Below are 72089 nucleotides of genomic sequence, written 5' to 3'. Positions count from 1 at the left end.
ACAGTGCATCAATCTACACACAATACCACATCATGACAATGCAAAAAAATTATTACAAATACAAAACAGGGGGCATCCTTAGTGGCGCAGTGGTCTAAAGCTAGCTGTGCCACTAGAGATTCTGGGTTCGAGTCCAGGCTCTGTCGCAGCTGGCCGCTACCAGGAGACCTATGGGGCGACGCACAATTGGCCCAGCGTCGTTAGGGGAGGGTTTGGCCTGCAGGGATGTCCTTGTCCCATCGTGCACTAGCGACTCCTGTGGCGGGCTGGGTGCAGTGCACATGCAGTGCTCATTGTCGCCAGGTGTACAGTGTTTCCTTCAACACATTGGTGCGGGTTAAGTGGGCATTGTGTCAAAAAACAGTGCGGCTTGGTTGGGTTGTGTTTCGGAGGATGCACGGCTCTTGACCTTTGCCCATCCTGAGTCCGTACGGGAGATGCAGCGATGAGACAAGACCTTAACTACCAATTGGACAAAATGAAGAAAAAGTGATAATAAACTGAAATACCTTATTTACATGAGTCTCGGCGGTTCCAAACTTCTTCCATTTAAGAATGATGGAGGCCACTGTGTTCTTGGGGACCTTCAATGCTGCAGACATTTTTTGGTACCCTTCCCTGGATCTGTGCCTCGACACAATCCTGTCTCGGAGCTCTACGGACAATTCGTTCGAAATCATGGCTTGGTTTTTGCTATGACATGCCCTGTCAACTGTGGGACCTTATCTAGACAGTTGTGTGCCTTTCCAAATCATGTCCAATCAATTGAATTTACCACAGGTGGACTCCAATCAAGTTGTAGAAACATCTCAAGGATGATCAATGGAAACAGGATGCACCCGAGCTCAATTTCAAGTCTCATAGCAAAGGGTCTGAATACTTATGCAAATAAGGTATTTAATTTTTTATAAATCAAATCAAAGTTTATTTGTCACGTGAGCCAAATACAACAGGTGTAGACCTTACAGTGAAATGCTTACTTACAGGCTCTAACGGTTAGAGCCTGTAAGTAAGCATTTCACTGTAAGGTCTACACCTGTTGTATTTGGCTCACGTGACAAATAAACTTTGATTTGATTTATAAAAAATTGGTTAGAGTCTAACCAATAGTGCAAAAAAGTTATTAGGTGAACAATAGGTTGGTAAAGAAATAAAACAACAGTAAAAAGACAGGCTATACACAGTAGCGAGGCTACATACAGACATCGGTTAGTCAGGCTGATTGAGGTAGTATGTACATGTAGATATGGTTAAAATTACTGTGCATATATGATGAACAGAGAGTAGCAGTAGCGTAAAAGAGGGGTTGGCGGGTGGTAGGTGGGACACAATGCAGATAGCCCAGAATATAACATATACTGTTTACAGGAAACTCACTCTACATCCTTAGATGAAGTTGCGTGGAAAAAGGAATGGGGTGGTGAAATAATTTTCTGTCATGGACAAAGGAACTCAAAGGGTGTGATGATATTAATTAACAAAAATGTTGATCTGAATGTGCAAATAATCAGGAATGATTCGCAAGGAAGATGGATCCTTTTGAATATGAAAGTGGACGAAAAAGAGATTTGTCTCATTAATCTATATGGTCCAAATCAGGATGATCCACACTTCTTCGAAAACATTTCTACCAATTTATTGAACTTACAGGCAACAAATGATCTAATCATTATGGCAGGAGACTATAACACAGTGTTAAGTACCTCAATGGACCGTAAAGGTAATCACTCTACAAACTATCATCACCGTGTGCCCTTAAGGAAATCACAAATATTATGGACACATTAGAAATAGTGGAAATTTGGAGACTGAAAAACCCTGACATAGTGAGATTTACATGGAGGGCATTCTATGTTGTTTTTCTATGTTTTGTTCTGTTGTTAGATTTCTATGTGTTGGGCCTAGTATGGTTCTCAATCAGAGGAAGGTGTCAGTCGTTGTCTCTGATTGGGAGCCATATTTAGGTAATCTGTTTTTCATTGTGTGTTGTGGGTGATTGTTTTCTGTTTAGTGTATGTTCACCTGGCAGAACTGTTTGTTTATCGTTTTTATTGTTTTGTTAGTATTCATTAAAAGTAATTATGAGTACTTACCATGCTGCACCTTGGTCCTCTCCTTCTCCTCGATACGACGATCATTACAGAATCACCCACCAACACCGGACCAAGCAGCGTGGTAAATTGGAGCAGAGGATTATGGACTCATGGACATGGGAGGAGATATTGGACGGTAAGGGACCCTGGGCACAGGCTGGGGAATATCGTCGCCCCAAGAAAGAACTGGAGGCAGCGAAAGCTGAGCGGCGGCGATATGAGGAGATAGCACGACAGCGCAAGAGGCACGAGAGGCAGTCCCCAATTTTTTGGGGGGAGGGGGCACACGGGGAGTGTGGCGGAGTCAGGTTGGAGACCTGAACCCACTCCTCGTGCTCATTGTAAGCAGCGCGTTACTGGTCAGGCACCGTGTTATGCGGTTAAGCGCACGGTGTCGCCAGTACGCGCCCATAGCCCGGTGCGCTATAGGACAACCCCCCGAAAGTGTCATGCGAGTGTGGGCATCCAGCCAGGGTGTATTGTGCCGGCTCAGCGTGTCTGGTCTCCGGTACGCCGTTTCGGTCCAGGGTATCCTGCGCCGGCTCCGCGTGCTGTGTCTCCGGGGCGCTGGGAGGGTGCAGTGCGTCCTATGCCTGCGCTCCGCTCGTGCCAGGCGAATGTGGGAACTGAGCCTAAGGGAGAGGTGCGCGTAGTATGCACCAGATCTCCAGTGCTCACCCACAGCCCGGTTCAACCTGTGCCTGCACTCTGGAGGGTCCGGGCTAGAGTAGTCATCCAGCCTGGGGGAGTGGTGCCAAGGCTGCGCACCAGAGCTCCAGTGCTCCCCCACAGCCCGGTCCTTCCGGTGCCTCCTCCAAGCACCAGGCCTCCGGTAGGTCTCCCCAGCCTGGTGGTTCCTGTGGCAGCCCCACGCACCAGGCTGTCTCTCCGTCTCCTCCCTCCAGGTTCTCTCTCCAGGCCAGAGCCGCCCGTCTGTCCTGAGCCGCCTGAGCCACCCGTCTGTCCTGAGCCGCCTGAGCCGTCCGTCTGTCCTGAGCCGCCTGAGCCGCCCGTCTGTCCTGAGCCGCCAGAGCCGCCCGTCTGTCCTGAGCCGCCTGAGCCGCCCGTCTGTCCTGAGCCGCCTAAGCCGCCCGTCAGTCAGGAGCCGCCAGAGCCGCCCGTCAGTCAGCAGCCGCCGGAGCCGCCCGTCAGTCAGGAGCCGCCAGAGCCGCCCGTCAGTCAGCAGCCGCCGGAGCCGCCCGTCAGTCAGCAGCCGCTGGAGCCGCCCGTCAGGAACCGCCGGAGCCGCCGGAGCCGCCCTCCTGTCCGGAGCCGCCGGAGCCGCCCTCCTGTCCGGAGCCGCCGGAGTCACCCTCCTGTCCGGAGCCGCCAGAGTCGCCCTCCTGTCCGGAGCTGCCCCTCAGTCCAGTGGTGCCCTTTACTAGGGTCTCCAATCCAGGGTCGGTGACGAGGGTCGCCGCTCCTAAGGTGTCACAGAAGTGGGCCGAGACTATGGTGGAGTGGGGTCCTCGTCCTGCTCCAGAGCCGCCACCGCGGTAAATGCCCACCCAGACCCTCCCCTATAGGTTCAGGTTTTGCGGCCGGAGTCCGCACCTTTGGGGGGAGGGGGGGTACTGTCCCGTTCTGACCTTAGTTCCTTTGTTATGTCTTAATTTTAGTTTGGTCAGGGCATGAGTTGGGGTGGGCATTCTATGTTGTTTTTCTATGTTTTGTTCTGTTAGATTTCTATGTGTTGGGCCTAGTATGGTTCTCAATCAGAGGCAGGTGTCAGTCGTTGTCTCTGATTGGGAGCCATATTTAGGTAGCCTACCTAAAGTTTCGTGGTCAGATTTGTTTTGTCTTTATTTAGTATGGTCAGGGCGTGAGTTGGGGTGGGCAGTCTATGTTTGTATTTCTATGTTTTGCTATTTCTGTGTTTGGCCTGATATGGTTCTCAATCAGAGGTAGTTGTCAATCGTTGTCCCTGATTGGGAACCATATTTAGGTAGCCTGTTTTGTGTTGGGTTTTGTGGGTGGTTGTCTTCAGTCTTTGTGTGTCTGCACCAGATAGAACTGTTTCGGTTTTCACGTTTGTTGTTTTGTATTTTGGAAGTGTTCAGTTTATTGTCTTTTATTAAACATGATGAACACTAATCACGCTGCGCTTTGGTCCTCTCCTCCTTCCACCGACGAAAGCCGTTACAGGTCCAGGATTTTGGTCCAGATTAGCCTTGTTAAAATTGTTAAAATCCCCAGCTACAATGAATGCAGCCTCAGGATATGTGGTTTCCAGTTTATATAGAGTCCAATGAAGTTCATTCAGGGCCATCGATGCGTCTGCTTGGGGGGGATATATACGGCTGTGATTATAATCGAAGAGATTTCTCTTGGTAGATAATGCGGTCGACATTTGATTGTAAGGAATTCTAGGTCAGGTGAGCAAAAGGACTTGAGTTCCTGTATGTTGTTATGATCACACCACATCTAATTAATCATAAGGCATACACCCCCCAGCCCTTCTTCTTACCAGAGAGATGTTTGTTTCTGTCGGCGCGACGCGTGAAGAAACCAGGTGGCTGTACCGACTCTGATAACGTATCTCGAGTGAGCCACGTTTCCGTGAAACAAAGAACGTTACAATCTCTGATGTCTCTCTGGAAGGCAACCCTTGCTCGGATTTCGTCTACCTTGTTGTCAAGAGACTGGATGTTGGCGAGTAGTAAACTCGGGAGCGGTGCGCGATGTGCCCGTCTACGGAGCCTGACCAGAAGACCGCTTCTTCTGCCCCTCCTGCGGCGCCGTTGTTTTGGGTAACCGGCTGGGATCCGATCCATTGGCCTGGGTGGTGGACCAAACAGAGGATCCGCTTCAGGAAAGTCGTATTCCTGGTCGTAAGTTGACGTTGCTCTTATATCCAATAGTTCCTCCCGGCTGTTATAAAAATAAAAAAAGATTTCCTGGGGTAACAATGTAAGAAATAATACATAAAAAAACAAAATACTGCATAGTTTCCTGAGAACGCGAAGCGTGGCGGCAATCTCTGTCGGCGCCGGATGTAAAAAAGAATATTTCGGTAAACAATTGTTGGAAAAATTACTTGTGTCATGCACAAAGTATGTGTCCTAACCGACTTGCCAAAACTAGTTTGTTAATTAACAAGATATTTGTGGAGTGGTTGAAAAACGAGTTTGAATGACTCCAATCTAAGTGTATGTAAACTTCCAACTTCAACTGTAAATAGACTGCATTTATACTCTGGACTCAGACATTGCTCGTCTTAATATTATATATTTCTTAATATTTCCATTCTTGTAATTTTAGATTTGTGTGTATTGTTGTGAATTGTTAGATTTTACTACATTGTTGGAGCTAGGAACACAAGCATTTCGCTATACCCGCTGTAACATCAGCTGTGCGACCAATACAATGTTATTTGATTTGAAGACTTATACCAGTAATACAGTATAAGCTATCAGCAGCTTGATGGATTTTTGCTTCTGTCTATAGATTAGCATTTTGTGAAGCCATGTGCACATGCATGTGATATTTGTTGTGACCTTTGGGACCTTCATTTATTTACACTTGATTCAACACTGATTCATGTCAGTCGACTTTGGCCATTGTAATGGGTCATTCCACCAAATGAGTGCCTTTTGCGTCCCTTTGATATTTTAAGTAGATATTGTGCACCAATATTTAATTTTAAAAGCCTGTTGTATTAAATGAAGTGCCCTTTAGTATAGACCACATTGAACATTTGAAATATAATAAAGACTTGCTAATTTGACAAAATGTAGCATTTTGACATGTGCATCCTCTGTGACTTCTAGGAACGTTTTAACCCACTTAACCCCATAATTTTCCAAGTTTTCACCATCATTGCAAAGCCCTAGTTATTTTGTTGCTTTGACAAAGTCATTTCTGAAGATAATTTATTTTGTGTGATTACTAATTCATTTTAAGATAAAACAAAACCTGTCCCTCATTCCCTGTTACATGGACTGAACTCTAGTTGTAATATGGTGAAACTATTTATTTTTAAATATATATTTTTTTCAAAAGAAACATTGAACATCTAATCATCGTGTAAAATCAAGTGAGCTGGTTCTACTCTTTTTGGCCTTTTGGGGTGTTTTGTGGAGGAAAACTGAGTGGGTCAAGCATTAACCCGTCATCCCTGTTACCCATTGATAGAACATCTAAAAATGTCAATTCCTAACCATCTACACTGAACAAAAATATAAACGCAACATGCAACAATTTCAACTATTTTACTGAGTTACGGTTTATATAAGTAAATCAGTCAACTTAAATCAATTCATTAGGCCCTAATCTATGGATTTCACATGACTGGGCAGGGGCGCAGTCATGGGTGGGCCTGGGAGGGCATAGGCACACCCACTTGGGAGCCAGGCCCAGCCAATAAGAATTAGTTTTTCCCCACAAAAGGGCTTTATTACAGACAGAAATACAGTAGGAGGAAATATACAGTTTCATCAGCTGTCCGGCTGGCTGGTCTCAGACGATCCCGAAGGTGAAGAAGCCGGATGTGGATGTCCTGGGCTGGCGTGATTACATATGGTCTGCGGTTCTGAGGCCAGTTGGACGTACTGCCAAATTCTCTAAAACAACGTTGGAGGTGGCTTATGGTAGAGAAATTAACATTACCTTCTCTGGCAACAAATGGTCACTAATAGGGATGTAAACAAATTTGTGCACCAAATTTGAAAGAAATAAGATTTTTGGAAAACTTCTGGGATCTTTTTTTTCAGCTCATGAAAAATGGGACCAACACTTTACATGTTATGTTTAGATTTTTGTTCAGTATATATTTACAGTATCTCTTATCTCTAACCTCTTTTATCCATCAGCTATAGTCTATTCTAGTATATTATTGTCTGATACTTTACACTTAAATAATAAGTACTTCCATAGCATTGCATTCTATTGGAAAATAAATCATTTGTGACTGTCAGTTGCATCAGGGTTAACCTTGTTCCCAGGCACACAGACACAGGTGTCAAGTGCTCGAAACAGGACATTCTTCTTACATAATTGCCACTAATTACATTCTTAGGTTACTTTTGCACAATTTGGCAGACATTTCTATAATTACCTATCTGGATCCTAAGACTGTGGACTCCGGGCAGTAAGCTTCCCATTGAAGGTGGATGACATGCATCCAGAGAATGTGGAAGAGTCATGAAGGTCAAGCTGACGTCAAGGAAGGATTGTCTTACCTTAGTGTCAGGGATTACCCTGGAAAAGACCAGTAACAACATCTATTTTTAGGATCAATGTCACGACTTCCACCGAAGGTGGTTCCTCTCCCTGTTCGGGCGGTGCTCGGCGGTCGGCGTCGCCAGCCTACTAGCCATCACCGATCCATGTTTCCTCTTCTGTTTGTTTTGTCTTTGGTTCATTCACACCTGGATTTCATTTGCTTAATTTCTGTGTGTATATTTACCCCTGTTTCCCCGCTTACATTTGTGTGGAATTATTTTTCTTGTTTCTTGTGGAGGCTTTCCTCAGTGTATTTCGCGTGTGGTTATATTAGTAAGGTGCGTTGTGTTTTTGCGCCTAACGGGAGTACTGTTAGTTCCCATTGCCTTGGGTGTTGTGTTTGGGTATTGTACTGTACCGTGTATTTGGACTTGCCCTGATTAAAATATACGCTACACTGACATCTCTGCTCTCCTGCGTTTGACTAAACGCGTTTGACTAAACGCAACAGAATCCCGCACGCGCATGATGGAGTCAGCAGGAGCAGACGCACTCCCGACATCAATGGAGGAGCGCGTCCAACAACATACGGCAGTGCTGCAGCGTCTGGGAACAGCAATGGATCAGGTGATGGCGACGATGGACAGGTGGGAGAGAGGTGGCCTTCCTCCACCAGCCACACTACAACCACCCCCACAACCCTCTCATTCGTCACCTGGCTCCAGTGGCATTCGGCTCGCGCTCCCGAGCGAGTACGATGGGACGGCTGCCGGGTGTCAGGGGTTCTTACTCCAGCTGGAGCTCTACCTGGGAACCGTGCACCCGGCTCCTTCGGGACGAGAGAGCGTGAACGCCCTCGTCTCCTGCCTCTCAGGCAAAGCCCTGGAGTGGGCCAACGCGGTCTGGAATGATGGAGACTCGGAGAGGGACCACTACCCAGAGTTCACCCGCTGCTTTCGGGCAGTTTTCGACCACCCACCGGAGGGCCGAGCTGCGGGTGAACGTCTGTTCCATCTCAGGCAGGAGACAAGGAGTGCGCAGGACTTCGCCCTGGAGTTCCGGACCTTGGCCGCCGGCACGGGATGGAACGACAGGGCCTTGATCGATCACTATAGGTGTAGTTTGCGTGAGGACGTCCGTAGGGAACTAGCCTGTAGAGATACCACCCTCACCTTGGACCAGCTGCTGGACATGTCCATTTGGCTGGACAACTTGCTGGCCACCCGCGTACATCCGGATCGGGCTCTGTCCGTTTCATCCCCCAGCACCTCTGCTCCGACGCCCATGGAGCTCGGATGTGCTGCAGCAAGGGCGACCGGAGGAGGAGCTCTTTCCTGCACCAGATGTGGTCGGAGAGGGCACACTGCTGACCGGTGCTGGAGGAGCTCTTCTGGGAGTCGAGACGACAGGCAGGGCACTGTTCGGGCACCCCAGGTGAGTAGGCACCAGACTCACCCAGAGTCCCCTGTTGCTCACATGTATGTGTTGATTTATTTTCCTGAGTTTGCCCCTCATTCCCAGCATAAGGCACTAGTAGATTCAGGCGCAACGGGGAATTTTATTGACCGTGGTTTTGCTTACAGTCTAGGTTTCCCCCTTGTTCAGGTTGATAAGCCCTTCCCAGTGCACTATTTAGATAGCTGACCATTAGGGTCAGGGCTAATCAGGGAAGCCACGGTTCCACTGGACATGGTTACGCAAGGGGGTCATGGGGAGAGAATTAGTCTCTTCCTTATTGATTCTCCTGTGTTTCCCGTGGTGCTGGGGATACCCTGGTTGGCCCGTCACAACCCCAAGATTTCGTGGCAACAGAGGGCTCTGAAGGGGTGGTCAGAGGAGTGCTCAGGCAGCTGTGTAGGTGTTTCCATAGGTGCAACAACGGTGGAGAGTCCAGACCAAGTCTCCACCGTGCACATTCCCTGAGAATATGCCGATTTAGCTATCGCCTTCTGTAAAAAGGCAACTCAATTACCACCTCATCGACGAGGGGATTGTGCGATAAATCTCCTGGTAGGCGCCGCACTTCCCAGGAGTAACGTTTATCCCCTGTCACAGGAGGAAACGGTGGCTATGGAGACATATGTCTCTGAATCTCTGGGGCAGGGGTACATTCGGCCCTCCATGTCACCTGCCTCCTCGACTTTCCATTTTGTGAAAAAGGAGGGAGGTCTGCGTCCGTGCATTGTCTATAGAGGTCTAAATTCCATTACAGTGGGGTACAGTTACCCGCTACCTCTCATCGCCACGGCGATTGAGTCATTTCACGGGGCACGCTTCTTCACAAAACTGGATCTCAGGAGCGAGTATAACTTGGTGCGTATCCGGGAGGGAGATGAGTGGAAGACAGCATTTAGTACCACATCAGGCCATTATGAGTACCTCGTCATGCCGTACGGGTTGAAGAATGCTCCAGCAGTCTTTCAATCCTTTGTAGACGAGATTCTCAGGGACCTGCACGGGCAGGGTGTGGTGGTTTATATCGATGACATTCTGATATATTACGCTACACGCACCGCACATGAGTCTCTGGTGCGCAGAGTACTTGGGCGACTGTTGGAGCATGACCTGTACGTCAAGGCTGAGAAATGCTTGTTCTTCCAACAGGCCGTCTCCTTCCTAGGATATCGCATTTCCACATCGGGGTTGGTGATGGAGTGTGACCGCATTGCAGCCGTGCGTAATTGGGCGATTCCCACCACGGTAAAGGAAGTGCAGCAATTTTTAGGGTTTGCCAACTACTACCGGAGGTTTATCCGGGGTTTTGGGCAGGTGGCTGCTCCCATTACCTCACTACTGAAGGGGGGATTGTTGCGTCTGCGGTGGTCGGCTGAGGCGGACAGAGCTTTTGGTCAACTGAAGGCTCTGTTTACCTCGGCTCCCGTGCTGGCCCATCCGGATCCCTCTTTGACATTCATAGTGGAGGTGGACGCCTCCGAGGCTGGGATTGGAGCCGTGCTCTCACAGCGCTTGGGTACGCCACCGAAGCTCCGCCCCTGTGCTTTCTTTTCGAGGAAGCTCAGCCCGGCGGAGCGAAACTATGACGTGGGGGACCGGGAGTTGTTGGCTGTCTTCAGGGCTCTGAATGTGTGGAGACATTGGCTTGAGGGGGCTAAACACCCTTTTCTCATCTGGACTGCACCGTAATCTAGAGTACATCCGGGCGGCGAGGAGACTGAACCCTCGCCAGGCAAGGTGGGCTATGTTTTTCACCCGGTTTAGGTTTACGATGTCATATAGACCGGGTTCCCAGAACACTAAGGCGGACGCACTGTCACGACTGTATGATACAGAGGAGCGGTCCATCAATCCCACTCCCATACTTCCGGCCTCTTGTCTGGTGGCACCGGTGGTATGGGAGGTGGACGCGGACATCGAGCGGGCGTCACGTTCAGAGCCTACACCACCTCAGTGTCCAGTTGGACGGGTGTACGTTCCGTTCGATGTTCGTTACAGATTGATCTGGTGGGCTCACACGTCACCCTCCTCTGGTCATCCGGGCATCAGCAGGACGGTGCGAAGTCTTAGTGGGAAGTACTGGTGGTCCACTTTGGCCAAGGACGTGAGGGTTTATGTTTCCTCCTGCTCGGTGTGCGCTCAGTGCAAGGCTCCTAGGCACCTGCCCCGAGGGAAATTACAACCCCTTCCCGTTCCACAGCAGCCTTAGTCACACCTGTCGGTGGACTTCCTGACCGATCTTCCTCCGTCACAGGGCTACACAACGATCCTGGTCGTTGTGGATAATTTTTCTAAGTCCTGTCGTCTCCTCCCTTTGCCTGGTCTCCCTACGGCCCTACAGACTGCGGAGGCCCTGTTTACACATGTCTTCCGGCACTACGGGGTGCCTGAGGACATAGTTTCTGATCGGGGTCCCCAGTTCACGTCCAGGGTTTGGAAGGCGTCCATGGAGCGCCTGGGGGTCTCGGTCAGCCTTACCTCAGGTTTTTACCCCGAGAGTAATGGGCAGGTGGAGAGAGTAAATCAGGATGTGGGTAGGTTTCTGCGGTCGTATTGCCAGGACCGGCCAGGGGAGTGGGCGACATTCATTCCATGGGCAGAGATGGCCCAGAACTCACTCCGCAACTCCTCTACTAACTTATCGCCCTTCCAGTGTGTGTTGGGGTATCAGCCGGTTCTGGTACCATGGCATCAGAGCCAGACCGAAACTCCTGTGGTGGACGAATGGGTGAGGCGCTCGAAGGAGACCTGGGAGGCCGCCCACGGGTGCCTGAAACGGGCTGAAGGGCGGCAGAAGGCAAGCGCTAACCGTCACCGCAGTGAGGCCCCGGTGTTCGCACCGGGGGACAGGGTCTGGCTCTCGACCCGAAACCTGCCCCTCCGCCTGCCCTGCCGGATGCTGGGTCCGCGGTTTGTGGGGCCATTTAAAGTCCTGAGGAGAATAAACGAGGTGTGTTACAGGTTACAGCTCCCCCCTTATTACCGTATTAACCCCTCGTTTCATGTGTCTCTCCTCAGGCCGGTGGTGGCTGGTCCGCTTCAAGAAGCTGAGGTGCGGGAGGTCCCTCCGCCCCCCCTGGACATCGAGGGGGCCCGGCGTATACAGTTCGGTCCATACTGGACTCAAGGCGTCGGGTGAGGGGCCTTCAGTACCTCGTGGATTGGGAGGGGTACGGCCCGGAGGAGAGATGCTGGGTTCCGGTGGAGGACGTATTAGACTCATCTCTGCTGAGGGAGTTTCACCGCCTCCATCTGGATCGCCCTGCGCCTCGCACTTCGGGTCGCCCTCGAGGCCGGCATCGACGCGCTGCGATGGCCGCGCGTCAGAGGGAGGGTACGGTCACGACTTCCACCAAAGGTGGTTCCTCTCCCTGTTCAGGCGGTGCTCGGCGGTCGGCGTCACCGGCCTACTAGCCATCACCGATCCATATTTCCTTTTCCGTTTGTTTTGTCTTTGGTTCATTCACACCTGGTTTTCATTTGCTTAAATTTCTGTATGTATATTTACCCCTGTTTCCCCGCTTAGGTTTGTGCGGGATTCTTTTTCTTGTTGCTTGTGGAGGCTTTCATCAGTGTATTTCGCGTGTGGTTATATTAGTAAGGTGCATTGTGTTTTTGCGCCTTACGTGAGTACTGTTAGTTCCCATTGCCTTGGGCGTTGTGTTTGGGTATTGTACTGTACATTGTTTTTGGAATTGCCCTGATTAAAATATACGCTACACTGACATCTCTGTTCTCCTGAGTTTGACTCCTCACATACCTTCAGTGCGTTAACGCAACAATCAACTTCAGGTCTAGTGGAATGTGAGGCCATAAACACCCAGATACCTTCAGTTCTATGGTCTTTATAGGGTTAGATTGAACTGATTGGATTCAATGGCACTGTCACGTTCCTGACCTTATTTCCTTTGTTTTGTCTTTGTTTAGTATGGTCAGGGCGTGAGTTGGGGTGGGCAGTCTATGTTATTTGTTTCTATGTTTAGGGTTGTTAACTAGCCTGATATGGTTCTCAATCAGGGGCAGGTGTTTTACGTTTCCTCTGATTGAGAACCATATTTAGGTAGGCTGTTCACACTGTTTGTTTGTGGGTGATTGTTCCTGTGTCAGTGTTTGTGCCACACGGGACTGTTTTCGTTCGTTTAGTTTATTTCATTCGTGTGTTCCTTCCTGTTCGTGCGTTCATGTTTTATGTTCACAAGTTCAGGTCTGTTCACGTCGTTTATTGTTTTGTAGTTTGTTTAAGAGTTTTTCCGTTTTCGTCTTTCTTAAATAAACAAATATGTATTCAACCCACGCTGCGTTTTGGTCCGATCCATGCTCCTCTTCAGACGAGGATGAAAACGACCGTTACAGGCACTACAGCCCAGATCATCTATTACTACCACAATCGTCATGATAATTTGTTATCATTTCGTATGTATGCCATGTCATACTGCATGCAACTTTGTTGGCATTTTTTCTTGAAGTTACAGTATATGAAATTAACTCAATGACTCATCTTCACAGGACACCCCCGCAGCTTAACTGTCTTTGAGTTTGTCACTCAGGAATGTGGCATCCAAACTGCGTGGCAGATTGACTGGTAGCTGTACTATATAGCTAACTCTCTGTAGCTGTATGTTTTCCTTCTTAACAACTCATTTGTTGGTTTGCATACAGGTGAAGTATATATTATTCAGATCAACTGTCACTGATACTAGGTTTATGATCTGTCTGTAAGAACAGTATTGGACTCCTCGGTGCTGCAGTGGCTAGAATGAAACACCTCATAAAACTGGTCTAAATGGCCAGGGAAGTCATTTACACAGCACATTAATGGAAGTGAACACCATGATAATGTTACTTTCATGAATAACTATTTGAAAAATGTATTTCTCACGGGGCAAGAGGAACTAGTTTCCATTGGGCTTGTTAAACTGGTACCTATCAGATACACAGAGGACCCTGAACACATTTTACTGTGTTGGCCAGGTAAACCAGGCGAAATACTGTCATAGCCAGAACAACTACTGAAACAATATCTCTTTTGTCTTCTTTTTTTAGATGGACTCCAAATAGTTTCAGCCCAGGGACTGGAGACAGGGGAGGGAGTGACATGGTTGAGCAAACAAACCCCCCCACCCCCCCCCTACTCAAAGTTGACCTATTTTTTACTGTGGGGTTATAAATCCAAACAGGCTGCAATAGACAACACTGAAGCTTGTCCCAGGATATTTCCAGCGTGTTTGCAAGGTTAACCAATGTTACATTATTGGTATTTGCAGTGTCTCCGTTTTTGGATAATAAAATGTAAATGCAAGGTAAACCTAGAATCTAACCTAAAAGATGTGATGGGTTAGGTGCAGGCTTTTAAGATTTGTGGTATGGAATGCTTCATCATAATACAGCTGTATCCCTTCATTATTGTAATGTATTTGGCTTTAGATTGACTGCTATTCACCAGTGTGCAGGCAGGCCTGCCATGCACTTAACAGCATGGGCCCCTTCTGTAAATTTCAACCGACACTGTATGTAGGTAGATTAATTGTGGCATTCAGTTCTCATGGTGCAGTGTCCCTATTTCTCATGGTGCAGAGCCCTTTTTTGCTGTGCTGTAATGAAAAAAATATCATAACATCACATAAGTAAGCTCTCAAGAGACTGTGGAGATGACTGTGGTTAAGATGATATGGTGCTGCAGTGGATAGCTGCCGTTTTATGGGCTCCTGACCAATTTTTTTATTTCGTGTTTTTTTTCATGTTGATCTTAATTTTTTTATACATAATGCCTCCAATGGCTTCTGGACATCAGAACAGCGATCACTAACCTCGATTTGGATTTAAATCTCTACTTCAACAAGTCGGCAGCTGTAGACATTCTGCTTACTACAGACCAACCCCTAATCCCCGGGACTTGAAAGAGGAAGCGGCGGTGAAAAAGAGGCAGGCGAGGTGGCCTAACAAGATTACGTCGGCGAACAAATAGACCATCATTGGCCTCTGTTCTGTTGGTGAATGTACAAGTTACTGGAGAACAAACTGAATCAACTCCATTTGAGACTATCCTATCAATGGGACAAAACTCTTGATCACCTTACTCCACACACACAAGGCTCACCTTCACTGTGGCAACTCTGACCAGAACTCTATCCTTCTGATTCCTGCTTACAAGCAAAAACTCAAAACAGGAAGTACCAGGGTCTCACTCAATATGGAAGTGGTCCGATGAAGCGGATGCTAAACTACAGGACTGTTCTGCTAGCACAGACCGGAATATGTTTCGGGATTCCTCAGATATCATTGAGAAGTTTACAACATCAGTCACCGGCTTCCTTAATAAGTGCATCAAAGATGTCATCCCCACAGTGACTGTATGTACATATCCCAACAAGAAGCCATGGATTACAGGAAACATCCGCACTGAGCTAATGGCTGCTGGTTTCAAGGAGCGGAACACTAATCTGGACACTAATAAGAAATCCCGCTACGACCTCCAACGACACATTAAACAGGCAAAGCGTCAATACAGAACTAAGATCAAATCCTACTATGCTGGCTCTGACGCTCGTCGGATGTGGCAGGGCTTGCAAACTATCACAGATTACAAAGGGAAACCCAGCCGCGAGCTGCCCAGTGATGCAAGCCTACCAGACGAGCTACAGTGCCTTCAGAAAGTATTCACACCCCTTCACTTACAGCCTGAATATTAAATTGATTAAATTGAGATTTTGTGTTACTGGCCTACACACAATACCCCATAATGTCAAAGTGTAATTATGTTTTTCACATTTTTTTTACAAATGAATTCAAAATGAAACGCTGAAATGTCTTGAATCAATAAGCATTCAACCCCGTTGTTATGGCAAGCCGAAAAACATGTGCTTAACAAGTCACAATAAGTTGCATGGACTCACTCTATGTGCAAAAATTGTGTTTAACATGATTTTTGAATGACTACCACACATACAATTATCTGTAAGGTCCCTCAGTTGAGCAGTGAATTTAAAACACAAAGACCAGGGAGGTTTCCAATGCTTCGAAAAGTAGGGCACCTATTGGTAGATGTGTAATAAATGAAAAGGAAACACTGAATATCCGTTTGAACATATTTTATTTTTTTTTATTTTTTTTATTTAACCTTTATTTAACCAGGTAAAACCCATTGAGGTTAAAAACCTATTTTGTGAGGGTGACCTGGCAAGAAGACAAAATAGGGAAATAGCAGCATTTCCATAAAACCTTACAGAAAAATACAGAACACACACAAAAGATAAAGTGTCACAACTTATCAATACACCCAGTCACTACAAAGATGCAGGCGTCCTTCCTAACTCAGTTGCCAGATTGGAAGGAAACCACTCTGGGATTTCACCATGAGGCCAATGGTGACTTTAAAACAGAGTTTAATGGATGTAATATGGCTGTAAAAAAGTTTAATGGCTGTGATAGGAAAAAACTGAGGTTGGCTCAACAACATGCTACCCTTTAAAAAAAAAGTGTTTAAAAATTTAAAAATTTTAAAAATTTTAAAAAACATGCTACCAGTTTTGGTGTTTCCATTAGTATTTTGAGGTAGCACGTTAGCGTGTAGGGCTAATCGATTGGTGTCACCTCGATAGTAAGTAAATGTTCCACCTGTGCTGGCTTGTCCATCTCATTAGTCAGAAGGTGTTTCACCTGTGCTAGCCCAGGTGCTATTTAAGAGTGGCTGGCACAGCGCTCCAGTTGAGCATGAGAGATATTGGGAGAGCTACGCTTCAGCTGAGATGAGCTGAGCGTTCGAGTGTAACCTAAGTTTGAAAGAAGCCTGATTTTTGTTGCTTCCACTTGTTTGTTTTGCTCCCTATTCTTTTTACTCCCTATCTTAAATGTTGGATTCTTATTTTAGTTAGCCTTTTCCTGAATTGGCCGAGTTACAGTTTTGAGTTAAATCTATTGAAAATCTATGGCAAGACCTAAATATGGTTGTCTAGCAATGATCAACAACAATTTGACAGAGCTTGAAGAATTTTGAAAAAGAATAATGGGCAAATGTTGCACAATCCAGGTGTGGAAAGCTCTTACCAAGAAAGATTGTAATCGTTGCAAAAGGTGCTTCTACAAAGTATTGACTCGGGTGTGAATACTTATGTAAATTTTATATTTCTGCATTTCATTTTCAATAAATTTACAAATATGTCTAAAAACATGTTTTCACTTTGCCATTATGGGGTATTGTGTGTACTGTAGATGGGTGAGCGAAAAAATATATATGTAATCAATTTTAAATTCAGGCTGTAACACAACAGAATGTGGATAAGTCAAGAGGTATGAATACTTTCTGAAGGCACTGTAAATTCCTTCTATGCTCGCTTCGAGGCAGTTAACACTGAACCATGCATGAGAGCACCAGCTGTTCCGGACAACTGTGTGATCTCGCTCGCCGTAGCCGATGTAAGTAAGACCTTTAAACAGGTTAACATTCACAAGGCCGCGGGGCCAGGTGGATTAAATGGACGCGTACTCAGAGCATGCGCTGATCAACTGGTAAGTGTCTTCACTGACATTTTCAACCTCTCCCTGACCATGTCTGTGTTTCAAGCAGACCACCATAGTCCCTGTGCCCAAGAACGCCAAGGTAATCTGTGCAAATGACTATCGCCCCAAGCTCATCACTAAGCTCAGGACCCTGGGACTGATACCTCCATCTGCAACTGGATCCTGGACTTCCTGATGGGCTGTGCTCAGGTGCTGAGAGTAGGCAACAACGCATCCGCCACGCTAACTCTCAACACGGGGGCCTCTCAGGGGTACATGCCTGTACTCCCTGTTCACCCAAGACTGCGTGGCCACGCACGACTCCAACACCATCATTAAGTTCGCTGACAACACAATGGTGGTATGCCTGATCACCAACGACGATGAGACAGCCTATAGGGAGGAGGTCCGTGACCATGCAGTGTGGTGCCAGGATAAAAACCTTTCCCTCAACATCAGCAAGACAAAGGAGCTGATCGCGGACTATAGGAAACGGAGGGCCGAGCACCCCCCCATCCTGTAGTGGAGCAGGTTGAGAGCTTCAACCTGCTCCAGTGTCCTCAGTGTCCACATCATTAACACGGTCTACACACATCAACACAGTCGTGAAGAAGTCACGACAATGCCTCTTCCCCCTCAGGAGGCTGAAATTATATGGCATGGGCCCTCAGATCTTCAAAAAGTTATACAGCTGCACCATTGAGAACAAGCATATTGACTGGCTGTATCACCGCTTGGTATGGCAACTGCTTGGCATCTGACCGCAAGGTGTTACAGAGGGTAGTGCGTACAGCCCAGTACATCACTGGGGCCGAGCTCAGTGCCATCCAGGACCTCTATACCAGGCGGTGTCAGAAGAAGGCCCTAAACATTGTCAAAGACTCCAGCCACCCAAGTCATGAACTGTTCTCTCTGCTACCGTACGGCAAGCGGTACCGATGCCCCAAGTCTGGAACCAACAGGACCTTGAACAGCTTCTACCCCCAAGTCATTTTCTAAAATTATTTAACTAGGCAAATCAGAACAAATCATTTTTTACAATGACTGCCTACCATAAGGATTCTTGCGGGGACGGGGTGTCGGATTTTTATTTATTTATTATTAAGTAAAAATATAGGACAAAACACATCACGACAAGAGAGACAACACAACACTACATAAAGAGAGACCTAAGACAACACCATAGCATGGCAGCAACACATGACAACATAGCATGGTAGCAACACAACATGACGACAACATGGCAGCAGCACAACATGGTAGCAGGACAAAACAGGGTACAAACATTACTTGGCACAGACAGCAGCACAAAGGGCAAGAAGGTAGAGACAACAATACATCACGCAAAGCAGACACAACTGTCAGTAAGAGTGTCCATTATTGAGTCTTTGAATGAAGAGATTGAGATAAAACTGTCCAGTTTGAGGGTTTGTTGCAGCTCGTTCCAGTCGCTAGCTGCAGCAAACTGAAAAGATGAGCGACCCAGACTGCTAAATAGCTACCCGGACTATCTGCATTGCCTCCCCTTTGCACTAACTCTTTTGACTCATCAGATACACTGCTACTGCTTATTATCTATCCTGTTGCCTAGTCACTTTACCCCTACTCATATGTACATACACTATATATACAAAAGTATGTGGACACCCCTTCAAATTAGTGGATTCGGCTATTTCAGCCACACCTGTTGCTGACAGGTGTATGAAATCAAGTACACAGCCATACAATCTCCATAGACAAACATTGGCCGTAGAATGGCCTTACTGAAGAGCTCAGTGACATTCAACATGGCACCGTCATAGAATGCCAGCTTTTCAACAAGTCAGTTGGTCTAATTTCTGCCCGGCTAGAGCTGACCTGGTCACGAAGTGGTAGGCAACTCACAGAAGGGGACTGCCTAGTGCTGAAGCGCATAGCGCCTAATAACTGTTTGTCTTCGGTTGCAACACTCACTATCGTGTTCCAAACTGCCTCTGGAAGCAACATCAGCACAAGAACTGTTCGTCGGGAGCTTCATGAAATGGGTTTCCACGGCCGAGCAGCCTCACACAAGCCTAAGATCACCATGCACACTGCCAGGCGTTGGCTGGAGTGATGTAAAGCTTGCCGCCTTTGAACTCTGGAGCAGTGGAAACACGTTCTCTGGAGTGATGAATCACACTTTGCCATCTGACAGTCCGATGGAAGAATATTTGTTTGGCGGATGCCAGGAGAACGCTACCTGCCCCAATGCATAGTGCCAACTGTAAAGTTGGGTCGAGGAGGAATAATGTTCTGGGGCTGTTTTTCATGTTTCAAAGCAAGGTCCATACAGAAATGACTTGTCGAGATTGGTGTGGAAGAACTTGACTGGCCTGCACAGAGCCCTGAACTCAACCCCATCAAACACCTTTGGGATGAATTGGAACGCCAACTGCGAACCAGGCCTAATCGCCCAACATCAGTGCCTGACCTCACTAATGCTCTTGTGGCTGAATGGAAGCAAGTCCCCACAGCAATGTTCCAACATCTAGTGGGAAGCCTTCCCAGAAGAGTGGAGGCTTTAAACTTTTTATGGCTGCAGTCCCGTTAACGGGATCGATATGACAACAGCCAGTCGAAGTGCAGGGCGCCAAATTCAAAAAACAGAAATCTCATAATTAAAATTCCTCAGACATTCATGTGTCTTATATCATTTTAAAGGTAATCTTGTTGTTAATCCCACCAAAGTGTCCGATTTTAAATAGGCTTTTCAGCGAAAGCAAACGATTATGTTAGGTCACCACAAAACCACAATAATCACAGCCATTTTTTCCAGCTAAAGATAGCTTCACAAAAACCAGAATAGAGATAAAATTAATCACTAACCTTCGATTATTTTCATCAGATGACACTCATAGGACTTGATGTTACACAATACATGCATGTTTTGTTTGATTAAATTCATATTTATATAAAAACATCTGAGTTTACATTGAGGCGACTAGATTCACTAGTGGCAAAAACATCAAGTGACTTTGCATAGCCACATCGTTTCAACAGAAATACTCATAAATATAGATGATAATACAAGTTATACACATGGAATTATAGATATACCTCTCCTTAATGCAACCGCTGTGTCAGATTACAAAAAAACTTTACGGAAAAAGAAACCCACGCTATAATCTGAGACGGCGCTCAAAAGTAAAACACCACAGCCGCAAAGATGGCGTCAACATAAACAAGAAAATATATGATAAATATTCCCTTACCTTTGATGATCTACATCAGAAAGCACACCAGGAATCCCAGGTCCACAATAAATGTTTGTTTTGTTCGAAAAAATCCGTTATTTATGTCCAAATACCTTCTTTTGTTAGCGCGTCTGGTTTACATATCCAAACGCTAATTCTGGTCAGCGTTATATTGGACAAAAACTTCAAAAAGTGATATTACCGGTCGAAGAAACATTTCAAACTAAGTACAGAATCAATCATTAGGATGTTTTTCACATATAGCTTCAATAAAGTTCCAGTATTCTTTCTTGTCTTCGTGAGCAATGGAACGCAAGTGAGTACCATGAGGAAAAAGCATGATCAGAAAATGGCTGGTTGATGGACACCTGACTGATTCTGCTATCATATCAGAAATCTGAGCTTGTATGTATTCACCAGAGTCCCTAATGAAATCCCCTTGAGATATGAATGATTGTGCACTGCCTAGGGGTTCCACTAGATGTTAACCATCAATAGAAATTATAATGAGACTTGATGAGACTATGATGTTGTGAGACTATGATGTTGTGGGAGAGAATGATAGCTAGCACTGCGGAGCAGTTAGCTAGTTAGCTAAAAGCTAAGCTAGGTTGGAGATGCCATTGTAGCTAGCGACCTTCACCTAATAATAATCATCAAAAACACACATCATTGACATCACAATAAACTTAAACGGGAGGCAACAGTCATATAATATAATTGGCTTAACAGCCAATGTGTATTATTTAACATTACTATTAAAATAGTACTCTCTTATAGGAATGGGTAGGTAGGTAGCCTAGTGGTTAGAGCTTTGGACTAGTAACTGAAAGGTTGCAAGATTGAATCCCCGAGCTGACAAGGTAAAAATCTGTCGTTCTGCCCCTGAACAAGGCAATTAACCCACTGTTCTTAGGCTGTCATTTAAAATAAGAATTTGTTCTTAACTGACTTGCCTAGTTAAATAAAGATAAAAATAAATAAAAAATAGGAATGGGTAATTGTTTACAAGTTGCTAGCTATCCCATAAAGCAATAAAAAAAAAAACATTTTCACGTTCTTCTGTGGTTTGGTAACCTTCTGTTCTTTGACGGACTCTGGCTGGACTGAAGATGACGCAAATTTGAAAAATGTCTAAGTATGCGGCGTCAGTCTTCACAACAGAGCCTTCCACCGCAAGGTGGCGTTGCGTTTCCACTCCATTATGGACGTCCCCATTGAAATGCAAGACATTCGGTGCAACGTAACAGAGTGCTTATGGGTAATGTGAACGAGGCTTTCGTCTACTCCTGTTTACGGAGCATGTGACAAATACAATTGTATTTTATTTGACCTTGGTCATTTATCGGTGTCACTATGTTGTTTTCCTTGGAACAGACTGGATGGAACAATGTGTCTGGATAGAATTCCTTGCCTATTATTGTCAGAAGAGAGTTCTCTGTTCAACACAATTTTTTATTTGTAAAGTTATGAAACAAAATAGTATTTTGGTTCCACCAGAATTTCAGAGAAAATAATGAATCTCTTCTTATCAACCTCCCACCCCTTGTCATGAACCACCACAATGCTATTTTCATGTCTGGATGATGGCAAAACACAGCATGTAGTAAATACCAACATCCACACCTGGTCTAGGCACATTTTGTAGGTGTGATCCATTGTAAACCTCTTCAGTTTTAGTGCTGTGTTTATGAACTGCATGGTAACTATATGTTTCTATTATATCTGCAATTGAATGGTGTATGGGTTCATGTGCCTTGTGAGATTATCATGAACTAACCTGTATCATAGATAACACTGAGTAGAGCACACAAATGCTCCTTGGTTCACAGTATGATGAAACAAATTATGTCCAACTGATTAGCTGGAACAGTTCAAAAATACAATTTACAAATCAAATTAGATGCATAAAATTGTGCCTTGAGGACTCCTTATGAAAACTGTTTGTATCAATAAAACGACTGTCTCCTGCACCCACAGGACAAAAAACCTTCACCAGGTGAAAATGTAGGTTATATTTGTATTGGTTGTGGACCTCTGTTCAAAACACACAACTATTGTTTTGTTTTCATGCACGTAGTCCCAGGGAAAGATTACCTTAAAAGGGTCTGTTTTTAGCATATTATACTACAGATGTAGGATTGTAATTTGAGCCAGTTTGCTACAGCAGGAAAATAATCCGGCAGCAACAGGAAATGTGAATTATTATGTTGGTTTAAGTCTGAAATGTAAGAAAAAAATAGAAATTACAGACTTCAGAAGCCTTTTTGAACCTCAAATACACCACAAGTTTCAAATGCCCTGCATTGCATGAAAGTTCTACTGGAACAGGGTGATCAAATTAAGATCCTACATCTTTAAATGAGAGGTGTCCATTGCTTTTGCGTTCTTATTGCATGATTTCTATCAGGTTAACCTCAAGTAGTCGTCAGTGCTCTGTTAATATTTCACTTGCAGTATGTTTGACCGACTGACATGTGCAGTTTACTGGATGTTTCAAGGCGAGTCTGATATGATATACAGTAGTGAATGCTTCTCGTGTTTGTTTTTTACAGTAATGCCGTTTGCAGGAAGATATTTTATTGTGTCATCCTCCATAATGCAAAGACTGTTGTTTATCAGGAGGATTCAGGATATTGGTATCAATCAGGGGCTGGTGAGCAGTCTTATCCTGGGGACTCTTCCTGTTGAGGCAGAGGAGTTATTATGTGTCCTGCTGGGTATGATTCTGCACAGGAAACTGACTGGAGTCAGAGAACACTTTAATTTACATTCCACTGACAAAAAAATGCATGGGCATATCACTACCTCTGAAAGAAGAGAAGGATGAGAATATAACTTGGTTCACCTTCTCCCCTGTAAATGTATGAAGTTATTTATGTAATAACCAATGACACACTGAAACTTGAAGGCTCCACTATTGTATGAACTAGCTATGTAATATCCAGTGTGTATCCACACTGCTCTAACACCAAGGTGTCGCAAGACTGGAGTTTCCTTTCAGCACTCCTCCGGCATGAGCGGTCAACAGCCAACTATTTGTCATGCTGCAGACCAAGGTGTAAAATGGAGTCTGTAGTAGGGGTATGACTTCAACCCTCTCCGATGCCTCACAGTCAAAGCCAGCTGTTTAAAACGTGTCAGTGACACGAAGAGAGCTTTGCCATTATTAGTCCCTGCGTTGTGGCATACCCCTCAAGAGGTGATGAAAAAGTGACTAGGGATCATGAATGTTTTGTACAATATAACATTTTATTTCTAAAAGGATCGCATACACTTCAAGCACACATTCAAGAGCACAATGACCAACCTTTTTTCACAGTAATAAAATAGTGTACATACATACTTCAGCCACACCATTGCTCAACACTCGCACCAGAATTACACTTATAGGAATAAGAACAATCACCATTCATAGAGCCCAGTTAAACATAGAATAGGTCCACCACAAGGCACAGTTCTGTAATACTGACTTAACAGTATCATGGCACTTATTGGGAAAGAAAAACAAATCAGCATTAACTCCTGTATGAGATAACAGGGCGTGATAATTACATTTCCTGATTGTATCTTATCAATACAACTTCACATTGCATCAAATACAATAATAAGCATTTGAAAAGAGATACATGAGACAGCAATGTTGAGAAATCAAATGACACGAGTCTTGAATAAAAACATATATTTTGAAGGTACAAAGGATGTTGAAGGTGCATTTTATCATTTGCCTTATTTACTGAGAAATTCATATACATTTGTATTTTATTTTTTCACAGATGGATGATACCACTCTTACCCTTCAATATGAAGGACATCCCATTGGTCCAATCCCACCACATACTGTATGTATGGAAATCAGGAAGTTCATCTCAATCAGTGCATTTGCTTACGTAAATTCCAACCCTGAAAATGGGCTTATACCAGGTTACAGATTGTCAAACTTAAATTTCAATGGGTATTTGTTTTATAACAGGCAGGATATTGAGAAGGCACTAACTTACTTTACACAAGAATCACATGTAAAATAACATAAAAATCAATTGCCTCCGTCTCTTTGATCATATTAAGAAAGTATCTCTATGGTAACCAAATAGCTGTAGAAACTAGCCATGGTCCATATTTCCATACACTTTTTATTTCTTGATGTGCTTCATTGCATTCAAAGCAGCTTTTGACATTTTAAGATAAGTTATGTCACTAGTACAGCTATCCCTCTGCTCCAAGTCTATCCCTGTTATAACTATTCACTGTAGCTGAAAGTCTTCCCTAATTTCACCAGTAGTTGGCACCATTCTCAATTCGGCCCCAGCTTTGCAACCCAAGAAAGAGTCCACTTGATGAGCGGGGACTTCCAAACTGGTCAAACCCCATCTCCAGTAGTTTACTGGAGTTCTTGTGCTCTTCTGGTTTCTTACGCTCAGCAGGGGTATTGGGCAGTGTTTTCACATCCTCTCCATTCCACCCAATTGGTTTGAGAATGTAGTTTTTCCCATCATTATTGTCCCAGAAAACCTGGTCTTTGCTTTTGAAGCATATGCAGAATTCGACTCTATTATAAGGAGGTACGTAACGGGGCAGTTTGAAGACAAAGGCGAATGTGTCTGTGTCCTGGCAACTGTAGACGTTGTTCATAAAGGTGCAGTCAATGTCTGTGTAGGTTTTCCATGAGTCAACAGTTACCCGGACATGGACAGATTTCTCAAAGCCAAGGTTTCGGACTTTCACGGTGCCCGTGAGTGACTTATCCTGCAGTGTGCAGTTTTCCAGGCACACAGAGTTCTTCAACAGCTGGTTCCGGAAGGCCAGATAGTCTGCAGCGGGTTGGGGAAAGTCCAGCGCCAGGCTTCGCTTGGTGCTGATCTTCAGCTCCATGGTGGCATTCTCTAGGTCTATGAGGTCAAATTGAAAGTTGGACAGCGCGGGCTCCTCATCAAACTTTGAAAAGACGTGGATGGCTGTGAGGGACATGCCTTTGGAGTCGGCAAAGACCACTCTCTTCTTGCCCTTTGAGGTCTTCATGGTTGTCTTGGGGCTCTTCCAGACCAGACTGGGGGCCTCCAGGGGCCTCTGGGAGCTGATGCAGGGCCGTAGGGGCTTGTAGTGGTTTACCCGGTTCCTGGCCCTCAAGTCCTCATGGGAACTGAGGAAGCTCCGGAGAGGTGGCGAGTGTGTGATGTACATCCGCATAGCGATGTCTACAGGCATAACAGGAACCGGCATTGCTGATGAATTTAATACGTGGAGGACCCTGAGGAAGGGGAACAAACATAATGTATTTTAATAAAGTCCTTCAATATTCTTTCTTCTGTTTTTTTTGAGGTCCTCGAATGTGTTCATTTAAATGTGTTCATTATGCACTTCACTATATTATGCAAGTCAATGTCTAGGTACGTAACGGGGCCCCGTTACGTACCTACTAAATGTATGTTTTTTTAGTTTCATGATATTACATGGCAGTCAACATTTTTGGAAGAACATCTACTTCACCAGAAAAGTTGTTGCCAAACATAGATTTTTGTTCAGCTCACATGATCGTGCTATTCCTAAAATCTAAATGAAAACCAAAAACTTTGTAAAATGATCAATACAAGATTTTATTCTGCTTACAAATTAAAACTCATCCAAATTAGTTATTGCCTTGAACTGCAAACATCTACTTTAAGGCTACATTAAAAAACAAAACAATGATCCTTACCTCGTGGCACTCATTTGAAAAATAAAGAGAGAGGTTCCAAGACAAAGATGAATGAACAAGATATGCTTTAAAATGTACTGTAATAACTAGTTTTGTTCAAGTATCTTATCATGAATTCATAACTTGCAGTCAGTAGTGTTGAGCAGACATGCCCCCCTTGCTCTCTCTGCAGTTCAGTCTCCCAATGCATGAGAGCCAGTGATTTCAACTGCCATTTCGAGGCAATTTGCATATTTTGCTCACATAGTTTCTCACACAACCAATGAAAGATCTGAGGAGTTTAGCTTCAACCAATCAGAGAAAATATGTCTTGGTCTCTAGCCAATCCACATGGATTTTTGCATTTGAGGGGGGCCAGTTTGGATTCCTCATACTGACACTTTCTATTTGAGAATCATTGTAGACCTCTGCTGGTATTGATGATATGCTGCAGCCAATTCACTATTTCTGGTTAATGTGTTTAAAAGGGGATACCTAGTCAGTTGTACAACTGAATGCATTCAACTGAAATGTGTCTTCCTCATTAACCCAACCCTTCTGAATCAGAGAGTTTAAAAATGAAAACATATGAATGGTGACAGAAGTGAGGAATGTATTTTAGGTGGACAAAAATATTATTTGATCAAATCTCAGTTTAATGATTTTATCTCCCCCTAGAGATAAAATCAAAGTGCATTTTTAAAGGTCATTTGGGGATTTTCTTTTGATCAATTGTTTGCAAGAGTGCTATTTAAAGTGTATTTACTGGCTCAATTGGTTTTGGGCCATGGTCATAAGTTAAATTAATCGATTTGAATCTCTTTGATATAAGATCTAAAGCCACTTTCTAACAGTAAACAGATAATATTATAGTCACGCTGGTCGCCAAACCTACCTTAAATTCTAGACGAAATTGAGGCTACAGTGTCCATAAAGCAGGGTTGCCATGTACGCAGTGTTCCTGCAAATTGGGCTACTTTGAAAAGAATGTCACGTGAAAATGTATTGGTCATGGGTTGCAGGTTTTGGGGCTACTTTTACGTCGCACCGCGGCAGCTATGGCACTTCTCTATGAAGAAAAAAGATTTCACTGTGACCCACTGCTGCTGACTATCAGGCAGTGAGGCAGGCTGTTGCTGAGTGAGTGAGTGAGCGAGCGAGTGAGTGGTGGGGAGGGCCTAAAGGGGTGTGTGTGTGTATGTTGAGAAAGCACTGCAGCAGGCAACTCAGTCTACTATTGGCTGAGTCAGGTGAGTGAGAGGAGTCAGAGCAGTACTCTGCAAGTCCAGTGTAGGTAGGCTATTTAGATCGTCTTTATGGAAACACCTATTTTTCCATAAAACATATTCACACACTAGAACTAATGCGCATCAAGAAATAATGGCAGCAAAGCACTTGAAAACAACTTTGGGTGCATTAGATAAATTCACTTGGATGTGGTTTAAACTCCATTCTAATATCTACTTTGCTTATGGAAAACGGTATCAAACAAAGTGTTTGTTCTTGGGTCTCGAGGCTGCGCAAATTGAAATTGGAAATGGAAGTTATGGAACTCCCTGGCATGCTTCTGTTATGAAACTGACATTAAATGTGGATAACGATACATTTGCATCTGTTGGCCATCATATAGTAACTTATACTGTATGCCATTGTAGGCTACTTACTGTAGGTTACCATTTCATACAATAAATATTGTAATGACCCGGCTGGGTCATAAAGGGAAAAGAGACGGACTCTAGGTGTGCAGGTCAGAACACAGGTTTATTCCTAAACTGGGCTATTGTTCCGGCCACAGCCCACGCCGCTAAATGCCGAACGTACACAATGTTACCCTATCGAGTTAAGGGTCACTCTCATAGGAACAGATCAAGGCCCCGAACAGAAAGAAAAGAAAGATGAGACAGTAATCCCTATTTATGCATTTCCAAATCCCGCGGGATTACCCATCATACCCCCCCCAACCTTTCCATCTGTCCTGACATATTTAACCCCTGCTAGTAGCCATGAGAACCATAACACACCCACAAACACAGAACACAATACCGGGTCGTTACAATATGTTTAAATTATGATATCACTAGAATCATCGCAAATCAATTTGTGCCACTTGTGTAGCCTACCTGGAGCTGGGAAACGGATTTAATAAAAAGCATGTAACTTCAGTTTGTTGTTCTAGCCTTGTGTTATTATGCAATTATTAATGGCCATGTTAAGTTAATTGAATTTGAAGTTATCAAAGCTCTATCGCAATTGCCAATCAGTTGTTAGAACGCATTAGATTTACAAAAATAGTCAGTCAGATTAGGCTACAGGTGAATGAAATGATGACTCCATCCTCAGTAGCCTATTCTAGCAGGCTATTGGGAACAGAAGCTCTTCTTACCTCGAAATCACCTCGCTATTCATGTTGAATACATTAGTCTTGTCAATTTGAACTAAGTAAATCGTTCAGTCTACATCTACATCTACGTACATCTTGCAGACTATCTGAAATGGGATGTAGGTCTATCAGGGGCTATAGGCTTCCTGCATCTAGCTAAGCAAACCATGGCACATAATAACGACTCAAATGACAGAAAATTCAAAACAATCGTTTTTTAAAGTTTGTTCGTGTTTCTAGCTCAGAGAACCTATCTGGCCGACCGACTGGTCCTATATATTATTTTAATTGCAGGACACTGTAAAGTCCATCATTCATCTGAAGAGTATGAATTAGGCTGTTTGAAAAGGTTTGACTCCTAAGTAACCTGAATGCTAAGGTTTGAATTCTAGACAACCTGTTCTTCAAACATTGTTTGAAGTACAATAAACCAACATAGCTACTGTAGTAGGTCAAAGCTGTGTGCTGTAAAACATTGGTAGTGTCACGAATCCCGCTTCCTGAGTCTGTTTTTGCCTGTGTTCTGTCCTGGAGTGTTTTTCCGGTGTCCTGGAACGCACCCTGTCTGGTTGCCGGGCGACGTAGCTAGTTGGGAGATCTCTGATTACCCGCACCTGTATCCCATCAGCTATCTGCACACCTGGTCCTGATCATCACCCCTCCACTTCATAAGCTCTGACCTGTCATCCATTCCCTGCCGGATCGTTAGCCATGAACAGTATGTTGTGCCAGCGTATCAGCCTCCAGTTTGATAGAGTTTTGTACGTCTTGCTTGCCTTGAACTTACCTCCGTTTTTTCTGTCTACAGTCATTCACCCGGAACACGCATCCCATCCCTACCTGGTCGTCGGTGACTTCAGTTACTTCCTTGGATCTGCTTACTCAATTCCATCAACTCACCTCCGCTGCCCGCTCCGCTACTTGGATTTTTCTATCACTACATTTACACTTGTAAATAAATACTCACCTTCGTCTTACTCTCCTTGTCCTGGTCTGCTTCTGGGTTCTACTTTAGAGAATCGTGACAGGTAGAGCATGGGTGGAGTAGGCATTGTTTGTGCTCATGTGAATTTCCGTTCTTTTTCGGCTTCAGACCAATGCCTACTTCTCACTTTAAACATTTATCTTTTTTGGTTTTTAAATTAGTGTATAGAAATCAGTCATCAAATCACTGTGTGTTTTCCTATTCTTTAAATTGAGTGAATATATTTGATGTTAAAAGATTGTTCAGGATGGCAACTTAATTCCCTTCAATATTTGGGCCGTAGCAAGCTCCTTCATCAAAGCACTATTGCAAATCATTTGTCATAATGTTACAAATAAACATCTATAATTCAAGGATACCTGTGATTAGGGCATGTATAGTGAATGCATTATGTGTTGTAGTTGCCAGTTATTATGCTCATGGTCATGGTAGTTAGTTATCTTTACTCATAGATGACATTCATGGTTTAATAAACATACACTTGTTCAGATATGGCAAAAAAAATCTAATACTTGAAAGCAAAGTAAAATTTAAAATATCTAGAAATACCAGTATGTCATGAATAGTCCAAATGTTTCTGTATGTTATACTAATAGCTGAGGTAATTATGTTCATTAAATGCTTTATAATCATTAATATACATTAATTTTATACAAAAAGAAGAATTGAAAAGATGCAACCATTTTGGAGGACCTGGTTGAAGATCCATAGTATAACGGCCATTTGAGAGTTGGTGGTGTTGAGTATTGGCCCTGAGCATTCAGAGATGTGTATCCCAACCAGAGATGAATATGAGATTTTTGTAATACTGCATGCTCCTGAGTTGGATAGTATAAATATTGCAATGTCCTTATCCCTGACCATTACAGATGATCAATGGGAGTGGGACAGCCCCAGTAGCATCTTTCTCCACAGTGGCTCCACTCACGTTAGATAGACACTCACATGGGCCAACACCACTATCAGTCTTCCACTGTGTGTTTAACTTGACCTCCAGCCACATAGTTGTTTTAAAAAGGTGTGGAATCCGCTAATTCATCCATATCAGCAATTGCCGATCAAAACTAGCCTATTTGTTTATGGTCAGGGATACTGGATTGAGCAACGTTGCAACACAAACCTGGCACAAAATGGAGAAGTTCTGACACCCTGAAAGTCCAGTCAATGACTTATGGATTTTCCGACAGGCCAGTTGGCATGGTTAGGTTACTGCCTGCCCACGCACTGACCTTGCAGTGCGTCGTGGCCTGGTGGTCAGGAGAGGATCACTCTTGCTGATTGGCTGAAATCTGTGATATGCTTGGCTGATGAAACATCTCTTTCTTTTCCCTGACACCAGTGGTAATACATGTAAATCATGTTGTAGGCAGTAGCAAGTTGTAGGCAGTAGCACATTGAGGAGAGACTTTAACTTCAACCAAAGGTGTCACACTCCTTACAGAGTATAACAGAAAATAACAGAATACCAAGCCCTCCACAATGTTTTCGTGGGTAGAGAGGGACAATAGACTGGAGAAGCACAGCTTACAGTAAGGGGAAGGTTGCACCATTGAATGTAATGTGTTGTGACATACTTCAACATTCAATTTGGCAGGCAGTCAGCCAGTGTCTGTTTGAGTATAAAGTGCAGAAGCCAAGAAGTGAATTCCAATTTGTCAACATTTTGGGGAGGTCTTACCTGCTTGACCTTTTCCAAATTTTGTTACGTTAAAGCCTTATTGTAAAATTGATTAAATTAATTTTATTTCCTCATTAATCAACACACAAAACCCCATTTTGACAAAGCAAAAACTTTTTTTTAGAATTTTTTTGCAACTGTATTACAAATAAAAACTAAAATAAAAACTAAAATATGACATTTACATAAGTATTCAGACCCTTTACTCAGTACTTTGTTGAGGCGCCTTTGGCAACAATTACAGCCTTGAGTCTTCTTAGGCATGACGCTACAAGCTTGGCATAGCTGTATTTGGGGAGTCTCTCCCATTCTTCTCTGCAGATCCTCTCAAGCTCTCTCAGGTTGGATGGGGAGTGTCGCTGCACAGCTATTTTCAGGTCTCTCCGGAGATGTTCAATCGGGCTCTGGCTGGGCCACTCAAGGACATTCAGAGACTTGTCCCGAAGCCACTCCTGCATTGTCTTGGCTGTGTGCTTAGGGTCGTTGTCCTGTTGGAAGGTGAACCTTCGTCCCAGTCTGAGGTCCTGAGTGCTCTGGAGCGGGTTTTCTTCAAGGATCACCCTGTACTTTGCTCCGTTTCCCTCGATCCCGACTAGTCTCCCAGTCCCTGCCTCTGAAATACATCCCCACAGCATGATGCTGCCACCACCATGGTTCACAGTTGGGATGGTGCCAACTTTCCTTCAGACTTGACGCTTGACTTTCAGACCAACTTAAATCTTGGTTTTATCAGACCAGAGAATCTTGTTTCTCATGATCTGAGAGTCTTTAGGTGAATTTTGGCAAACTCCAAGCAGGCTGTCATGTGTTACTTTTTGTGTTACTTTTTATTATTACTTTTTATTTTAGCCTACTTGGTAATTATTTTCTTCTTGAACTGCACTGTTGGTTAAGGGCTTGTAATTCAGCATTTCACGGTAAAGTCTACACTTGTTGTATTCGGTGTATGTGGCAAATGAAGTTTGATTTGTTTTGATGTGCCTTTTACTGAGGAGCGGCTTCCGTCTGGCAACTCTACCATAAAGGCCTGATTGGTGGAGTGCTGCAGAGATGGTTGTCCTTCTGGAAGGTTCTCCCAGAGGAACTCTGGAGCTCTGTCAGAGTGACCATCTAGTTCTTGGTCACCTCCCTGAATAAGGCCCTTCTCTCCCGATTGCTCAGTTTGGCCGGGATGTAACGTTCGTCGTTGAGAGAAAGAGAGGAGGACCAAGGTGCAGCGTGGTAAGTATTCATTATCTCTTTTAATGAAAACAAATACTCGAACAAAAACAACAAAAATACGAGAACGAAACGAAACAGTCCTGAATGGTAAAAATACAAAACACAGAACAGAAAATAATCACCCACGAAACACAGGTGGAAAAAGGCTACCTAAGTATGATTCTCAATCAGAGACAACTAACGACACCTGCCTCTGATTGAGAACCATACCAGGCCAAACGCAAAACACAACATAGAAAAACGAACATAGACAACCCACCCAACTCACGCCCTGACCATACTAAAACAAAGACATAACAAAAGAACTAAGGTCAGAACGTGACAGTACCCCCCCCCCCCCCAAAGGTGCGGACTCCGGCCGCAAAACCTGAACCTATAGGGGAGAGTCTGGGTGGGTGTCTGTCCGCGGTGGCGGCTCTGGCGCGGGACGTGGACCCCACTCCACCATCGTCTTAGCCCGCTTAAGTGGCGTCTTTGGCGCGGGGACCCTCGCCGCCGACCTTGGACTGGGGACCCTAATAAAGGGCACCACTGGACTGAGGGGCGCCTCTGGACTGAGGGGCAGCTCCGGACTGAGGGGCAGCTCCGGACTGAGGGGCAGCCCCGGACTGAAGGGCGGCTCAGGCGCCTCTGGACTGAAGGGCGGCTCAGGCGCCTCTGGACTGAAGGGCGGCTCAGGCGCCTCTGGACTGAAGGGCGGCTCAGGCGGATCCTGACTGACGGGCGGCTCAGGCAGCTCCTGACTGACGGGCGGCTCAGGCGGCTCAGGACAGATGGGCGGCTCAAGCGGCTCAGGACAGACGGGCGGCTCAGGCGGCTCAGGACAGACGGGCGGCTCAGGCGGCTCCGGACAGACGGGAGACTCTGGCAGCGCTGGGCATGAGGAAGACTCTGGCAGCACTGAACAGGCGGGAGCACCTGTAGGGAGGAGACGGAGAGACAGCCTGGTGCGGGGGGCTGCCACCGGAGGGCTGGTGCGTAGAGGCGGCACCGGATAGACCAGACCGTGGAGGCGCACTGCAGGTCTCGAGCACCGAGCCTGCCCAACCCTACCTGGCTGAATGCTCCCCGTAGCCCGGCCAGTGCGGCGAGGTGGAACTGTGCTGGCGAACCGGGGACACCATGCGTAGGGCTGGTGCCATGTACCCCGGCCCGAGGAGATGCACTGGAGACCAGATGCGCTGAGCCGGCCTCATGGCACCTGGCTCGATGCCCACTCTAGCCCGGCCGATACGAGGCGCTGCTATGTACCGCACCGGGCTATGCCTGCGCACCGGGGACACCGTGCGCCTCACGGCATAACACGGTGCCTGCCCGGTCCCTCTCTCTCCACGGTAAGCACGGGGAGTTGGCTCAGGTCTCCTACCTGACTTAGCCACACTCCCCGTGTTCCCCCCCCAATAAATGTTTGGGGCTGCCTCTCGGGCTTCCAACCGCGCTGCCGTGCTGCCTCATCATACCACCGCCGCTCAGCTTTCGCTGCCTCCAGCTCTGCTTTGGGGCGACGATATTCTCCAGCCTGAGCCCAGGGTCCCTCTCCGTTCAAAATCTCCTCCCATGTCCAGGAGTCTTGAGATTTCGGCCGCTGCTGCTGCTGCCCGTTACCACGCTGCTTGGTCCTTTGGTGGTGGGTGATTCTGTAACGTTCGTCGTTGGGAGAAAGAGAGGAGGACCAAGGTGCAGCGTGGTAAGTATTCATTATCTCTTAAAAATATACAGTGGGGAGAACAAGTATTTGATACACTGCCGATTTTGCAGGTTTTCCTACTTACAAAGCATGTAGAGGTCTGTAATTTTTATCATAGGTACACTTCAACTGTGAGAGACGGAATCTAAAACAAAAATCCAGAAAATCACATTGTATGATTTTTAAATAATTAATTAGCATTTTATTGCATGACATAAGTATTTGATCACCTACCAACCAGTAAGAATTCCGGCTCTCACAGACCTGTTAGTTTTTCTTTAAGAAGCCCTCCTGTTCTCCACTCATTACCTGTATTAACTGCACCTGTTTGAACTCGTTACCTGTATAAAAGACACCTGTCCACACACTCAATCAAACAGATTCCAACCTCTCCACAATGGCCAAGACCAGAGAGCTGTGTAAGGACATCAGGGATAAAATTGTAGACCTGCACAAGGCTGGGATGGGCTACAGGACAATAGGCAAGCAGCTTGGTGAGAAGGAAACAACTGTTGGCACAATTATTAGAAAATGGAAGAAGTTCAAGATGACGGTCAATCACCCTCGGTCTGGGGCTCCAAGCAAGATTTCACCTCGTGGGGCATCAATGATCATGAGGAATGTGAGGGATCAGCCCAGAACTACACGGCAGGACCTGGTCAATGACCTGAAGAGAGCTGGGACCACAGTCTCAAAGAAAACCATTAGTAACACACTACGCCGTCATGGATTAAAATCCTGCAGCGCACGCAAGGTCCCCCTGCTTAAGCCAGTGCATGTCCAGGCCTGTCTGAAGTTTGCCAATGACCATCTGGATGATCCAGAGGAGGAATGGGAGAAGGTCATGTGGTCTGATGAGACAAAAATAGAGCTTTTTGGTCTAACTCCACTCGCCATGTTTGGAGGAAGAAGAAGTATGAGTACAACCCCAAGAACACCATCCCAACCGTGAAGCATGGAGGTGGAAACATCATTCTTTGGGGATGCTTTTCTGCAAAGGGGACAGGACGACTGCACCGTATTGAGGGGAGGATGGATGGGGCCATGTATCGCGAGATCTTGGCCAACAACCTCCTTCCCTCAGTAAGAGCATTGAAGATGGGTCGTGGCTGGGTCTTCCAGCATGACAACGACACGAAGCACACAGCCATGGCAACTAAGGAGTGGCTCCGTAAGAAGCATCTCAAGGTCCTGGAGTGGCCTAGCCAGTCTCCAGACCTGAACCCAATAGAAAATCTTTGGAGGGAGCTGAAAGTCCGTATTGCCCAGCGACAGCCCCGAAACCTGAAGGATCTGGAGAAGATCTGTAGGGAGGAGTGGGCCAAAATCCCTGCTGCAGTGTGTGCAAACCTAGTCAAGAACTACAGGAAACGTATGATCTCTGTAATTGCAAACAAAGGTTTCTGTACCAAATATTAAGTTCTGCTTTTCTGATGTATCAAATACTTATGTCATGCAATAAAATGCAAATTAATTATTTAAAAATCATACAATGTGATTTTCTGGATTTTTGTTTTAGATTCCGTCTCTCATAGTTGAAGTGTACCTATGATAAAAATTACAGACCTCTACATGCTTTGTAAGTAGGAAAACCTGCAAAATCGGCAGTGTATCAAATACTTGTTCTCCCCACTGTATATATATTATTTTTACCCCCTTTTCTCCCCAATTTTCGTGGCATCCAATTGTTAGTAATTACTATCTTGTCTCATCGCTACATCTCCCGTACGGGCTCGGGAGAGACGAAGGTCGAAAGCCATGCGTCCTCCGAAACACAACCCAACCAAGCCGCACTGCTTCTTAACACAGCGCGCCTCCAACCTGGAAGCCAGCCGCACCAATGTGTCGGAGGAAACACTGTGCACCTAACTGCCTTGGTTTGCGCGCACTGCGCCCGGCCCGCCACAGGAGTCGCTGGTGCGCGATGAGACAAGGATATCCCTACCGGCCAAACCCTCCCTAACCCGGACGACGCTAGGCCAATTGTGCGTCGCCCCACGGACCTCCCGGTCGCGGCCGGCTGCGACAGAGCCTGGGCGCGAACCCAGAGTCTCTGGTGGCACAGCTAGCGCTGCGATGCAGTGCCCTAAACCACTGCGCCACCCGGGAGGCCCAAATTCATTATCTCTTTTAATGAAAACGAATACTCGAACAAAAACAACAAAAATACGAGAACGAAACGAAACAGTCCTGAACGGTGAAAATACAAAACACAGAACAGAAACTGAATAGAGCTAAGCACAGGCAAAATCCTAGTGGAAAACCTGGTTCAGTCTGCTTTCCAACAGACACTGGGAGACATTCACCTTTCAGCAGGACGTTAACCTAGAACACAAGGCCAAATATACACTGGAGTTGTTTACCAAGATGACATTGAATGTTCCTGAATGGCCTAGTTACAGTTCTGATCAGCTTGGCAAAATGGCAATACTTGAAAATGGCTGTCTAGCAATGATCAACTTACTTATTGTCCATTAAATTAAAAAAAGACACTACATAGTATTTTGTGTAGATCGTTGACAAAAATTGACAATTCAATCCATTTGAATCCCACTTTGTAACACATGAAAATGTGGAAAAAGTAAAGGGGTGTGAATACTTTCGGAAAGGCACCATGTGTAAATCTACTCGTCTTTTAGTAGTGGTGATGGACGGACACCTGTAGGGAGTAATATCCTCCTGCAGATGGCAACATCTTCATGGGCAGTTCACACTAAAACATGAGTATTGACATTCTTGAAGTCAAATAAAGGATAAAAGAAACGTTTTCAAATGTACCATACTAATGGGTGAGTATATTAAACTATCTGCTGTCCACTTTGCTTTATGTGGGAAGCCATCCAGTATCTTTTATCTGAGCTTTTTTCCAGATCTATCAAAGATGTTACCCATTCTGCTCTGTCCTACTGAACAGTCCCTCCAGGATTTTGCGGGGGGTTTTTGGTGATATTTGCCAGCAAAAATGCTTGATTTAGCTGCAGCAATTCTGACATTTTGCATGGCAAAATGCGATTACTTTGTCCAATTTGTCTCGAAATACCAAACTAGTTTGGTGACGTGTGGCTTGATCGAACTATATTATGCGGTAAATTGGTTGAAATTGCGGGCCCTATTTTTGCAATGCGGTGATTGGTCAGTTTTATGCGATAAAATTGGGTCGGATTCGATTATGCTGAACCGCGGGGCACCAGTCTATGGCCCGTGACGTGAACAGGCAAAAGCGATGAGCGAGGAGCGCCTTTCTCAAATCAAACCGTAGTCTTCGCCGCTCGGCCATGTTGTCAACACGGCATTATGGTGCATCGTCCAGAAACATACAAATAAAATATACTATTTTTCATAAAATATGTCAGAATTTGCAAACTAGTTTTAATTGGGAATGCAGATAAAGTGTTTTCATCAAAAACAATAACTTTTGCACGTGAAAACACAAATCTTACTCATTACTCCACGTGCTTAATTACCTAACTTTTGTTTTGACCTGACTTCGCCCTGGGCTTTGAACGGGAACCTGTCTCATGCCCAGATGCAGCCCGGTTCCAAAACGAATGCAGTCAGCTTCACCCGGTGCAAATCACGCCTACCTGGACGCCAGCGCCAGATTAATCAAATCTCCTCACTGATTTGACCGTTTTATGTGGAAATAGTGCAGTGATGGGTCAAATTTGCAAGCGCTCGCATAATATGCGGGGAATTATTGATTTTGCAATAAAAATACTGGAGGGACTAGCTGAATGTCTGAAAGACAAGGACATTTAGAAAGAGGCCCACCATGGAGATGCTGAGTGTGGGGCTGGGGGCGACAGGACACTGGCAGCATGCCTATTGGGCACTTAATTTACGAGCACTGAATGACGGCAAAATGAACACCCTATGAATTGCATGGGACAGGGGGATGGGAGAGGGCTTTAAGAGACCAGAGAAATGGGGGAAGATTACACTTTTGGGAGATGTAGGCCTATAACTAATTTGCATGTGGTTTTCTAGCTCCATCCAACGTGATGTGGCTCTCAAAATAGGGCTCTCTCACTATAGTCTATAGTGCCACTGCAGTCACACAAAGTGAAGCTGAGAAAGGTTTGGAGAATACTAAGCATTTGTTTAGAAGAAAAACATTATCATATATTTGAAAATTGCTTTAAATAAAATGGCAACATGTTTGTAATGTTTGTCTGACATTCCTGTATTTCATTCACTGCAAAAATACAATATGCACAACATCAAATTACAACCAAGCCTCTGTTTTGTTGAACACTGTTACAAGACTGTAAACTACAGAACTTTCATTACTTCTCTGCAAGTCTCCTTGATTATCTTCTTCAAGAAAAGCTGCATCCCACAAGACCATCAATTAAAATTCCCAGTCATCATCAGCAATAAACATAGATTATAAAAAATATATTTTTTAAGCTCATGGCAGCACCTGCTAGATGTGATCAAGTCGACAAAACACAGCCTGACAAAAGTAAAGGGACTAGAAATCACCTAGGCCACCACTTTGTCACCAACGACTACCTTCAGATTGTCAACCAAACTTGTAGGGAAGAGTGGGGTATGTTGAGCAATTTGTTACATTCAGCATCACTCCGTCAAGGGAAATATAGTATTATTTCTAACAAATACATCAACATATATTTCGGGATTCTGTGTATCCCTGGAAATAATTTGAATTAATGTCAACATAACAGTTTTGAAAACATAGCTTGTCCAAAAAAGTGGTTTCTTGGCACATCTTACATGTAACACCTGATTTACTTAAAAAAAGGAACATCTCAATAGGTGGTCCAGGTAAGTCATGACATAGCATAAGTGGGGGGAACACACAAAATCTTACTTGTACTCTATTGCTCCTCTATTGTTCCTCAAGTATGAGGGGAGGCAGATGACATGCCCTACTCCTTGAAGTTTGCAGTTGTCTATTTTGTATTGTTTTACCCTTTAGTGTGTGTACTTTACTGTATTTCTACTTGGGATATCGCTTTTCAACAGTAAAAGTTTTTTTTAAATCACTAGAGGACGTCTTCAAATGTATGCCTACATTCAGATATATAGATATCTCTGTTCAATATCACTTACCCTTCCATTTCTTGATCAGTTGTTTCGGACAGGGATTTTGTTTTGATGCGCCAATTCCTAGGCAAGTTCTCTGCATTTGATTATTGATATGTTTAGCAAGCTCAGACTCCATGTCATCAGATAAGACCTTCTGTGCCTCTGCTACTCCATTACACTCTCACAGATACATGTTAATTTTTTTTGTCAATGTACATATCAGTGTCATTCAGTCTATTTATTCATCCTTGCTGCTGGTCCAATGGACTTCTTCCCTTCTCTCACTTCCTTGGCTGCTCTCTCAAGAACATCAAGGAAGGCTAGGCCCCTGCTTCTTTTACGTTTGTATACACGGGCATGATGATGTCTGCTCTGTAACAATAAACATGCACTATCTTGAGTTCATATGCATGACACATTGCAAAAATACTAATACTAATACTAAATGTAATAATCATTTGCAAGGGGTATGGTGGCCATTGGATCAACTTACCCCAACGGCAATTGGCTCAACTTACCCCAAGGCAAACTATTTTATTATTATTTTCCTTTATTTAACTAGGCAAGTCAGTTAAGAACAAATTCCTATTTTCAATGATGGCCTAGGAATAGTGGGTTAACTGCCTTGTTCAGTGGCAGAATAACAGATTTTTACCTTGTCAGCTCAGGGATTTGAGCTGATTCCAACACTCTAACCACTAGGCTACCTGCCGCCCACACAGCTACAAGGACGCACTTTCATGCTAGGTTTAGGACTTCATATTGTAGCTTACAGAGACCCCAACTGATGTATAAAACAATCTTAAAATGATCTACTTTGTTTAGATAGAATGTATTATGAAACCTATAACACAAGAACACATTTTACTTTGTAAAAAAATCTGCTTTTTGGACCTAACTTATTTACCACTTTTTCCATGTGGTTTCTTCATTCACAGACTACATGAAATTATGACATCTTCCTAAATATTTGGTAACATTATTAATTTTGTGTATGGTTTCCTAGAAACAAGGGGTGGCTCAACTAACCCTTTGGCTGAACTTACACCACTCTACCCTACCAGAATCGTACTAGCTTCACAATGACACCAACATCAAATGGTTTGATGAGCATAAACATTTGGTAAGTGGTACACAAGGCTTGACAACAGGATGTAACTGTGCAGCCAGACATCTTGTGTCACGTGTGATTCCAAACGTCCCTTTGCTTTCATTTAAACCTCTGAATCACAGGCAGGGTTGCTGTTCAATCTTAAGCATCTGGTAATTGGATGCACAAGTCTGGAAATTGACAGGATTTGCGCCCAATTATTTCTCTGCCATCATCAGATACAAACGTGTGTCTGTGCCAGTTGCCCCTGGTGATTATAGGAGAGCCCATTTTACTTGTAAACATAAGGACATATTAAGTTGTTGCTGTTGAAACTCAGTAAAAACTTTGCTTGGATGAAATAATAATTGACCTGCTAATGAGTGCTGGTGGAGGTGTGTAATATGGCAGACATGGAAAAAGCTTAAATGATGTAGGCATTCTTGCAGAGTAAAATGAATCACATTGCAATTAAGAATGGAGTGTGCGACTTTCATTTCTTCTTTGGAGTTCACTGTTTGTCTGCATGCTAAGTCACTCACAGTAGTGTATTCAGATTCTTCCTTAGCCCTGCTTCTGGGGGTGGCCCACTGCCACGGCAGAGGCATACAAGTCATCTCTGCTCTATTTTGTCTATGAGGGACAATGGAGCGACTGTGGAGAGGAGTCTAAAGACAGGCCCCTAGGTTGAGACAGGAATATAAGCATTCCTCTCCTGCGTTTGTGTGTGTCCTAATGATATATAGTATCAGTCAAAAGTTTGGAAACACCTACACATTCAAGGGTTTTTCTTTATTTTTTAAATTTTCTACATTGTAGAATAATAGTGAAGACATCAAAACTATGAAATAACACATATGGAATCATGTAGTAACCAAAAAAGTGTTAAACAAATCAAAATATATTTGATATTTTAGATTCTTCAAAGTAGCCACACTTTACCTTGATGACAGCTTTGCACACTCTTGGAATTCTCTCAACCAGCTTACTGAGGTAGTCACCTGGAATGCATTTCAATTAACAGGTGTGCCTTGTTAAAAGTTAATTAGTGGAGATTCTTTCCTTCTTAATGCATTTGAGCCAATCAGTTGTCACAAGGTAGGGGTGGTATACAGAAGATAGACCTATTTGGTAAAAGACCAAGTCCATATTATGGTAAGAACAGCTCAAATAAGCAAAGGGAAACGACAGTCCATCATTACTTTAAGACACGAAGGTCAGTCAATCACAAAAATGTCAAGAACTTTTAAAGTTTCTTCAAGTGCAGTCGCATAAACCATCAAGCGCTATAATGAAACTGGCTCTCATGAGGACCGCCACAGAAAAGGAATAACCAGAGTTACCTCTGCTGCAGAGGATAAGTTCATTAGAGTTATCAGTCTCAGAAATTGCAGCCCAAATAAATGTGTCACAGAGTTCAAGTAAGAGACACATCTCAACATCAGCTGTTCAGAGGAGACTCCGTGAATCCGGCCTTAATGGTCGAATTGCTGCAACAACAAAAAACTAAACTAAAGGACACCAATAAGAAGACAAGACTTGCTTGGGCCAAGAAACAGGAGCAATGAACATTAGACCGGTAAAAATCTGTCCTTTGGTCTGATGAGTCCAAATTTGAGATTTGTGGTTCCAACCGCCTACTCATTGTGAGACGCAGAGTAGGTGAATTGATGATCTCTGCATATGTGGTTCCCACCGTGAAGCATGGAGGAGGAGGTGTGATGTTTGTGGGTGCTATGCTGGTGATACTGTCTGTGATTTATTTAGAATTCAAGGCACACTTAACATTCTGCAGCGATACACCATCCCATCTGGTTTGCGCCTAGTGGGTCTTTCATTTGTTTTCAACAGGACAATGACCCAACACACCTCCAGGCTGTGTAAGGGCTATTTGACCAAGAAGGAGAGTAGTGGAGTGCTGCATCGGATGACCTGGACTCCACAATCACCTGACCTCAACCCAATTGAGATGGTTTGGGATGAGTTGGACCGCAGAGTGAAGGAAAAGTAGCCAACAAGTGCTCATATGTGGGAACTCCTTCAAGACTGTTGGAAAAGCATTCCAGGTGAAGCTAGTTGAGAGAATGCCAAGAGTGTGCAAAGCTGTCATCAAGACAAAGGGTGGCTACTATGATGAATCTAAAATCTAAAATCTATATTTTTTGTTTAACACTATTTTACTGTATGTGCTGTACAGTGGTGTAGTGGTGCCTGGAGAAGTGAGTATACTCTAATTTTGCCAACATTTTTCCAAACAGCCCGCCCAGCGAAGGAAAGGCGCTCTGTGTGACAAATTCTAGGAGAATCAGTGACATACAATCTGAATGACTTTAGTCCTTCACAGTCAGGCCAACCCAAGCTGTACTGTGTAGTAGGCTAATAGTAGGTCTGCAATTGAAACAGATAAACTGAGTCTGAAATTCACAGGTTTCCAATTTTCACAATTCTTTTCAGGTTTTGTTTCTCAAAGTCACACTTTTTTAACAGAAAATAACAAAATGTTGTTTTCTAAGGCCATAACAATGCTTGAACCACATCAGGAGACCACTTTTGATGTCTGGGAAAAATGTAAGAATGTTGTATTTTTGAGAGTAGTTATCCTTTAAGTCAACCTAGCAATAAATGGTCCATTTGATTGATGCAAATAATCATGATATCATACTGTCAGGAAGATATTGGCTACTATGTAGCTAGTTAACATTTAATAAGGTTTGGGGGAAAGTCTTTCCATCTCCCAGAAGACAGTTAGGTCTATCATTAGCACTGCTATATTTTTACGGTTCCTTAATCGTTTGAAAGCTGGACGTTTTACTTCATATTATGAGGCATGTCTTACATTGCCTCAAAGTAGCCTGCAGACAAAATCTTTCAACTTTCTTTCATTGTCTAGCAGCCAAAGACATTATTCAAATCATATTAGCAACCCATGATAGTCATTGAGTCTCTCCCGCCTCTTCCTATCAGATGTTTCCATCTCTGTCCATGAAACTGCTTGCATGTGCAGTTTAGAACGATGTTTCCCCCCCAAATTGCATTTTGAAACATTCACGCATAGGCCTACTGCCATGTGCACATTGCTGCGCCTAAAATGTGAATAAATAATAGTTTATCAACATTTTAAGCTAAACATTCAGATCTGTTCCATCAGCCCTACACTCTTAGAAAAACGGGTTCCAAAAGTTGTTTTCGATGGGTTCTCCTATGGGGACCGCCGAATAACCCTTTTAGGTTCTAGATAGCACCTTTTTTCTAAGAGTGTATTAATTGATATGGCGTATTCCTCCACTTCATTGATACGTATTGGTGGGGATTAAGAAGTGAGTATACACATTGCCCACTGAAAATAAGTGGGTATATAGCGTATACCTGGGTATACACTCCACTACACCACTGGTGCTACAGATGTAAATGAAGGGTTTAGAGAGGTTGGAGGCATGCTGGGCTGCACTATCAAAGGAAGATCATCACGTTTTGCAGATGATTTTGGAGTAGGCCTGAGGAACAAACGGTTATATCTCTAATGTGAGTTGATTTGGGATTGAGTTGCTGACCCAACCAACAATGAACTTTGAAATGAACATCACATGTACTGCTTCAGAGGTGCGTAATCAGTATGTTACTGAGACAGAGTGTTATGGAGGACATTTTTGTGACAGAAAGACACAGAGACAGGGAAGAGTATCAATTCCCTGTAGGAAAAGTCTGGTTCAGGCGGGATGAATCACACCATGACTGTCAGCCCATCCTCTTTCTATTTAGAAACCCACCATCGAATTGGCCATCATCATCACATACATTTCACAGAGACCACACATGGACACACACACAAAAGCACAGTGAGACTTTTAGGCAGAACTCTGTGGCTCTGGTTGGTATAATCAGTCCAAGTTATTTTGTTTTGTTGTTTGCGTTGCTAACCTGAACAAAATAGGACACGTAAACAGCTTAGCTGGACTTCTATCCCTGTCACAACACAAAAAAAAAACGATTTGTTTCTTTCATTGAATTGTTTGTAACTGAGTCTAATGTGAAAATAGTGTGGGACCCAATATAGTGCCAGGAGGTACCCCCTGCCATCTGCTAGCATTGGCAACTCACAATGGGATGTGTGTTGTCTGTGGACTGTGGCCACTGGCTACCACATAACACAATGGCTTACACACATAGCAACTCTGGACCAGACAGACAGTATTTCAATTGACTACCACACTGAGTTGTCTCATGAAGATAATCTCAATCCAACCATGGATAAGAAAGTCATGATAGAACCACAGATAACTAAGATTGTACTTTTATATTTTTTCAGGGAACTATTTCTAAACATCCACTTATTACTGTAGTCACAATACTGATTTATTTCACAGAGAGCAATTGTGAAAATGTGGATATTCAATGTGTCACAAGAGGAGACATGTCAGTATCACCTAAGAAACGGATCACAACAGGTTTCCAAGATATATTTTCAATTAACCCTTTCATTATGTCTATTCTAAATTATGTTCACGAGGTCTCACAGATGTGACCCTACGTTTCACTACTTACAAAGACTTGAAAATAATCTGTTGATTAGCAGGGTTGGCAATTTTTAAGAACTGCATTTCCTGTGTTATGATGACATAGTTTTGGTAAAGAAAAATAAACGATGGCTCGAGAGATTATTTATTTTCTGGCAACTAATATGTTGCTGGGATTGCAACAATTTTAAGGGATGAACTAGGTGGAAAATACATAAAAGGTTCTCATGATTATCCTATTCATGTTGATTACAATTGATTTGTTATCATCAAGTGTATACACTACAGCATAAAGATCTTGTCAATATTATTGTGATTTTGAATACAGTATTACCGTATTTCCCAGCTCCTGGAATAGCACTTAGAAATACAATAGACAACAGAAATACCAGGCAACTATATCATCCATATAGCCCTACTAATTCACAACTTGTAAAAAAAGAACCATGTCATCTGTGTTGATTTATTAAATGAGTCGAACAACTGTTAAATGGTTATATAGTACGGTATGTTAATTCGCAGGTAGAATTTTGTATGCTGTGTTAAAGTTAAAAAATATAAATCTGATACAAGTCTAGATACTACAAATGAACAGTAGCAAATATTGTCTGTAGAAAATAAGATTAGTTTCGCAATAAAATAAACACAAATAAATCTCTGCAGCCTATATTTAGGCTCTATATCACTTTATACAAAAACATTTTTGTTTACCTAGCAAAGAAGTAAGCCCGGATACAGAGGTGAGTTCATCAGCTTTGTCCCTTTTTTATCTTACAAAAACCATACAAAGACTTTAACCTTCAAAGAAACTTACAAAGAATGAGCAGACAGAATGCCATCCCTCGGCACAATAATTCTCCACTGGCTCCATGTCGTTCACCTCCCCATCCCTCTCCTCTAACAACGGAGTCCTATCCTCTTTCTTCTCCTCTTTCTTCTCCTCCTTCTCTACCATTTCCGGAACCAGGGGCACTGGATCCTTCTTGCCTCCGCCTTTCCCCTTCTCTTTGAGCTTCATGTGCGACTCCATGGGGGCCTTGCATGAGCGGGTCTTTAGCACCTTTTCACCATCGCACGCACTCCTCTTCTTCTTCAGCTTGCCCACCAATTGTTTCCAATGCCTGACCTGTGCTTTCCTGTCACTGTAGGCTTGGCACAGGTCTGGCTGTCCAGCGTAACGGCACCAGTAGGTCTGCTCCTCGGATCTACAGCTGACAAGCAAGTTCACTACGCCCTCCCCGGACGTATCCCAGGTACAGTTGTGGCCAACCTTTGTGCTGAACCCTCCTGAGCTGGGGACAGAGTTCTTGGGCTTCTTTCCTGCCGCTGGTGGTGGTGGGGGCTGCGACATCTTGTTGTCGGAGCTCTGGCGTTTGGCCTCAGTGCTGGGCAGGACAGGGAGGCACAGGAAGAAGAACAGAAGCCACAGGAACCTCATGGCTCGGGGTGATTACTGCTACTTGAAATTGTTCTTTATTCAAATGCAGCCAAGCATCAGTAGCACGCCTGAATGAAACGGAAATCGGACTCGCCACAATCAAAATACCTGCAGGGAATGAAACAGGAGAGGCAAAACAAAGTGAAACATGAGTGAATTAAACACACCTTACATAGTTAACCCATTCTCTTTCTTTTCATAAAAACACGAGAAGTTTCACTACATTTTGCTATGTTCCCTGTTTAGAATACCCCAAAAAGCTGTGCAAAAATGAGTAAATAAAATCACATTCCTAACAAATGTTACGGTTACCAACTGTACTGCACATTTACAACATATATGATGTTTATTTTCAGTGCACCTTTTAAATTAATCATAATATAATTTGTTTCTTTCTTTACACCGCATTAAATCAATAAGGGAGGAAAGCTTCAGCTCTAAGCTATAGATAGCTGCGGTTTTAGGGGTCAGACCAAAACTGCATTGCTACCTGGTACACGGGACTAATCCGTATAAAAATCACCTCTACAAACATTTTTGAGTAAGAATCAGCTCATGCTTTTTACACAGGACTACTCTGAAAATCCTTACTTTGAGTGTATCCTGCCCTGCGAAGGAAACCATATTGGAGTGATCCAATATACTGCTACAAAACAAAGACATGCACCAAAACAAACACCTCCAAGTCGGCTCAGACATGAAAACAATATGCATGCACAGCAAGCATACAGTACACCTGCCTGCAAAAACAAAATGTACTAATCAAATTATTTCCAGTTTCAACATTTGGTATTTGTTATCTAAAGGTTGCACTTACCATGTGGAGACCCAGTGTTTGCTGCTATTCAAAATGCGGGGTCCCGGGACGCTTGCACAAAAAAGGGTTATAGAAGGATAAAGGAGAATGGGGAGGGGTAGAGAGGGGAGTGTTCAGGGCATAAATGGGTTTGCCCAGACCTCCCTTAAGCAGGCCCCCTCCTCCTGTAGCAATACCCCTCTCAACCCCCTACCTAAAGACTGTATTATCTGTGTGTGGGGCTAGGGTGGGAGGTGGAGTTTGGGTCATGGCGTGTTGCCTCACACACATCCATACCCAACACACCCCCTCTTCACGGCTAAGAAGACAATGTACACACTTGCCAACGTTTCCTCGCAACACACATACTTCTTAAGCAGCAGCTCTCACATTGAGTGACAGTACAGTGAACAATGTAGAGAATGCATTTGTTTGATTATGTTCAACATAATGTATTTTCAAGAGCATTGAAGACCATGGTGACTGTACTGTGATAATGGCATTTTATTTTGTACAATAATTCAGTATACTTGTACAGTATATATACAGTATGTTGGCAGAGCCCACTCTGCCAGCATACTGTATATATGATTTTATTCCAGGTCTTTATTCCAGGTCTTTTGACAAGAGGATATTCTCCGTTTATCAGTATGCATCCAGATTAACCTGGTGAGAAAAAGTCACTTGTGGGGACTTGGCAAATGAATAGCCAAAGGCTTAAAAGCTCACACTAAGTGATAATGTGTTCCACTCCACTGCCAGAGGCTGGGTCCATGCCAACCTAGGCCCTCGGTGGTACTCTCTGTATACTTTGTGCTCCCCTCTTTGCTGGCACAGAATGAGAGGTGTCAGTACGTTGGCGCAGAGAGAACAGCTATGTGGTTATTGTGTGTATGTCTCCTGCGTCCATGCATGCGTGGACACTAGCATGTATGATACATGATAATGTGTGTGTGCCCAATACAGTGTCCAAGTCCAATCGTTTTTCCAAGTGGCCAAATGTACACAACAAGAACTTGTTTGTACGTCAGTGAGCCCTTTCTTCCCCTCAGTCTTCTCATAAATCATTTGACACATTCTAATTGATCATTTTTATTTAATTGCTAACAAAGAAATCTATTCTGTTCATTCTGTTCATTCAGTATGTAGCATAGGCTATTGACTTTCCCCAATACTCTTTTGCTGTATTTGTCAACAACCAATAGTCAGTCTTTTATCGAGAAATAGTGGGGGATAGAGAATAGCAGTATAAGGCAGCTGAAGACAGAGCAACACTCACCACCTCTAGTGGTGTGTTTATTCTTGAAAGGTGAATGGGATTCAGTGTCTCAATATTCCCAAGCAAGACACCATATTGAATTGGGGAAAACAGCCACCACTCGTTGACACACAGCAACATAGCTAGGCCTACACGTGTGGGTCTGAGGAGAGAAATTGCAGACACCATTACTGCATTCACACGTCGGCAGAATTCTGCGAAAACAAAATGTGTGAACAGGGTGTTAAGTTGGCCTACAAGTTAAGCTTCTCTAGAAATGTGATTCTATTAGCTTTTTTCTGTCCTTCCTTCAAGCCTAATCTTTCCCTTCACTCTGCTGATGACACTGAGAGAGTCCTTGACGAGGCGGGAGGTTTGAGAAGACCAATCTCCATTAAATTGTTGTCGAGCGATGTTCGCAATCAATGTGCTGCTAGCTGACTGCCTTTAAGAAACCATTGACTGTGATTAGACACTGATTGAGGCTCCGAGCGGTGCCTCTGTCGTCACCCCTCGGACCGTAATGACAGAGGGAATCTAATTGTGAAGCAGAGGAGAAGCACCGTGCTCTGCAGCAAAGTTACCATAGTGTATGTAAATACAATGAAGATTGCCCTCAGCACAAATTTCCATTGCGACACCTAGTAATCAGTGCTTCATTGAATTGCATACAGAAGAACACAGACATACTGACTGATGGCCTGGCTTTGCTATCCTGTCACGCGTCTAGACAAAAGTGCACTTTTATGGTATGGTGGCACTGTCAATCCATTCTAAGCTCATAACATGAGACACTTCACTTTGTTCTTTTTGAGGTGTGTGTGTGTGTGTGTGTCAAGTGCGAATAAAAAAAAAACGTGCTTCCTGCAGTTCTACACAGTTTGACATGACTTATTATGCCTCTCTTAAGGGGTATATGGAGGGGTATTTGAAAGAAACTGTATAAGTGGAAGGATAAGTGGAAGATCCCCCAACCCCCCCAAAAATAAAAATAAATCTATATTTTGGGGGGGAATTTTTATATGAACTCTAACTCAGCAAAATCTTTGAAATTGTTGTATGTTGCGCATATATATATATATTTATAATTCAGTATAATTTTGTGCTACTTAATACATTTTGCCACTAGGCTCAGAGAAAATGTTGCAGTTTTAAAGTATCTGTCCAGTGAAAATCTCAATTTTAAAAGTTAATTTTCTGTTAACTCATAGCCAAATAATGTTGTTGACTCTTCCTATGTTTGTATTTAAGGCCAAAGCATAAATTTGAGAAAAAACTACAACTTAAAAACCCCTACCTCAAACTTCTCAAACAGACCGTTTCAAAAATGCTTGCTATTTCCTCATAGAGGATGATGTCATCCTCCTGATGAGGATGAGCTGGCCAATCAGCAGTCTACTCCATGGATATTTTTAATGAGCGGTATGCGCCCACACCATACTGGTGTTGGGGTACGCCCACACCATTGCAACACAGAAAAGCTGCTTTTCAACATACCTAATAAAAACATGTGGGAAAGAAAACTATTTCACTCATATTCTAATTAATTATAGGTCATATTTCAGAGAAATCTGGAAACACTGGATAGTTACTTTAAAGATCAACTTTGGGAAAAACGCACAAATGATGGCTTTAAACTGTATAACTGATAAATGCACCATCATACCAGGTCATTCAGCATTTGAAAGGAGCCTTTGTGAGCATAGAGTCCTGGGAAAATGTAAAAATCTCAACAGCTTGAAAATATGTCCGGAAAATATGTAATTTACAGATGTTGAAAATATGTATATGTATAGGCTATATTTTACAAGTTTGAACATCACATTACAGTACGGCACAGTTTAGTACAGTAGAGCACAGTATAGCATAGTACAGTCTAGTTTTATTCAGTAGAGAAGACGGTACAGTACAGTAGAGTTTAATTCAGTAGAGTACAGAACAGTTTGGTTTAATTCAGAAGAGTAGTACAGTATAGTTTAATTCAGTAGAGTAGAGTACATTAGGGTACAGTAGGGTGCAATACAGTACACTATACGTTACTTTTCTTTACTGTACTCTACTGTGCCCTTCTGTACTGTTCTGTATCATACTTTACATTTCTTTAATGTACTGTACTGTACTGTAATCTGCTGTGCTCTACTGTACTGTACTGTGCTGTGCTGTCCAAACTATGATTGTGGATTGGTTCAGATTTGGTCCGGACTAGACCAAATCTGAACCAATTATAGATGTCTATGTTTGGGCCAAATCAAGGCCGGTCTGCACTGGACCAAATCTAAACCAAACATAGACTTCTATGATTGGTTCAGATTTGGTCAAGTACAACAACAAAAAATACCCCAAGAAACAAAAAAAGACATCCGAACAGGACCGAAAAAACCCGAAAAAAACATCCAAATGACGTCGCTGTCGGTAAATGCTTAGTGGGTTTCCTGTTGAGTCACTGAGTGTCAACAGTCTGAATGGCCCAGCTCTTACATTCTCCTTTATACATTATCTCAAATGCAGGATCTATGTTCATTTCAGGTTTGATGTATTATTGGAGTTTTATGATTGGAGTTCCTGAGTGCAAATAAAAGCATTGAACTTGGCATAATCACATGAGCTTCAGGATCTTGTCAAGTTACGCTTAGGGTGAAATGTTACTAAATTAATGCAGTGTCTTTATTTAGAGATTCTTATTTATCTGATTAATATAAAACAGACTAGTTTTCCCGGACCCAGATTAAGTCTATTAAAGGACTACTAAAGGACAAATAGATTCTCCATTGAGCATACTCTTTTGTCTAGCAGTACTTTAATAGGCTGGCCTCAGAGCCATATGAAGGATATTATTATACATATGTTTGTGTACCTCCAAGATATGATATGTAGCCTACTAATGGTCTGGGCACGGTTTTCCCATATCATTTTAATGTTATTTTCATCATTGAAACCTTCATAGGAGAATCGTTAAATCTCTGAGCTGTCTCCAAAAACCACTGTTACTAAAGCTGCACTTTAAAATGCTTGTTATTTACCGACTGCCTCAGACCACTCGTAGAACAGCAAGTGCGTCGATCGTTTGCTTTTTTGCCCTCCTGCGTCATTTTACACACAGCAGATCTCTGCTAAATATAGAATCAAACGGTTTGTCTCTTTGTGACCACTGATAACCTCAGGACAAAGTTTGTTTTATTTAAATTTTTTACCCCCTTTTTCAAGGTATCCAATTGGTAGTTACAGTCTTGTCTCATCACTGCAACTCCCGTATGGACTCGGGAGAGGCGAAGGTTGAGAGCCGTGCTTCCTCCGAAACACAACCCAACCCAACCAAGCAGCACTGGTTCTTGACACAATGCCCACATAACCCGGAAGATAGCCGCACCAATGTGTCAGAGGAAACACCGTACACCTGGCGACCGTGTCAGCGTGCACTGCACCCAGCCTGCCACAGGAGTCGCTAGTGCGCGATTGGACAAGGACATCTCTGCCGGCCAAACCCTCCCCTAACCCGGACGAAACTTGGCCAATTGTGCGCCGCCCCATGGGTCTCCCGGTCACAGCCGGCTGCGACAGACCCTGGACTCTAACCCAGAATATCTAGTGACACAGCTAGCCCTGCGATGCAGTGCCTTAGACCACTGCACCACTCGGGAGGCCCTACCTCAGAACAAAGTTGACTACAAATACAAAGTTGCCAATTCCTTTGCAATTGTTACAAACAAGCGAAGTATAAAAAGATGCTTGAAATTAAACCCGAATTGACTGCATTAAAATATACAGTAGGATAATGGGCTGTATAGGCCTATTTCAATCATACGAAATCAATTTCATGTTCAATCAATTTAATCATATTTTGCAAATTGTAGGCTACTGTCTGTAATTTTTGCAAAATATGTCATGATGTGTAACAACATGTGCGCAACGATGTGCCAAATCTGTGATTAAGTTTATTATTATTTGGTAAGCATTAGAATAAGCCGCCTCAATATTTGCAGTGGTATTAAGGGAAAGGTGGATACCTAGTCAGTTGTACAACTGAATGCATTCAACTGAAATGTGTCTTCCACATTTAACGCAACCCCTCTGAATCAGAGGTGCAGAGGGTTGCCTTAATCGACATCCACGTCTTCAGGACCCAGGGAACAGTGGGTTAACTGCCTTGCTGCTCAGGGGCAGAATGACAGATTTTTACCTTGTCAGCTCGTGGATTCGAATCAGCAACCTTTCGGTTACTGGCCGAATGCTCCTACTCGTCAGGCTACCTGCTTAACTCTTTAGTAGCTGATTCATCATCAGTATTGTGAAATAATTGTAATGTTAAAGTAAGATTTGAATGGTGAAAGCTGATTGGAGAGCAGCGCTGCCTTCCTTTCAATCATATCAGTATCAAAACACGCGTCAATGATGCACTTAAGGGCCTCCCGGGTGGTGCAGTGGTTGCTGTGCCACCAGAGACTCTGGGTTCGAGCCCAGGCTCTGTCGCAGCCGGCCGCGACTGGGAGGCCCATGGGGCGGTGCACAATTGGCCTAGCGTCGTCCGGGTTAGGGAGCGTTTGGCCGGCAGGGATATCCTTGTCTCATCGTGCACTAGCGACTCCTGTGGTGGGCCCACCGCAGTGCACGCTGACCAGGACTCTAGGTGTACGGTGTTTCCTCCGACATATTGGTGCGGCTGGCTTCCGGGTTGGATGTGCACTGTGTTAAGCAGTGTGGCTTGGTTGGGTTGTGTTTCGGAGGACGCATGGCTCTCAACCTTCGCCTCTCCCGAGTCCGTATGGGAGTTTCAGCGATGAGACAAGACAGTAACTACTAACAATTGGATACCATGAAATTGGGGAGAAAAAGGGGTCAATTATTATTTATTTTTTAATGATACACTTAAAGAATGTTCTCTCTACATGTTTCACTTGTAAGCCTAAATTGAATCGTTGTCAGGAAACCGGGCCCTGATTACATAAGACAGAAATGAAAGTCAGCATGTTGGTCGAGGAGGATGAGTGGCCTAGCAGTTAAGAGTGTTAAGTCAGTAACTGAAAAGGCCGCTGGTTCAAATCCCAGAGCTGGAAAGGTGGTTAAAACTGCTGTTCTGTTCTTGAGCAAGGCAGTTAAACCTCAACAACTTATTCTTGGGCAATGATGATGTCGATTAAGGCTGTCTAGCAAGCCAAAGGTCACCTTGGGGAATCAAGTGTTTTGCTACTATTTAGGAAATGTTAGCTAATCCTTCCCTTAACCTTTACCATAGTAGCCTAATCTAATATGTTAGTTTCACCTAACCTGCTAGCCACTAACATTATCCACAAATGCTAACACAACAAGCAGCCTGGCCTCAGAGCAAGACGTCCTCCAATTGTATGGTATTGTACGACCGGGTATAACGGATGATACTATACATCCTTCAATTCATATGACCGCTATTCCATTCGTAATGTAACACAACGTAATATAACGTCACATAACATCATACTAAATGGAGGGGCAGAAATAACGTCCCAAATCATACGAATTGTTCTGAGTCCAGGTTGGCTTTACAGATATAATCAACCACACCCACTATCTCTTGTCCCAGCAGACCACCTGAGAAACAATTTGTCATCATTATGGAAACAGAATGAGGCTGGCCATAATTAGTGGCTAACAAGCCTCTGATTAACAGCCTCTGCAGGAGGTCACATGATGTAAATGTAAAATAAACATGACTGAAGTCAAAGATTGTGGATTATGAAGATTTCTCTGAACGGCCTTTTACCATTGGAAACAATGGTGACAATTTGGTGGCTCTACCATAGGCACCAATGCAATAGCTAATTCCCATTGGATTCCATAAAAATACAACACCTAGCGTTGAGGAAAGTAGGGCCTAGCTACCGGAAGTGTTGTCGAATCCAACGGGTCGCTTTAGAATTAGCTAGCCTAGCATGCGGACAAAAAGTCAGGTTAATAAAAAACGAGCAGTATTTTAATCTTCTCGATTCATCATTTTGGGATAATTAGGAGTACAGCTCCATCTCCCATACCTGGACTGAGGTACATTTTCTGAGCCATATCTCGCACCGACTCCACGATGTCCACATTCTGGCATAGCACCGTTCCGACTACAGAGAGAAGTAATGATTGTCTAGTCGGGGTCTTTTGGCTAGGAAAGGGGTTAATGCCTCTTCCCATTCTGACACGGAAAATAATGCACCAACAATGGGTTCCAACAATAACGTCCTTTTACAAGTTTGCACATGTAAAGTGTAGTATCTATGGTATTTTATGGAACTACATTTTCTGATGAGGCAACGTGTGCAAGTCTCTCCTCGGGCTGAAATCATGTCACCCAGTATTAGCTGTGTTTGGTCACAACAGGGACCCTCTCACACATGGCAATTTCTGGACTGATGGAATTCAGTCAACAAAGCCATAATAATGTGTAATCCTTACTCTCCCTCAGGTATGGGTAAAATGTATGTGGATGATTGCCTGCATGCGTGTGTGCATGTGTGTCTAAAACATTTTCTACCTTGAAAACAGAAATTAAATAATGATTTCATACAGACAGTGAATGGTCTAGTTGATTACAAGATGAAAGAATATTTCTGGACAATAGTCATCTTAATTGTATTTTAGTCATCTCCCATAGAGCCAAACAGACTGAAAATAACATCGTGGCTGTGCACCATTGTGATGGACTGTATAAATTGATACAACCTCATTCAGAGACATGATCAATTCTTTGCATTCATGACTGGCCTGAGATGTTTCACCAAATAAATGTAACATTGTTCAAATGCACAGGCACTTTCAGAAGGTAACTCTACAGCTGATGAACCTTTGCAGCACATAGCACTTTAGTTTCTATCCTCGGACAGAATTTCAGCTCATTGATCTGTATGTCATTTCGGGGTGGGATGGTGGGGGGTCACCTTTTCTGATGCAGGCAGACATCCTGTGCTTTAGTATAGCAAACCTCAGACAGGTACCATGTGAGCTGTGTCTTAAAGGTCAGCGTTCTTGTGAAAAGATAGAAATATCACATATTTTCAGTCAATGAAGAAAATGGAGTGAGAGAGAGCAAGAGAGAGAGAAAGTTTGGTGTTAACTGATAAAATCATACAAAGGAATGGTTAATTTTAGATTTGTGAAATGCTCAGGTTTATTATAACAATCATAAATTGGACCTGGATTATTTTGCAGATGTTTTTACAAATTATGTGTGTGTAGGGATTCATTAGACACAAAGGGGCACAGAGAGAAGTGTGTGTATAATAATAATAATAATTTGGTGGGTTCTAATATTTGTCCTGTGTTTTCTGCATTTCACAACTCTCTCTTGAGACACACTCTGAGTGGGATCACGGCCAGGGTCAGCTATTATCAACAGCAACCCTGGAGCAATTTGGGTTAAGTGTCTTGCTCAAAGTCACATCGATAGATTTTTCAACTTGTCGGCTCTGGGATTTGAACTAGCAACCTTTCAGTTTTGTATTTGTATTTATTATGGATCCCCATTAGCTGCTGCCTTGGGCAGCCACTGCTCTTCCTGGGGTCCAGCAAAATTAAGGCAGTTATACAATTTTACAAACATTACAATACATTCACAGATTTCACAACACACTGTGTGCCCTCAGGCCCCTACCCCACCACTACCACATTTCTACAATACAAAATCCATGTGTACGTGTGTGTATAGTGCGTATGTTATCATGTGTGTGTGTGCATGTGTCTGTGCATACGTTTGTGTTGCTTCACAGTGCCCGCTGTTCCATAAGGTATATTTTGAGCTGTTCGTTAATCTAATTTTACTGCTTGCATCAGTTACTTGATGTGGAATAGATTTCCATAGAGCCATGACTACATGTAGTACTGTGCACCTCCCATAGTCTGTTTTGGACTTCAGGACTGTGAGGAGACCTCTTATGGGGGTATGTATCGGTGTCCGAGATGTGCGCCAGTAGTTCAAACAGATAGCTTGGTGCATTCAACATGTCAATACCTCTCATAAATACAAGTAGTAATGAAGTCAATCTCTCCTCCACTTTGAGCCAGGAGAGACTGACTTGCCTAGTTAAACAAAGGTTAAATTAAAAAAAATATTAATGTTTGCTCTCTGTGTACATCCAAGGGCCAGCCGTGCTGCCCTGTTCTGAGCAATTTTCCTAAATCCCTTTTTGTGGCACCTGACCACACGCCTGAACAGTAGTCCAGGTGCGACAAAATTAAGGCCTGTAGGACCTGCCTTGTTGATAGTAATGTTAAGAAGGTAGAGCAGCGCTATTATGGACAGACTTCTCCCCATCTAGCTACTGTTGTATAAATATGTTTTGACCATGACAGTTTACAATCCAGGATTACTCCAAGCAGTTTACTCACCTCCACTTGCTCAATTTCCACATTATTTATTACAATATTTAGTTGAGGTTTAGGGTTTAGGTAATGATTTGTCCCAAATACAATTATTTTAGTTTTACAAATATTTAGGACTATCTTATTCCTTGCCACCCGCTCTGAAACTAACTGCAGCTCTTTGTAAAGTGTTGCAGTTATTTCAGTCGCTGTAGTAGCTGACATGTATAGTGTTGAGTCATCCGCATTCATAGACACACTGGCTTTACTCAAAAAAGTAAGGCGCCTAGACAGCTGCCCTGGGGAATTCTTGATTTTACCTGGATTATGTTGAAGAGGCTTCCATTAAAGAACACCCTCTGTGTTCTGTTAGACAGGTCACTCTTTATCCACAATATAGCAGGGGGTGTAAAGCCATAACACAAGTTTTTCCAGCAGCAGACTATGATCGATAATGTCAAAAGTCGCACTGAAGTCTAACAAAACAGCCCCCACAATCTTTTTATCATCAATTTCTCTCAGCCAATCATCAGTAATTTGTGTTAGTGCTATGCTTGTTGAATGTCCTTCCCTATAAGCGTGCTGAAAGTCTGTTGTCAATTTGTTTACTGTAAAATAGCATAGTATCTGGTCAAACACAATTTTGGCTGATTGGTCAGCTATTTGAGCCAGTAAAGGGGGCTTTACTATTCTTAGGTAGAACACACTTTCTAGTAGGCTTAAATTGAAAATATGGCAAATAGGAGTGGCAATATCGTCCGCTATTATTCTCAGTAATCTTCAATTCAAGTTGTAAGACCCCAGTGGCTTGTCATTGTTGATAGACAACAATCATTTTTTTACCTCTTCCACACTTACTTTTTGGAATTCAAATTACAATGCTTGTCTTTCATAATTTAGTCAGATATACTTGGATGTGTAGTGTCAGCGTTTGTTGCTGGCATGTCATGCCTAAATTTGCTCATCTTGCCAATGGAAAAATTATTAAAGTAGTTTGTGTGTGTGTGCACCCTTGTATGTGTGGCTATATATGCTCAGGTATACATGTTTGATCTATTTCTCTTTGCCTAAGTTCGTTTTCCACATGCTCTTCCTAAAGATATAATATCAATTGTAATTCAAAACCCCCCAAAATACTATGTTAAAATTCTATATTTTGATCAAGTCACTGCATGAGTCCATGCTAAAATGTCAAACTGCAAAATGGTAAAACTAATTACGGTCTTTGAAATGTCTCATTAAATGTCTGCAGCCATTTGGAAAGCTAAATGAAGGGGAGGTGAGAGGAGGATAATGTCATATTAATATGCTGAAAAACCACCACTAATAACATGAGATGGTAGTATGACATTACAGTAGCTGAGACTTTTTGAGGGGGAAATACAGGCATGCACTCAGACTAGCCCCCACCCAACCCCCTACTCCACCACCACCACTACCCTGGCTTGTTTGTGTGTGTGTGTGTGTGTGTGTGTGTGTGTGTGTGTGTGTGTGTGTGTGTGTGTGTGTGTGTGTGTGTGTGTGTGTCCAGTCCACTCCACACACCTGCCATGCGGTTCACCAGGTCAGCCTCCTCAGTGTCCTGGATACTGCTACTTTTGTTTTTCAACCCTTTGTCCTGTGAAGATGAAAGGGGCGCTGGTGTAATTTGATGCTCTCAGGAATCTGAAGTATTTTTTTAAACAGATGTGAAGTGAAATGTATTCATTTTTGGAACAGTAGGCTACAACACCTATAAAATATAGGCCTATGTATTCATATTAGATTCATAGGAGGCAATGGCTTTGAGGGGAGATAATTTAGATCATATTCCAAATTGTATTTTGATAACATTTGGGGACATTGGAGTTTGGATTAGGGCTCACTATACTATTTTCTTTCTCCCAATACTACAGAGCAGCTTAAGACACTAAAATAATCATCAAATAAAAATAGATGCAATTATCAGAGGGGAAGATGTGGTTCAGTTACCATGGGTTACATGGTATTGTCAGGAACTATACAGAGGACAGATGCATCATACAATTATAGTGAAGTGACTTGGCGAGAACATAATCTGTTCTACATATTTTTTCGAATTATATTAAATTTACAAATGTTGTATTTCATATTTTGTCATTATTTTTCTCTAGAGTGTTTTGAGACATTGTGAAATGCACTTTAAATCAAATATGACTTGACTTGACTTTAGTAAAAATAAATTTTTACAGCTATTTTCACAACATAATAATGTCAAGTAATGTTTCCATTATTATATATCTGATTAAACATTTCAATTTATACCAAAATCATTGCCTTTTTATGAATAATTATTTTACCAATATTGCTGAAAAATAGATTACTCCCATGTTTGAGAGCTACTTGACTACAGAAATACCACCACCATTCTCATGAATTAAAGCAAGTATTTTGGCATGAATATGAAAAGCATTCACAAACAAAATATCATGGATATCCTCTCGTACAATACACAACATCGCTTATTCATTCAATTGTGTTCCATTAATTAGAAATGTGTGTAGTGGCAAGACTAAAACTAGACTAACATTTCTATGTGAATTCCTTCATTTATCAAGACATGCCTATTTAAAAGAATCACAGCATAAATGTATCGATGACGATCAGTGAGATAATAAAGCTATTATAACATTGCGCACGGACTTACGCACGGCATAAAATAAGTTAATGATCTTACAATAAAATATAATTTTAAATAAACAAATCAAGAATGCAATACTTCAATTAATCATAACCTACAATTAATTGGGCAAGATTCTAATCGTGGATTTGACCAGGGATTGAGTCGCATTCCATGGCTCCGGCTGAAGTAAATGGCGTTATGGTATCCAGTGAAATTTCCCCGTCACACTGGAATTGGACGATGGCTGGCAGCAACGTGTTCTTGTGATTGCGAGATGCGTTTGAGATAAGAGAAACTTTGTCGGACAGTGGGGTTGTGTCCTCTCCCACGTTTGGGATTGCGTGAGGATGCTGTGTAGCCATCAAGACTTGTGCGTCTTTTTGGAGCGTTGTGTCGTGGTGATAGGAGACCAATTCATTGCTGAAATTAACAGCCTCCACTGTATTGCTTGAGCAAATTTTATTGCAGCCCAGAATAGTTGTAAAGGCTTTTCTGAAATCCGCGTTAAATGCGTAAATGACAGGGTTTAACGAAGAGTTGGCCCAACCAAACCAAACGAAAATTGTAAACGTGGTGTCGCTTACGCACGGAGGGTCACAGAAAGGTACCATGCAGTTTAGGACAAAAAAAGGCAGCCAGCAAAACACAAAAACTCCCATGATAATGGAGAGGGTCTTTAGCACTTTTGTTTCCTTTTTAAAAGCAGTTTTTAATGCGTTTTCGTGCGTGCAAACGTTTGGGTGTTGGTTATTTTGCGCTTGCTCCGCGGCTCTCTCCAAGGAGGATATCCTCCGTATCTGCGTTTGCGCAATACGGTAAATCCTCGTGTAAGTGGCAACCATGATAACCACTGGGATATAGAAACTGATCAGTGATGAGGAAATAGCATAGGTCTTGTTCAAGTTTGCTATGCAATTCTCAGAGTGGTTGCTAAAGTTTCCCGCTGACGTCTCCTCGTCGGCCATGTGCCAGTTCAGTTGGACAGGTATGAAGGAGATGAGAATTGACAGCGTCCACGCCACTCCAATCATGATAAATGCAACTCTGTGGGTCATTTTCCGTTCATATCTAAAAGGACTAGCTATAGCCCAGTATCTGTCCACGCTTATGATACACAGATTAAGAATAGATGCCGTCGAGCACATTATGTCAAAAGCTATCCAGATGCCACAAAATCTACCAAACAGCCAGGTGCCAGTCACCTCAGATATTGCCTCCCATGGCATCACGAGGACGGCAACGAAGAGGTCAGACACCGCCAGAGAAATCACGAAAAAGTTGGTTACCTTGGACCGGAGGTGCCTGAACTTAACTACGGCAGCGCACACGAGCATGTTCCCCAGCAGTGTCGACACAATGAGGAGAAACAAAATGCATCCAATTAGCGCGCGCACGCCATTCCCGCTGGTCTCCTCGTCTGTGCCGTCCGATTCCGAACGAACTTGAGTTTCATTTCCAGTATAGTTTTCCATTTGCACTTTTCTGTCTTTGGGTAGAAACGCTTCGATTTCACATTGAACCACGTATTTGTTCACTGTCTTTATTTTCATATAGCGGACAGCTTCCAAACCCGGATCCATTCAAATGGACTAAAGGCTACAGAAAACGTCCAAAACTATCGGTTGCTTCCCTCTCTCGTGATAGGCTATGACTCATAGCAGGTGAGACAATTGAAAAGTCTAAACGTATCCTTGGAACGTCACAACTCTGACGTCACCCCATTAAAGTTGAAATGTAAAGGGGGTTGGGTATGGGTAAGGGGTATGGACATCTCAAGGATGACACTAACCGTGAGACAAAATTAGCACCAGTGGTCAACTCATCCAGTAAATTGGCAGACATATCTGTAGCCTACAACAGGTTTCCCAAACATTTCATGCAATTCTACATAATTTTACATATTAGCAGAATCTCTGCACAAATTATCAAAATTACAGGCTAAGAATGGACAGAGAGATAGGCCAATTCATCTTATCATATTTCTCCAATGCCAAATCAGTGTGTCATGTTTGCAACAAAACTGTCCCTGTTTGCAAATAATCACATTTGAGAAGTCATTAGGAGTCTGAGCATGGTACATTCAAAAGTTAGGCCTACCTTTTCACCCCAGACAGAGTAGGCCTACCAATGAAAAAAAAGTTAGCTTTAACTGCTAGCTAGTCTTCTTCTGTGGCTTAACCCAACGAGAGAAGGTTACACATGTTCCCTAAAAGCTGTCTGGGTTTTAACATCTTCTATTGTACAAAAAGTGAATAGCTTAATCAACTGATAGTGACAGAATTAGATTACTTTCCAAGCAAAGTCAATGTATTTGTCTCCTCGGATATAGAAGGTTGTAGCTCAGCCTCTGAATTTCAAAGAAACAAACTAATTATATCCCCATGCATCTGAGTGACATCTTTCCCGGGTATTTTACAGCTTGTTTCTAGCATAAAGCATCGCGTGCAAAGGTGCTGTTAAAGATCACTTTATATAATCAGAACTCTATATCTGATAAGGTGCCGGGTCTTCTTCTTTTTAAGTCCATAACCATGTGTGTGAGGTGTATACTTTTGTTTCAAAGTAGATTTGTTTAAGACTACCAAGAAACACTGTGTGAACCTGATTTATCCCACTGCAGTAAAGGTTAAATAGGAAGAAATAGTCTCCAACACAAATCCCTCTTGTGGTTAGTAACGTCAAATTAAAATGAAGATGGTTGAAATTAATTATTCTTACTCATATTTGCCTACTTTCAGCACCATGAGCTGTCCATTTGATTGTGCTGTGTCTTTTTTATTTTACTAGGTAAGTCAGTTAAGAACAAATTGTTATTTTCAATGACAGCTTAGGAACAGTTGGTTAACTGCCTTGTTCAGGGGCAGAACAACAGATCTTTTACTTGTCAGCTCAGGGATTTGATCTTGCAACCTTTCAGTTACTAGTACAACACTCTAACCACTAGGCTACCTTCCGCCCAAGTTTCAGCACCACAATGCAATCTGGTTTATTATGAGGTCAATAACTCTGATAAATGCATGATGGGCAAGAAAGATCAAATCAAATCAAAATGTATTGGTCACATGCACATATTTAGCAGATGCTATTGTGGGTGTAGCGAAATGCTTGTTCCTAGCTTCAACGGTGCAGTAGTATCGAACACTACACAAACATCTAAAAGTAAAAGGGGATTAAGAAATATATAAATATTAGGACAGAATTGTTTTTAATAGGACCCGGAGGTTCACTATCAAAGTGAACCTCCGGGTCCTCCTTCTCATCTTCGTACTCTCCTTCTCAAACTTAACAGAACAGTGCATTTTTTGCACTAGGCATAATCAAAAAAACATTCGGAAGAAGCCTCCTGAAATGCCACTTAAGGCTTACACAGCACAGCTATTGGTTAGGCAGCACACAACTGTTTTTGATCAGCAAAAGCAGGGCAGGACGGGGCTCAGGGTTGGAATATTTTATTTACACCATCTGAGCAGCTATCTTAGAAATATAACTGTGCTTCTCTGAGCATGCACTTCATAGCCTATAGGCCAGGGGTGGGCAACTCCAGTCCTCGAGGGCCTGATTGGTTTCGCACCTTTTCTCCATCCCTAGCAAACACAGCTGATTTAATCAAATTGCATTCTAAACTGAAGATCATGATTAGGTGATTATTGTAGTCAGGACTGGAATTGCCCAGACCTTCTATAGGTTATGGATAATTTGATTGAGACCACATTAAATATGCCGCCATTCACATCGACGGGGCTGTAGTGGAGCAGGTCGAGAGCTTCAAGTTCCTCGGTGTCCATATCACTAAGGAACTATTATGATCCAAAAAAAACAACAGTTGTGAAGAAAAAAGTATACAGCTGCACCATTGAGGGCATCTTGACTGGACTCATGACTGACAATTTTTAGGGCCTTCCTCTGACACGGCCTGGTATAGAGGTCCTGGATGGCAGGGAGTTCGGCCCCAGTGGTGTACTGGCTTCACCGCTTGGCAACTGCTCGGCATCCGACCGCAAGCCGCTACAGAGGGTAGTGTGTACGGCCCAGTACACCACTGGGGCCGAACTCCCTGCCATCCAGGACCTCTATACCAGGCCGTGTCAGAGGAAGGCCCTAAAAATGGTCAAAGTCTCCAGCCACACAAGTCATAAACTGTTCTCTCTGCTACGGGATGGCAAACGGTACCGGAGCGCCAAGTCTGGGACCAAACGGCACCTGAATAGCTTCTACTGCCAAACCATAGACTGCTGAACAGCTAATCAAATGTCTACGCAGACTATTGACATTGACCCCCTTTATTATTTCTTTATCTTAAATTGTTTTGTACTGACTCCCTTGCACTGGCTCTATGCACACGCACTAGACTCTACCCACACACTCACACATACTACACTGACACTCCAACACACACACACACAAACCACATACGCTAACTGTCACGCTCTGACCTTAGAGATCCTTTTTATGTCTCTATCCCAACTCCGGGATGCTGGCCTTCTAGGCAGAGTTCCAAAGAAAAAAACATATCTCAGACTAGCCAATAAAAATAAAAGATTAAGATGGGCAAAAGAACAGACTCTGGACAGAGGAACTCTGCCTAGAAGGCCAGCATCCCGGAGTCGCCTCTTCCCTGATGTTAAGACTGGTGTTTTTTCAAACTCTATAGTAGACAAACCAGTTTAAAATCTATAGGTTTATCAATTAAGAGCAGTCGAATTAAGTAATAGTAAAATATATTTTAACAAATGAGAAGAGAATCATATCAAAAGTAAAAGAGAGCATTGCATTGTGAAAGGCAATTAATTCATATGAACATGTATTGCAATGTGAAACATGGATTTCTAGATGAAACACTCAGTTTGGTGAAGTGACTGTGATTTTGTGTGTTGCAATTAAGCAATTGAAAATGTGCTTAGAGTTTTGATGATCTGTTTTGAATTTTGTACTAAGAGTTGTGAAAATATACCACATCCTTGTGAAAAATTGCACCAAAGCAATAAAAAAATAGTAATATAGTAGTAAATAGGCCTACGCATGATTGTGGAAATAATAGGCAATAGTATACCTACAGTATTAGGCCTAGGGCCAATAGGTGGTACCGGTACAGAGTCAATGTGTGGGGGCACGGCACCGGTTAGTCGAGGTAAATTAGGTAATATGTATATGTAGGTTGAGTTACTAAAGTGACTGTGCATAGATAACAAACAGAGAGTAACAGCAGCGTAAATGGGGGGGGGGGGGGGGGGGGGGCAATGCAGATAGTCTGGGTAGCCATTTGATTCGATGTTCAGGAGTCTTATGGCTTGGGGGTAGAAGATGTTTAGAAGCCTCTTAGAACTAGACTTGGCACTCCGGTACCACTTGCCGTGTGGTAGTAGAGAGAACAGTCTATGACTAGGGTGGCTGGAGTCTTTGACAATTTTTAGGGCTTTCCTCTGACACTGCCTGGTATAGAGGTCCTGCATGGCAGGAAGCTTGGCCCCAGTGATGTACTGGGCCGTGCGCACTACCCTCTGTAGTGCCCTGCGGTCAGAGGCCGAGCAGTTGCATACCAGGCAGTGATGCAACCAGTCAGGATGCTCTCGATGGTGCAGCTGTAGAACCTTTTGAGGATCTGAGGACCCATGCCAAATCTTTTCAGTCTCCTGAGGGGGAGTAGGTTTAGTCGTGCCCTCTTCACGACTGTCTTGGTGTGCTTGGACCATGTTAGTTTGTTGGTGATGTGGACAACAAGGAACTTGAAGCTCTCAACCTGCTCCACTACAACCCGTCGATGAGAATGGGGGCGTGCTCGGTCCTCTTTTTCTTTTAAAACTAGGTTACATTTCCCCCAACGCTAGCTGACACGACAAAACCTCATGTGCCTAGCAAGAGACAACAACAGTGATGTCAATCATGTCAATGTTTAGCCAACATATACAGTACCAGTCAAAAGTTTGGACACACTTACTCATTCAAGGGCTTTTCTTTATTTTGACTATTTTCGACATTGTATAATAATAGTGACAACATCAAAACTATGAAATAACACACATGGAATCATGTAGAATCCAAAACAGTGTTAAACAAATAAAAATATATTTTAAATTTGAGATTCTTCAATGTAGCCACCCTTTACCTTGATGACAGCTTTGCACACTCCTGGCATTCTCTCAACCAGCTTCATGAGGTAGGCACCTGGAATGCATTTCAATGAACAGGTGTGCCTTGTTAAAAGTTAATTTGTAGAATATCTTTCCTTCTTAATGTATTTGAGCCAATCAGTTGTGTTGTGACAAGGTAGGGGTGGTATACAAAAGCTAACCCTATGTGGTAAAAGACCAAGTCCATATTATGGCAAGACCAGCTCAAATAAGCAAAGAGAAATGACAGTCTATCATTACTTTAAGACTTGAAGGTCAGCCAATGCAAAACCTTTCAAGAACTTTGAAAGTTTCTTCAAGTGCAGTCGCAAAAACCATCAAGCGCTGTGATGAAACTGGCTCTCATGAGGACCGCCACAGAAAAAGAAGACCCAGAGTTAATTATGCTGCAGAGGATAAGTTTATTAGAGTTACCATCCTCAAATTGCAGCCCAAATAAATGCATCACAGAGTTCAAGTAACAGACACATCTCAACATCAACTGTTCAGAGGAGACTGCTTGACTCTGGTCTTCATGGTCAAATTGCTGCAAAGAAACGACTACAGAAGGACACCAATAATAATAAGAGACTTGCTTGGGCCAAGAAACGCGAGCAATGGACATTAGACCGGTGGAAATCTGTCCTTTGGTCTGATGAGTCCAAATGTAAGATTTTTGGATTCCAACCGCCCTGTCTTGGTGAGACGCAGAGTAGGTGAACGGATGATCTCCGCATGTGTGGTTCCCACCGTAAAGCATGGAGGAGGAGGTATGATGGTGTGGGGATGCTTTTCTGGTGACACTGTCTGTGATTTATTTAGAATTCAAGGCACACTTAACCAGCATGGCTACCACTTCATTCTGCAATGATACGCCATCCCATCTGATTTGCGTTTAGTGGGACTATCACACTTCCAGTCTGTGTACGGGCTATTTGACCAAGAAGGAGAGTAATGGAGTGCTTCATCAAATTACCTGTCCTCCACAATCACCTGACCTCAACCCAATTGAGATAAGTTGGACCACAGAGTGAAGGAAAAGCAGTCAACAAGTGCTCAGCATATGTGGGAACGCATTCAAGACTGTTGGAAAAGCATTCCAGGTGAAGCTGGTTGAGATAATGCAAAGACTGTGAAAAGCTGTCATCAAGGCAAAGGGTGGCTACTTTGAAGAATATAAAATATATTTTCATTTGTTTAACACTATTTTTTTGGTTACTTCATGATTCCATATGTGTTATTTCATAGTTTTGATGTCTTCTGAGTAGAGTGTTGGAGGCTATTTTGTAAATGACATCGCCGAAGTCAAGGATCGGTAGGATAGTCAGTTTTACGAGGGTATGTTTGGCAGCGTGAGTGAAGGAGGCTTTGTTGCGAAATAGGAAGCTGATTCTAGATTTAATTTTGGATTGGAGATGCTTAATGTGAGTCTGGAAGGAGAGTTTACAGTCTAACCAGACACTTAGGTATTTGTAGTTGTCCACATATTCTAAGTCAGAAACGTCCAGAGTAGTGATGCTAGTCGGGCTGGCGGATGCGGGCAGCAATCAGTTGAAGAGCATGCATTTAGTTTTACTAGAATATAAAAGTAGTTGGAGGCCACGGAAGGAGTGTTGTATGGCATTGAAGCTCGTTTGGAGGTTTGTTAACACAGTGTCCAAAGAAGGGCCAGATGTATACAGAATGGTGTCGTCTGCGTAGAGGTCGATCAGAGAATCACCAGCAGCAAGAGCAAAATCATTGATATATACAGAGAAAAGACTCGGCCCGAGAATTGAACCCTGTGAGGACCCCATAGAGACTGCAAGAGGTCCGGAGAACAGGCCCTCCGATTTGACACACTGAACTCTATCTGAGAAGTAGTTGGTGAACCAGGCGATCCAGTCATTTGAGAAACCAAGGCTATTGAGTCTGCCGATTAAGAATGCGGTGATTGACAGAGTCGAAAGCATTGGCCAGGTCGATGAAGACGGCTGCACATTTCTGTCTTTTATCGATGGCGGTTATGATATCGTTTCGGACCTTGAGCGTTGCTGAGGTACACCCATGACCAGCTCGGAAACCAGATTGCATAGTGAAGAAGGTACAGTGGGATTCGAAATGGTCGGTGATCTGTTTGTTAACTTGGCTTTCGAAGACCTTAGAAAGGCAGGGCAGATATAGGTTTATAGCAGTTTGGGTCTAGAGTGGCTCCCCCTTTGAAGAGGGGGATGACCGGGGCAGCTTTCCAATCTTTGGGGATCTCAGACGATACGAAAGAAAGGTTGAACAGGCTAGTAATAGGGGTTGCAACAATTTCAGTGGATCATTTTAGAAAGAGAGGGTCCAGATTGTCTAGACCAGCTGATTTGTAGGGATCCAGATTTTGCAGCTCGTTCAGAACATCAGCTATCTGGATTTGGGTGAAGGAGAAGTGTGTGAAGGGAGGGGTGCGTGGGCAAGTTGCTGGGGGAGGTACAGAGCTGTTGGCCGGGGTATGGGTAGCCAGGTGGAAAGCATGGCCAGCCTTAGGAAAATGCTTATTGAAATCTTTGATTATCGTACATTTATCGGTGATGACAGTGTTTCCTAGCCTCAGTGCAGTGGGCAGCTGGGAGGAGGCGCTCTTATTCTCCATGGACTTTACAGTGTCCCCAAACTTTTTGGAATTAGTGCTACAGGATGCAAATTTCTGTTTGAAAAAGCTAGCCTTAGCTTTCCTAACTGACTGTGTATATTGGTTCCTGACTTCCCTGAAAAGTTGCATATCGCGGGGGCTATTCGATGCTAATGCAGTACGCCACAGGATGTTTTTGTGCTGGTCAAGGCCAGTCAAGTCTGGGGTGAAGCAAGGACTATATCTGTTCTTAGTTCTACATTTTTTGAATGGGGCATGCTTATTTAAGATGGTGAGGTGTAACGGTCGTTCTCCTCCTCTTCGTCTGAAGAGGAGGAGTAGGGATTGGACCAAAGCGCAGCGTGATAGTTTGACATAATGATTTATTTAAATGATAGAACGAAACACGAAAACACTTGAACAAACTACAAAACAAATAAACGATGTAGACAGACCTGACTTGAGAACTTACAAACTACGAAGAACGCACGAACAGGAACAGACTACATACACGAACGACAAACGAAACAGTCCCGTGTGGTAGACATACAGACACGGAAGACAACCACCCACAAACAAACAGTGAGAACACCCTACCTTAATATGGTTCTCAATCAGAGGAAACGTCAAACACCTGCCTCTAATTGAGAACCATATCAGGCAACACATTAACCCCAACATAGAAACACAAAACATAGACTACCCACCCAGCTCACGTCCTGACCAACTAAACAAAGTTAAACAAAGGAAAAATAAGGTCAGGAACGTGACATGAGGAAAACACTTTTAAAAAGCAACCAGGCATCCTCTACTGACGGGATGAGGTAAACATTCTTCCAGGATACCCGGGCCAGGTCATTAGAAAGGCCTGCTCGTTTAAGTGTTTTAGGGAGCATTTGACAGTGATGAGGGGTGGTCGTTTGACCGCAGACCCATTACGAATGCAGGCAATGAGGCAGTGATCGCTGAGATCATGGTTGAAGACAGCAGAGGTGTATTTAGAGGGCAAGTTGGTCAGGATGATATCTTTGAGGGTGCCCATGGTTACGGATTTGGGGTTGTACCTGGTAGGTTCTTGATCATTTGTTTGAGATTGAGGGCCTAGCTTAGATTGTAGGACGGCCGGGGTGTTAAGCATATCCCAGTTTAGGTCACCTAACAGTACGAACTCTGAAGATAGATGGGCGGCAATCAATTCACATATGGTGTCCAGGGCACAGCTGGGGGCTGAGGGGGGTCTATAGCAAGCGGCAACAGTGAGAGACATATTTCTGGAAAGGTGGATTTTTAAAAGTAGAAGCTCGAATTGTTTGGGCACAGACCTGGATAGTATGACAGAACTCTGCAGGCTATCTCTTCGGTAGATTCCAACACCGCCCCCTTTGGCAGTTCTATCTTGTCGGAAGATGTTGTAATTGGGGATGGAAATGTCAGAATTTTTGGTGGCCTTCCTAAGCCAGGAATCTTGGTTTCATCAGACCAGAGAATCGTGTTTCTCATGGTCTGAGAGTCTTTAGGTGCCTTTTGGCAAACTCCAAGCACACTGTCATGTGTCTTTTACTGAGGAATGGCTTCCGTCTGGGGCCCTCTACCATAAAGGCCTGATTGGTGTAGTGCTGCAGAGATGGTTGTCCTTCTGGAAGGTTCTCCCATCTCCACAGAGGCACTCTGGAGCTCTGTTAGAGTGGGCATCATGTTTTTGGTCAACTCCCTGATCAAGGCCCTTCTCCCCTGATCGCTCAGTTTGGTCAGGCGGCCAGCTCTAGGAAGTCTTGGTGGTTCCAAACTTCTTCCATTTAATAATGACGGCCACTGTGTTTTTGGGGACCTTCAATGCTGCAGACATTTTTTGGTACCCTTACGCAGATATGTTCCTCGACACAAGCCTGTCTCGGAGCTCTACGAACCTTTCCTTTGACCTCATGGCTTGGTTTTTGCTCTGACATGCACTGTCAACTGTGGGACCTTTTATATAGACAGGTGTGTGTCTTTCCAAATCATGTCCAGTCAATTGAATTTACCACAGGTGGATTCCAGTCAAGTTGTAGAAACATCTCAATGATGATCAATGGAAACAGGATGCACCTGAGCTCAATTTCGAGTCTCATAGCAAAGGGTCTGAATACTTACGTAAATAAGGTATTTCTGTTTTTTATATTTTATACATTTGCAAAAATGTCTAAACCTGTTTTCACTTTGTCATTTTGTGGTATTGTGTGTAGATTGATTAGGAAAAATGTTAATTTAATCAATTTTAAAATAACGCTGTAACGTAAGAAAATGTGGAAGAAGTCAAGAGGTCTGAATACTTTCCAAATGCACTGTATGTGTAAGGTTATGAATAAAGGGCAACCGATTACTGAGGATAGTAAATAGAGGATTGTGGAAAGTCTCTTTGAAGGGGTGAACTAAAATTAGGGGTGGAGTAGCGAGATGACGGGTAGAGTGATGAGTTAATAAAAATGGAGGAAACCAAAACAATAGTAGATACTCTGTGATAATAGGGAAGCATTCTTATTGCTAAAGCAAAGTTAACTATATTTGGGGGGTAATTTTTTCCAATATTTATGGAACCGGTTCCATAGGTTAAGTCATACACTCATTGTGTACAGGATTTTGCTTAAATGTTATTGCCTTGGCATCTATGTTCTGTGTTACTAAAAGTAGGCAACAGAGTCAAGGTTCATTCATAGAATGTGAGGCATTTATTGTATGCATTGCAATTTTGAACTCTAAAAAGGGGTTTATTTTGTGTAAAAGGAACCCACAGTATTGTGATTACGTTGTTATTACCAACTCTAACCATTCTATTCATTCCAAAAACAAAAAGGCTCATGAAAACAGAAGAGTAAATAAGCCAAGATACTGTGAGAACCTCTTGTATTGATGTACTAAAATAATTACACCCTTACATATGCCTAACACTTAGAATGTTATATGGCAGGGTTCCCCAACTGGCGGCCCGTGGTTGTATTCTGAGCACCAACAACAACAAATATATTTTTTTACATAAGACTGTAAAAACACCAGGAAATCAGCTCCAAGTGATTTTAATTTAACTGTTCCCAAGTATTCCCATGCATAATAGAGAGACAAGTGAACAATGCAAATGTAAGCAAGGTTTGAAATTATTGTTTTTGGCAAACGTTATATTTGTTTGGGCTTCTTGCGGTCAATTTGCATTCTACAAAATATTTATAATTATATTCCGGCCCCCGCCCATCTCCTGTCGAAAAAATAGGCCTGTGGCTGAATCTAGTTGATGATGCCTTCTAAACTCATCCCAAAAAAAGAAACGTCCTCTCACTGTCAACTGTGTTTATTTTCAGCAAACTTAACATGTGTAAATATTTGTATGAACATAACAAGATTCAACTACTGAGACATAAACTGAACAAGTTCCACAGACGTGACAAACAGAAATGTAATGTGTCCCTGAACAAAGGGGGAGTCAAAATCAAAAGTAACAGTCAGTATCTGGTGTGGCCACCAGCTGCATTAAGTACTGCAGTGCATCTCCTCCTCATGGACTGCACCAAATTGGCCAGTTCTTGCTGTGAGATGTTACTCCACTCTTCCACCAAGGCACCTGCAAGTTCCCGGAAATTTCTCGGGGGAATGACCCTAGTCCACACCCTCCGATCCAACAGGTCCCAGACGTGCTCAATGGGATTGAGATCCGGGCTCTTCGCTGGTCATGGCAGAACACTGACATTCCTGTCTTGCAGGAAATCACACACAGAACAGGCAGTATGGCTGGTGGCATTATCATGCTGGAGGGTCATGTCAAGATGAGCCTGCAGGAGGGGTACCACATGAGGCAGGAGGATGTCTTGAGATTGCCTGCAATGACAACAAGCTCAGTCCAATGATGCTGTGACACATCACCCCAGACCATGACGAACCCTCCACCTCCAAATTGATCCCGCTCCAGAGTACAGGCCTCGGTGTAACGCTCATTTCTTCGACGATAAATGCGAATCCGACCATCACCCCTCGTGAGACAAAACCACGACTTGTCAGTGAAGATAACTTTTTGCCAGCCCTGTCTGGTCCAGCAAGGGTGGGTTTGTGCTGTCTGGTGAGGACCTGCCTTACAACCTACAAGCCCTCAGTCCAGCCTCTCTCAGCCTATTGCGGACAGTCTGAGGACTGATGGAGGGATTGTACGTTCCTGGTGTAACTCTGGCAGTTGTTGTTGACATCCTGTACCTGTCCCGCAGGTGTGATGTTCGGA

General features: G+C 43.4%; 3 protein-coding genes across 5 annotated transcripts; all 3 read right to left on the bottom strand.

The window, feature by feature from the left end:
• Positions 1-24368: 24368 nt before the first annotated feature.
• LOC139562369 (protein phosphatase 1 regulatory subunit 3C-B-like) lies at positions 24369-27239 on the bottom strand. 2 transcript variants are annotated; one of them, XM_071380053.1, is made up of 2 exons: positions 26992-27239; positions 24369-25670 (listed from the first exon to the last, which is right to left on the bottom strand). In XM_071380053.1, exon 2 carries the CDS (start codon positions 25640-25642, stop codon positions 24695-24697), a length of 948 nt encoding a protein of 315 aa, XP_071236154.1. In that variant the 5' UTR covers positions 25643-25670; positions 26992-27239; the 3' UTR covers positions 24369-24694. The 2 variants fall into 2 exon arrangements, with proteins under 2 accessions (XP_071236154.1, XP_071236153.1); XM_071380052.1 differs by lacking the exon at positions 26992-27239 and adding an exon at positions 26118-26302.
• Positions 27240-45152: 17913 nt separating this feature from the next.
• LOC139562323 (fibroblast growth factor-binding protein 2-like) lies at positions 45153-47078 on the bottom strand. 2 transcript variants are annotated; one of them, XM_071379931.1, is made up of 2 exons: positions 46959-47078; positions 45153-46249 (listed from the first exon to the last, which is right to left on the bottom strand). In XM_071379931.1, exon 2 carries the CDS (start codon positions 46139-46141, stop codon positions 45497-45499), a length of 645 nt encoding a protein of 214 aa, XP_071236032.1. In that variant the 5' UTR covers positions 46142-46249; positions 46959-47078; the 3' UTR covers positions 45153-45496. The 2 variants fall into 2 exon arrangements, with proteins under 2 accessions (XP_071236032.1, XP_071236034.1); XM_071379933.1 differs by having other exon boundaries at positions 46733-46961.
• Positions 47079-59425: 12347 nt separating this feature from the next.
• On the bottom strand, positions 59426-60498 carry LOC139562473 (D(1C) dopamine receptor-like). The gene is given in 2 exon segments (XM_071380193.1): positions 59426-59564; positions 59566-60498. Coding segments are annotated over 2 exon segments (972 nt in total). The 5' UTR covers positions 60484-60498; the 3' UTR covers positions 59426-59510.
• Positions 60499-72089: the final 11591 nt, after the last annotated feature.

Source organism: Salvelinus alpinus, chromosome 32 (assembly GCF_045679555.1).
Source record: "Salvelinus alpinus chromosome 32, SLU_Salpinus.1, whole genome shotgun sequence".
Lineage (NCBI taxonomy): Eukaryota > Metazoa > Chordata > Actinopteri > Salmoniformes > Salmonidae > Salvelinus > Salvelinus alpinus.
This window is presented reverse-complemented; position numbering and strand designations above follow the sequence as displayed.

Bases quoted from the DNA above. Each gene is read 5' to 3' on its own strand.
- LOC139562323 (XM_071379931.1), bottom strand. From the start codon at position 46,141: ATGAGGTTCCTGTGGCTTCTGTTCTTCTTCCTGTGCCTCCCTGTCCTG.